The 72089-nt window shown below is 35.4% G+C and overlaps 2 protein-coding genes and 1 pseudogene across 2 annotated transcripts; 1 reads left to right on the top strand and 2 right to left on the bottom strand.

Annotated features, from left to right (window-relative positions):
• The first annotated feature begins 28194 nt into the window (after positions 1-28194).
• Positions 28195-29642, top strand: LOC145060536 (uncharacterized). Its single transcript, XM_079008183.1, has 3 exons — positions 28195-28517; positions 28824-28895; positions 29138-29642. Exons 1-3 carry the CDS (start codon positions 28195-28197, stop codon positions 29640-29642), a joined length of 900 nt encoding a protein of 299 aa, XP_078864309.1.
• Positions 29643-31022: 1380 nt separating this feature from the next.
• On the bottom strand, positions 31023-31643 carry LOC145057747 (calcium-binding protein CP1-like). Its single transcript, XM_079005632.1, has one exon. It carries the CDS (start codon positions 31574-31576, stop codon positions 31133-31135), a length of 444 nt encoding a protein of 147 aa, XP_078861758.1. The 5' UTR covers positions 31577-31643; the 3' UTR covers positions 31023-31132.
• An 11751-nt stretch (positions 31644-43394) lies between these two features.
• On the bottom strand, positions 43395-44117 carry LOC145057745 (calcium-binding protein CP1 pseudogene; annotated as a pseudogene).
• Positions 44118-72089: the final 27972 nt, after the last annotated feature.

Genomic DNA, 72089 nt, shown 5'->3' with positions numbered 1-72089 from the left:
GGCATATTAAAAATAATTAATAAAAATAAAGTCAAAATTAGCAGAAGGAGTCTAAACGAAAGTTGTAGAGCGTGGTCTCACCTTTCCGTGGATATAAAGAACGTCGAAAACGGAGTTCGTATGAAGAAGTTATGAATTTCCGAAGTTTATTAATCATTTTGTATTTAAATTTAAATCAAAATTCGGAGGTATTATCCGAAGACGAGTCACCGGTGTGATCCGGAGTACGCCCCGCGTACGAGGGTACGCTACCGCGTACTCAGCATAGTGTCGACACTTCGGATGACGCATGCAGTGACGATTTCGAAAGTAGTACGCGCTGCATACTGCAGTACGCCCCGCGTACTCCGAGGCTCCAGCCTCTATAAAAGGGATCCGAAGGCAGCCGAGAGTTTTGTTCATTTCTTCTCTTCTCTCTCCCGTTTTGCATCGTTTTGCTTGCTAGAAATACCCTGAAGCCCCGGTATCATACTCTAGCCCCGAGGCAAGTCCCGAGATCCCGAAGATCCCGAGAAATGCGGTTCCCGAGTCGAAGCTCTGCCCGCGAGAAGTTCGATTTTCGAGGAGATCTTCCAGATCTGCTGAGGATTACTACTTCTATAAGCCGTAGTGCTGTCGGATCATCTTCTGATCAAGTGAGTGTATACTACCTTTCATAAACACGATAATAATACAAGTATGGTTCGAGTGTATTAAGTATATTGTTGTTTATAGGTGTGAGTGTGTAGTTATTTTCTTCTAATACAATAATACGAAGTATTTTATATAAAATACGTGCTATGTGTATATATTTGGTTGTGTTATGTGTGAATGTATATTCACTCTCTTCTATCTTATAGATCTGATTATTTCTCTATGAGATATGTGTTATGTGTGTGTGTGCCTCATCTGTTATGTGATATATGTGTCGATTAAAGCATGCTATACAGGTTTTTAAACTATGTATACAAATGTATATTTTTATCTACTAATATGTTGGGTAGAACATGGGTAGACAGTTGGTGTGTAATAAACAGATGAGAGGCCTCGTTGTTGTTTGATTGAGTCATCTAGCGGAGTTTAGATGACGACTACTGGCTATTCTAGACAGTCTTGTGGAAACATTAGCAGGTTCGCCACCTGTAGGTGTTAATGAACTTGGGTGTTCATTTGCTGTACTCCATCCCCCTCATGGTTGCCTTATTTGACTTATATTGCTGAGGTACCCCCGAAGCATGTGTTGTCGCCCCGATGAAATATTCTTAGACTAGGTCCCTTATGTTAGTTGTTTTAGGGACATTAAAGTGAGAATAACGGGAATGGGTAATTGGGTTATTGTTGGTTGGTGAAAATTAAATATGATATTTATTGTGGGTTGAAAACCCTATATGCTCACCAGGCTCCCAAGCCTGACCCACTCAGTTTTAAATTGTATTACAGGAAGTGGCGGAAGGGCATGAGATGGATGAACCATCAAGTTGTTTTGCTTACAAGTCTGCATATGTTTATATTTGTTATATGACTTGTAATATATTCGTTTATGCTTATTGGTCTGTATCGGAACATGACACCCCGAGTTTTGATTATAATGAAAATACATTTCTTTTATGAAATGTTTTGGTAAACATTGTTTTATCATGCTTTGTTTTTGGGAACAAATTCCGCAACCCTTTCAAATCAAAAGGATTTACTCTGAAAATATTTAAAAGCGTAAATGAAAAATCGGTCTTTTCTGGCCGAGATTTTGGGGATGTTACAGTTGGTATCAGAGCATTAGTTTAAGCGAACTAGGAATTTGTAGGATTTCTAGACTTAAACTTAGAATGCTAAGTGGAATTTTGAGATGTGTGGCTGTTGTGATTTAGACACGAGCACTAGTTTATTTTAGGAAAGTTGCCTAAAATGCTTTTATGTGCTAAATGTTATATGTTGCCATATATGATATTATTTGTTCGGATTTATGGTATGTTGCCGACCGGATCTAGAAACCTTATGTGTGTAGGATTCTAAGCGTACGTCTACGATATTACAACTAGCATGTAAACGTTTCGGAGTGATAAGGATGATTTGAATATCTATCATGATTGAGGATCTAATTTCACCTTATTCGGTGTGTAGATTATAATGGTGAGAACAAGAAGTGGAGTTGGAAATGCTGACGAAAACAGGAATCAACCACCAGTGATTGAACAAGTACCTGTCGTAGCAGCAGCACCTGAGCCAATAACCATGGCTGGTGTGCAATTGATGATTCAGACGATGTTGGATCGTCAGATGGATGAAACTAGACGGTTGCTTCAACAAAATCGCGAAGAACTGTCGATTCGTGTGGAAGAGCCTGAATTAAATGAAGGCCACTCGGAAGGTGGAAACTTCAATGGGTCTGTTGGTCCAGCCAACCCACCGATAGTTAGGTAAGATAACCGTGAAGGAAGGAATGATGGAATGGGATGCAAGTACAAGGACTTTTTGACTTGCAAACCATCGACCTTCAATGGAAAGGAGGATCCGATTGGGGTTATGGATTGGATCTCCGAAATGGAGCTAGCCTTCATGACGTGTGGCTGCAGAGGTAAGTTGCAAACTATCTATGCCGTGCGTCAATTCCGAGGTGGAGCCGTTCGTTGGTGGAACACTCTAGGGAAGACCTTAAGCCCTAATGAGTCACTGCAATTGTCATGGGCAGAGTTCTTGGTGCAGTTTAAGCGCAAGTTCTGCTCGGCTCAAAATCTGTTGGAGTTTGAGAATAAGTTTCTGACATTGACGAAGGGTAGCATGTCAGTGGATGAGTACACCAATAACTTCACCGATAAGATGGAGTTTGCCTTGCGTATCGTTCCAGATGAGCTGACAAAGGTGGATCGGTATGCGAAGGGACTTCCATGGGAGTACGAGGTGCCAGTACGTCAGGCACTTACTCTAGAGGCAGCTATCTGGGCTGCCAAGTCTGTTGAGAACATGATCAAGGGGAGAACCACCGACAAGGTTGATGTTGGTGAGAAAAGAAAGTTTGAGGGAACATCTGGTTCCGGTAAGAAAGGAAAATTTTCGAAATCTGATTCGAAAAAGTTTGGAGGAAAAGGAGGCGAAGCAAAGTGGTGTCATAAGTGTAAGAAAAAGCACTTTGGGAAATGTAGCGAGGATGTGACCTGCTACAAGTGTGGAAAGGTTGGACATTTTGCCAATGAATTTCCGAACAACAAAAGGATGTGTTTTGGGTGTAATGATGAGGGGCACATTTTGAAGGACTGTCCGAAGAAGAAGGAGGCAGCAAAGCCCAACATTCCACCAAAGCCGAAGGCAAGAGCCTTCCAGATGACACTTGAGGCTACGAAAGATGAAGTTGATGTCGCTTCAGGTACCTTTCTCGTAAACGAATTACCTGCTCATATATTGTTTGATTCTGGAGCCAACTACTCCTTTATTTCGCATGAGTTTGGTAGAAAGCTAGCTTTGCCTGTTGATAGACTAGATAATGCTTTATTAGTTGAAGTAGCTAGTGGCAAGTTTGTGCCTGTTAGCCATCATATGAAAAATATCTTGATCGACCTTAATGGGAATAAGTTTCACGAGGCGTTATTGTTTATCGAACTTAATGGTTTCGACATCGTCTTGGGAATGGATTGGCTTAGCGCCAATGATGCCGGAATTTTATGCAAGAAAAAGATAGTTAAAGTAAACCTGCCTGGAAAAGATTCGTTTATGGTGTATGGGGACAAACGCAGAGTGAATTCTGGGATCATTTCTCTAATGAAAGCCAGAAAGTGTTTGACCAAGGGATGTACATCATATTGCTAAGAAGGAAAAGAAGGTGATGCAGAGCATTCCAGTGGTGTGTGATTATCCGGAAGTATTTCCCGAGGATCTTCCTGGATTACCACCTGATAGACAAGTGGAGTTCAGAATAGACTTGTTACCAGGAACCACGCCAATAGCAAAAGCACCTTATCGATTAGCACCGACAGAGATGAAGGAGCTGATGATGCAACTTCAGGAGTTATTGGACAAAGGTTTCATTAGACCTAGTTCATCGCCCTGGGGAGCTCCGGTGTTATTTGTAAAGAAGAAAGATGGAAGTATGAGAATGTGCATCGATTACAGAGAGCTGAACAAGGCAACAATAAAGAATAGATATCTGTTGCCGAGGATTGATGACCTGTTTGATCAATTGCAAGGTTCGAGCTATTTCTCGAAGATCGATCTTAGGTCAGGATATCATCAGCTAAAATTAAGAGAGCAAGATATCGAGAAGACTGCATTCAGAACTAGATATGGACACTATGAGTTCTTGGTTATGTCGTTTGGACTAACCAATGCTCCAGCAGCGTTCATGGATTTGATTAATAGGGTTTGTAACCCGTTCCTTGATAAATCTGTGATAGTGTTCATAGACGACATTCTGATTTACTCGAAAAGCCAGGAGGAGCATGGCAGGCACTTGCGAGAAGTGTTAGAAGTTTTGAAGAAGGAGAAGCTATATGCTAAGTTCTCCAAATGTGATTTTTGGATTCGTGAAGTCCAATTCTTGGGTCACGTGGTCAACCAAGAAGGGATAATGGTTGATCCAGCGAAGATCGAAGCTGTGATGAAGTGGGAACAACCGAAAAGTCCCACGGAGATTCGAAGCTTTTTGGGATTAGCCGGATATTACCGCAAGTTTATCCAAGGCTTTTCTTCGATTGCGACTCCATTGACAGCTTTGACCCACAAAGGAGCTACTTATGCTTGGAGTGAGAAGCATAAAGAAGCATTCGAGAAGTTAAAGAAGAAGCTATGCGAGGCACCGATACTTTCTCTACCCGATGGAGTTGAAGACTTTGCTGTTTATAGCAATGCGTCTGGTGTTGGATTGGGTTGTGTTTTGACCCAAAGAGAAAAGGTGATAGCATATGCGTCTCGACAGCTGAAAGAGCATGAAAAGAATTACCCGACTCATGATTTGGAGTTGGCAGCGGTAGTTTTCGCTCTGAAAATATGGAGGCATTACCTCTATGGCACGAAGTGCAAACTTTTCACTGATCATAAGAGTCTCAAATACCTCTTTAATCAGAAAGAATTGAATATGAGGCAACGACGCTGGCTAGAATTACTTAAAGACTACGACTGCGAGATACTTTACCACCCCGGTAAAGCTAATGTTGTTGCTGATGCTCTCAGTCGGAAGGTCAATCTTGAAAGGAGGAGGCCAAGAGCGTTGAGAATTGAAGTTGTCTCGACCATTGTGGAAAGTATAAAGAAAGCACAAGAGGAAGCTTCTGAGAAAAATGACCGAAAGGAGGAACGTTTCGGTAAAACGTTGGTGTTTGGTACTAACGGTCATGGACTGAAGGTATTCCAAGATCATATTTAGGTACCTAAGTCAGGAGGAATTAGGGATCTTCTGATGTAAGAAGCTCACAAAACCATGTACTCAATTCATCCAGGTAGCACTAAAATGTATAGGGACTTGAAACCCTACTACTGGTGGCCGACGATGAAGCTTGATGTTGCAAAGTATGTGGCCGAGTGTGTGACTTGTGCGAGAGTCAAGACACAACATCAGAAACCTTACGGGAGTTTAGAACCATTGCCTGTGCCTATGGGTAAGTGGGAAGACATTGCTATGGATTTTGTCACTAAACTGCCCAGAACAAAGAATGGTCACGACATGATTTGGGTGGTCGTTGATCGATTCACTAAGAGTGCGCATTTCATAGCGGCCAGGGAGAAATGGTCTATGGAAAAGCTTGCGAATTCTTACATGAAGGAAATTGTGAGGCTTCACGGTGTTCCGTTAACGATTGTATCGGATCGTGATAGCCGTTTCACCTCAAGGTTTTGGAAAAGTCTACAAGAGGAAATGGGTACCAAGTTATGTTTAAGCACAACTTACCATCCGCAAACTGATGGTCAGAGTGAAAGAACAATACAAACACTTGAAGATATGCTGAGAGCATGTACCTTGGAATTCCTAGGTAATTAGGATGAACATTTACCGTTGGTAGAATTTTCCTATAATAATAGTTTTCACTCGAGCATTAAGATGGCACCTTATCAAGCTTTGTATGGACAGAAGTGTCGTACGCCGTCTTGTTGGCTTGAGGCTGGGGAAAAGCAGTTTATGGGACCGGAGATGGTTCATCAAACTGTTGAAAAGTTGAAAATAATTAGGGAAAGAATGTTAGCAGCTCAAGATCGTCAAAAGAGCTATGCTGACAAGAAGCGAAGACCGATGACTTTTGAGGTTGGAGATTCGGTTTTGCTTAAAGTCTCGTTGTGGAAGGGACTTATAAGGTTTGGTAAAAGGGGAAAGTTGAGTCCAAGGTTTATTGGACCGTTTAAAGTCCTTCAGAGGATTGGGAACCAAGCTTACAAGCTCGAATTACCCAAGGAACTGAATGGAATTCACAACACCTTTCATGTGTGTTATTTGAGGAAGTTCACGGGAGAAGTTCCCGATATAATTCCAATTTCTGAATTGAGAATTGATGAGAACAAAAGGTTGATTGAAGAACCAGAGGCAATTGTTGACCGAAAGACTAAGAAGTTGCGACGCAATATGGTTGGGTTAGTGCTTGTCCGATGGAAACACGCGAATGAGCCGAATCTCACCTGGGAGACGGAGAGTGACATTTTGAGTCGCTATCCGCATTTGTTTGTTGATGTGTGATTCCGGGGACGGAATCATTCTAAGGTGGAGAGAATTGTAACGCCTGTGTTTCCGAGCTTGCCATTTTTAGCAATGTAATGGTCTAGGTTAACCTTTGTAACCCGTTTTGAAATAATAAGATTGTATTATTTGAGTATTATGTGTTTTGTGCTTAATTGCTTAATTATGTGGTTTGATTAATTAAGAATAAAAATAAGCGTCAAAATTTAAGTGTAAAATAAACTTAATATCTTTGGTTAATGTTGTAGTAATTGAAACGAGGTTTCCGAATATATATAGAGCGCCCAAAACTGACTTCGTATGAGGAAGTTATGATTTATCGAAGTTCCGGCTTAGCGGTATGCAGCCTGAAATACTCGATTTGAGATCGAGCAGTTTTTAGCCGAAGCAATCTAAATGAGAATCGAAGATCTCATTGTTGGTATCGAAGCGATAAAAAGTTAGGCGAGAACGGACGTCAAACGAAGAAGTTATGAATTTATAACGAAAGTTTCTGTCCCGGCCTATTAAAAATAATTAATAAAAATAAATCAAAATTAGCCAACGGAGTCTAAACGAAAGTTGTAGAGCGTGGTCTCACCTTTCCGTGGATATAAAGAACGTCGAAAACGAAGTTCGTATGAAGAAGTTATGAATTTTCGAAGTTTATTAATCATTTTGTATTTAAATTTAAATCAAAATTCGGAGGTATTATCCGAAGACGAGTCACCGGTGTGATCCGGAGTACGCCCCGCGTACGAGGGTACGCTACCGCGTACTCAACATAGTGTCGACACTTCGGATGACGCATGCAGTGACGATTTCGGAAGCAGTACGCGCTGCATACTGCAGTACGCCCCGCATACTCCGAGGCTCCAGCCTCTATAAAAGGGATCCGAAGGCAGCCGAGAGTTTTGTTCATTTCTTCTCTTCTCTCTCCCGTTTTGCATCGTTTTGCTTGCCAGAAATACCCTGAAGCCCCGGTATCATACTCTAGCCCCGAGGCAAGTCCCGAGATCCCGAAGATCCCGAGAAATGCGGTTCCCGAGTCGAAGCTCTGCCCGCGAGAAGTTCGATTTTCGAGGAGATCTTCCAGATCTGCTGAGGATTACTACTTCTATAAGCCGTAGTGCTGTCGGATCATCTTCTGATCAAATGAGTGTATACTACCTTTCATAAACACGATAATAATACAAGTATGGTTCGAGTGTATTAAGTATATTGTTGTTTATAGGTGTGAGTGTGTAGTTATTTTCTTCTAATACAATAATACGAAGTATTTTATATAAAATACGTGCTATGTGTATATATTTGGTTGTGTTATGTGTGAATGTATATTCACTCTCTTCTATCTTATAGATCTGATTATTTCTCTATAAGATATGTGTTATGTGTGTGTGTGCCTCATCTGTTATGTGATATATGTGTCGATTAAAGCATGCTATACAGGTTTTTAAACTATGTATACAAATGTATATTTTTATCTACTAATATGTTGGGTAGAACATGGGTAGACAGTTGGTGTGTAATAAACAGATGAGAGGCCTCGTTGTTGTTTGATTGAGTCATCTAGCGGAGTTTAGATGACGACCACTGGCTATTCTAGACAGTCTTGTGGAAACATTAGCAGGTTCGCCACATGTAGGTGTTAATGAACTTGGGTGTTCATTCGCTGTACTCCATCCCCCTCATGGTTGCCTTATTTGACTTATATTGCTGAGGTACCCCCGAAGCATGTGTTGTCGCCCCGATGAAATATTCTTAGACTAGGTCCCTTATGTTAGTTGTTTTAGGGACATTAAAGTGAGAATAACGGGAATGGGTAATTGGGTTATTGTTGGTTGGTGAAAATTAAAGATGATATTTATTGTGGGTTGAAAACCCTATATGCTCACCAGGCTCCCAAGCCTGACCCACTCAGTTTTAAATTGTATTACAGGAAGTGGCGGAAGGGCATGAGATGGATGAACCATCAAGTTGTTTTGCTTACAAGTCTGCATATGTTTATATTTGTTATATGACTTGTAATATATTCGTTTATGCTTATTGGTCTGTATCGGAACATGACACCCCGAGTTTTGATTATAATGAAAATACATTTCTTTTATGAAATGCTTTGGTAAACATTGTTTTATCATGCTTTGTTTTTGGGAACAAATTCCGCAACCCTTTCAAATCAAAAGGATTTACTCTGAAAATATTTAAAAACATAAATGAAAAATCGGTCTTTTCTGGCCGAGATTTTGGGGATGTCACAGAAACTCTCCCTATTTGGTAAACTCTCGATTTTTCCATAAATAATATAATAAGAACCAAATCCATTATTGCTAATATTCAAACATCAATTTTTCATATACGCCATTACAAGGATAACACTACTAGAAAAACAGCCTTTTACGACGCTCATTGCGCGTCGTAAAAGGCTCAGACGACGCGCAAATGCACGTCAAGGAAGGCCCTGTCATAAAGAGAGACGACGCGCATTTACGACGCTCGTTTACGACGCGCAATTACGACGCGCATTTACGACACGCAATGCGTATCAAGGAAGGCCCTGTCATAAAGGAAGACGACACGCATTCGCGTGTCGTAACCTTACGACGCGCGTGTTAATAACACGCAATGCGTATCAAAAAAGCCCCTGTCAGGAAAGGCCATGTCATAAATGAAGATGACACACATTTTTGTGTAACGTAAATTTAAATGTTTAAAAAAAATAAATTTATATATTTATTAATTTTTAAATTAAATTTGCATTTAATTTCTCATAATAGAAAATAAAATACCATATACAAAAAATACAATCCATTGCACAAAAGTTAATGTCATACAAAATACAAAATAAAATACAACAAATAAGAAAGATAATTCATTGCACTAACATGTCAAATACAAATAATCATCCCTAACTATATAACCTAATACTACATTGCTATTAAGAGACATCATCATAACTCACTGAAGGTCTTGGAACAATGTTCTCGTCATAAACTCTTACACCAACCTTGCTTTAGTAGATGGTCTTGTAGCTACTATCTTTTTTAGCATTAAATCCCCACATATAGCATACCTGCTCTTTGACTATATCCATAGATGGTCTTGGAATTTGGATTAATTAATAAACTATTATAAGTATGATAAATATTTAGACAATTTTGCTAACCTTTCTAAAAAGAGCAGGACAATATCTTTCGTTTTGGCTCCTTAGTACTAAGCTCTTTGACTATATCCATAAAATGTTTACAATAAAATAAATGTGCTACATTAAAAATAGCATGGTACTATAGTATATAAAATGATGAATCACTGGAAATTGCTAACATATCACCACTGTCTGCCCAGTAAAGGTTCTGGAAACATATACAAAAATATTAGAATATCACTCATATGTTCATGTTGTTGACATCTAATTAAAGAGGTGCAAGTTGGTTACCTTGACATGGACATCAATCCTTTGAATCAACCTGCACTCAGCCCAATACAAAAATTAGCATTAATTGCTTATTATAGAATCTTTACTTTTGTTTCAGGGAATTTTGACATGATTTCATTAGTTTTTTTATTCACCAAATGTTTCTATTTTAGACTAAAGATTTTCACATATATAAAAATGGTAAACTTTTTTGTATACAGCACAGTGCATAAAAGAAAATAATCTCTTCTTCTTTTCCAGTCTAAAACAAATAGCAATTAACAATAATACAATGCTAAAAACTCCAGTTACTTCTTTGGTGAACCGCCAATAACATCCTCTTCAATAAAGGCCAGCTCCTAAAATTGAAATATGAATGCAGTAGTAGTGGGTTGAAAAATCAGCCCAGTTACACTTATAGCAGTAAGTATTGCTTCATTTATACTGGGATGACATTACTTAGAATTTTAGTAGTAATATAAGTATAAGAACACAACACTGCTATAAAAAAGTCAAAGAATGTACATTTAATCCTTTTTAAAAGAAAAAGAAAAAAACAAGTTGATGGTAAATTTAAGCAAAGAAATAGAAACTTACTCTATCATCAACATCAGCATCATCAACTTCTAGAATATTAGATAAAGCTCCACTGTTGTCAAAGCCAAAGCCATGACGATCTTGAAAGAATGTGGCAGGTGTTTCCGTTTCCACATCATATACAAAAGATCTAGTAGATGATGTGGGGTCCGGTGAGGACCCTATTATTGTCTGAACAGGATATGATCTGGACCCTCCTATATCAATGGTCATGACAGGGGTAATTCATCCATTTGAGGTGGAGGTGGAGAAGAGAATGATAAATTATTATGACGATGAATCAGAATCTAATGAGCTCTTGACGACATGTGAGCATCATCGAAAACTTTACAAAGATTATCAGACATCCCTGCACCATGCATAGTTTAATTTTAATGTGGTTAAATTTCTGTTACTGTAAAATAAAAATAAAAAAGCTAAAAATTATCACTAACCATTAATTCTTACTCTTATAGGTGGAGTATGAGAAATATGACTGTAATAAAAAAAAAAAGGCAAAAATTATCACTAACCATCAAAAACTTTACAAAGATTATCATAAATTTCTGTTACTGTATTGTTCTCACTACTTTCTCCTTGATGACTAGGACCTGGATCTTGAAAACCACCAGTTCTTACTCTTACAGGTGGAGTATGAGAAACACAAAAATGATAGTGAAAATCTTCATTTATCAAGAGAGAAGTGTCCATTCTCTACAAAGCATATAAATCAACAATTTACAGAGTTTCTATATAAACAAAAATAAAATTCAACTTTTACATTTATGAACCGACATCCATTGTTTTATAGACTGTGAATGGAATGGGAGAGACGGTTAATTAGGTATAAGAAGTTGAATAGCAACATCTGGTATATGCAAATGCTAAAAGCTAGAATCACTTGAATGACTTACGTTTTACCATTTCATGGTGTTAGCAAAAACACTTGAATAAAACAACTCTTTCTTAAATTCATACACATATTTAACCTATAAATTATTTTCAAATCCAAGTTTTTTTTATTGTAAATTAATAAAAAAAAAAAGTTAGAAATAACATATCAGTTAAGCTTCCAATGTTAGAAAACATTGTCCATACAGTCCCCAAAACAACACATTTTATTGATCCATATGTAATTTCTCAATTTTTTTGGGTAGAATGCATAATTTAGTATAGTACCTCAGCATTTTTGATATCTAGAAGAACAAGGCGGTTGACTAATATATACAACAAAGATTCCCCAGCACATGGAAGAACAAAAAATCCAAGTTCTCATCTTCTTCCTTTCTTCTCCCAAAGCACTGATAATGTAGCTGATCCACCTGCAAATCAGTACAACAACTCCAATCACTGCATGCCAGCTAGTCTTAAATGGCGCATCCATAAACTTTTGAAGACAAAGGACAACAAAGGCTACAAAAGTCAAAGAGAAATAAACTGGGAATGTTTTCCTGAATGTTGCTGATGTGGAGTATGCGTTACGAGCCAAACATGATTTTGTGGATGGTTGGATTTTTAAACAGGGTATTGGTAGAAGGGTATTCCTGTAAATCATTAAATTCAGAGTTGTTTATAGTTATTGGGTAAGAAGAGAGTGATGCAATATCTACTAGGGAACCTCTACAACATTTCCTTATAGCTTTGTATACGGGTTTAGTAACAGGGCCAATTTTTTGATAAAAATCTTAGTATGATTTTGTTAAGATTTTGGGTCGCATTACAAAAGCATACATGGCTTAAAATTGTTGAACAAAATGTAAGATTATTAAAAGGAAAAGATGTAAAATTTAAGAATCAATATGTACCTGAGCACATCATAAAGCAAGAGTAATGAATCCTCGTGTCTCCATGAGCTTCCCCAAAGGGTGAACTTTTTCTTTGATTTTGCAAAATTATAAGCACACTGTTGAGCAGGAAAAAAAACTAAAATTTGAAAACTTGCTTCTTACACGATACAAAACATAGATTACATGACAATTTAATTATCTACATGATCAAGCCTTGCAAGAATATATAAAGCAAGTTTACGCCTTCGATTGGAATCATCTAATGCTTCGTTCGATGAAAAAGCAGAGTTAAGGATTTTGATCTCACCGCGAATTTCAGATACTAGATCTTGTTGAGCTGCGTCATCAGATGAGGTGATCCTCCGATCCATGATGAATTTGTCCTCTGGCTTCCTCTTTAAAAAGCCCTAGTCTGGATGGATTTTATGAAAAAAGATTACATACTTGACTTCACGAGAAACTAAAGGTATGCCAGGCATTCTTGTTAGACAACGATAATGGTGTAGAAACAGAGGTCGATGTCTTACTAGGATTAATCGAACCAGAAAGGGAAAAAAATAATACTTGTGGTTCTTGGAGGTGCGATTGATTTTGAGAAAGGAGAAAGATAATCGGTGAATTTGGTGGCCTAGTTTGTCGATCGAAGTGTGAAGAGGGAAGAAGACATCTGATCGATTGAAGGGAGAAGGAAGGAATGAATTTTGGAGGAGTTCCTCCATCTGTATGCGATAATTCATCAAGGTATAGCAGGAGAGAGAGAGAGAGAGAGATGTTTATATGATATTTGTAAAGTGTAAGATTGAAACAAGGTAGGAACATGGCGGGCCTTTCAAACTTTTTGGAATTTCGTTTTCCCAAAAAAAAAGTGACCCGCATTTCATTTAAAAAATATAAAGCGACATACTTAGTGGACTCACATTTTATGTTATGTGCCCTCCGTGTTTTTTTTAATGTAACACTTATTTTAGAACGCGCAAAAATGCGTGCCCTAAATCCTTCTAATTTTTGGAGATCCGACATTATTTTTAGGGCACACACTATTGCGTATCATAAAACAGCGTGTGTCATTGTTCGCGCGTCGTAAAAGGCTATATTTCTAGTAGTGTAAATAAATAATATAAAATCAAAATTTATTTTATTGCGGAAAAATTTGTCCTTACAATGCAATTCATTGAAAAACTATGCTAATACATCTTTCTTAGCAATCTAATTCTAACTCTAAGTAGTAGCTCAAGAATCTAATCTTCGAGAAATGCGATCGAAATCCATTCCTTCACGGTTAGATTCAGCTCACTTCTTCCCTTAAGCTTCCTTTCTTTTCTTCGATCCTACAAAACATCAATTGTAATCTTATCACATTATGTATTAAGAATCAAGAATAGAATCTTAAAAGAGTTAGTTAATGGATTTTACCTATATTAGAGCCATACATTTCGACTCTCCCATCTCTTAGATCTCTTAGGTAAATGGGGCAACTTCGTTTCCAATGCCCCTTCTCTTGGCAATAAAAGCAAATTGACTCCTTTGGAACAGGACATGGAACTACTTCAGACATTGCCTTTCTCTTATGATCAGACTTTTCGATCATAGCATGTCTTTCGTTGCCATTGTCTATATCCATAGAGGTCTTGAAGGCAGATTCACCAATCAACTTTGCTTTTCTATTGCGCAAAACCATTGCTGATTCAGTAGCAATAAGCATATAGGTGAGATCTATAAGGGTCACGTCACAGTTCATCATATAGTACTCTCTTACGAACTCACTATATGATTTAGGAAGTGACTGAAGAACCCAATCAATAGCCATCTCCTCACAGACAACGGATCCCAACATTCTTAACCTATCAATGTGTGACTTCATCCCTAGGACGTGTGCACACATCGACTTTCCTTCTTTATGTTTACTTGCCAAAAGGGCTTGAGCGAGCTTGAACTTTTCAAGCCTTCGAACTTGTGGGTTAGGGAGAATAATTGGAGGAGGTGGAGGAAGTGAAGCATGATCTCTTGTTCCTCGATCGAATCGTGGAATATCATCTTCATGCGGAAAGCTTGTTCCACGGGATTTGGGAAGACCATAGTTGTCGAACTTTGACATCTACAAAACGGGAGAAAAACGAATTCAAGTTAGTTGATAGATTGAGTCCTTAGTAAATCACCAAAATGAGATACTAAGGCCAGGACCCAACACAATATTCTACAACTCGGGAGAGGGATGCCGTAACCCTAATTGCAGAATATTTGAAGGTAAGTGAATGACGATTCACTAATTTCCACCACGAAAAACGAAAAAGAAATTTAAGTTTTTTAAATCTATGAAAACTCCTAGATTTATTGAGATTCATTGAACATTTCAATGGCATGTCTAAATCTCGATATGCCCCTCTTGTTTGTGACTGGGATGCCGAGGATCACAAAGCGGGTGTGAATAACCATGCAAACTGGCATGGTGCCCTCACATGTTACGGTCACCTATTCGATGTGCCGGTAAACCACACACGCTCCACCGAACTATGACAAACATTGAGTCACCCTTTGCTACCTTTGCTTAGAACCATTTAGTGTGCCGGTTAACCACACACGCTCCAGTAACGTCTTTGCAAGGGCACAAAGTGTAATTTCATGGAATTGCATCAATTCACTTTTGCCTAAGTAACTAAGATTGGGAATTTGTAAAACATTTAGTTACTTTTGTACTTCATTATACTTATAATGGAAGGTTTTGCCCTATCCTACCCGTTCGGCTAACGACCCTCCACTAGTCAAGAGTGCGGTGGGTAAGAGTGGATACCCATTCAATTGCCATTTTATAGGCAATTTCCTTAAACACCCCTTATAGACCAGCTTCGTGAATGAGGCCTACTAACGGTAAGACTGACTTTTACTCATACATATATATAGTGTTAGACTTTTAATGTTATATATAGTATAGGGTGTATTTTACACTTTTAAAATATTAGGTGGTCAAATTTAATAATTATACCTTTAATTCAATTAAATTTTAAACCAAAACATTTATGGATTTATTAAACCTTTTTAATTATACACCTTAATTAATTAATAAAACCATAAGGGTGTGATTTGAACTTTTCAAAACAATACTAGGGTTTTAGAATTTAACATTCCTAATTAAACTTTTAATCAACTTTTAAATTCCAAAACTTGAGGGCAAGTTTTGAAATATTTCAAAACATTAGGGTTTAGAATTTAAATATACATCAAATTAAACTATTAATCCAAAAATTTAAATTCCAAAACTTGAGGGCAAGTTTTGAAACCTTTTTCAAAACATTAGGGTTTCAACTATTTAAATTTCAAAACTAAACCTTTGAGTTTAAATTTAAACTATAAAACCAAAAGGGATTAATTTGAAACTATTCCAAACTATGTCTAGAATCTTCTAGATCACATAATTCAAATAAGGCAATTAACTATAATTGGTGGTTATCTAATTAGATCTAGTTCAAATTCTTGCAAGATAATGATCAAATAATTTCCATAACTTAACATATATCAAATAAGGTAACAATTATCTAATTAGATGACCAAATCTTTTATTTTGACAAGGATAATCATAAGGGATTAACAAAATTCGATTTTATTAAGTTTAAACAATTATGGCAATTATCCTAAGTCAAAATAGGTATAAAAAACCCGAAAATCCGCCTGTCTGATTGCTAAACTCGCCGAGTCCCCTTATGGACTCGCCGAGTAGGGGCCTACTCGCCGAGTCCATAATGGGACTTGCTGAGTACATCAAGCAGGAGGCAAAAAACGATTTTTGCAAGCATGAACAAATTAACAAGGCATCAATATAATAGAAACTAATCAAGGCTCTGATACCACTGATGGGTTTTGGTCATAAGAACATCTTATGTGCTCATACAAACCCTAATGCTTGGATCTAGGTTTCTCTATTGTACATGCAAGTAATCCAACACTATAAATGCTAATTCTAGCATACAAGTAATCATATTAACATGAGAATGGGTTTAAGATATTACCTTGATTGTTATGTAGCAATAACAATCCCAATTCCTCCTTGTATTGACTTTAGAAAGCTTAGAGTCACAAATGTCACTCCTCTAATGGTTCACAAACACCATAAGCAAGAGGATGAAGAAGAGAGAGGATGGAGGCTGCCCAAAAACGTCCACAAACCCTAGAGAAGTCTTAGCCACGTTTTTAGGTCATAAAGGATCTATATATATATATATATATATATATATATATATATATATATATATATATATATATATATATATATATATATATATATATATAGGAGGCTATTAGGGTTATCTAACAAGGAAACCCTAAATTGGATGCTTAAGCCCTAAGCAACCCATGGAGTCCATTAATTAAGGCCTTGGACGATTTCCTTATGGGTTTCCCCATAGAATTCGTCCACTCCTTAATTTAAGACAATCCATAGCCCAAATTGCAATTATCTTATAATTACAATTCCAGTCCCTTTAGTTTAATTAATCTCTTTTAGTCACAAAACTAATTACCAATTAATTCTTGACTAATATTAATTAAACAATATGATTTCTCCTTTAATATACTATTCTCATAATATATTAATAAATCATATTTAATCCTTTCTCTCCATAATTCATCCTATCAAGTTGCTTTGGTGAAGGCAACCCAAAAGGACCATGCACCATCGGGTCAAGTACATACCAAAATAGTTATGGACTTAGACACTAATCCAACATACTATGACTTTCCTTCTTATGACTTTAGCTAAAAATCAACTGATCTTTTTACGTTGTACTCTTTATTCACAATTGGTTTTATATTTTATAAAATTCATCTCTTTCATCCAAAGTCAGATTTTCATGAATTTTATATTGTTGGAATTACGTCGTCATGTAATTTCCGATTATGTAAAAACGTTCATTTGTCGGCACGACTTTTCGCACACTTATTTTCTAGCATTTTGGTCTAACACCTCATAGTTTTACAACGATGTAAGGACGTAAATACATATATTTATTAATATTCTGCAAACATTGCATTCTTGTACTCTTTCATTCCCTTTGTTTAAACTAATTTTTAACAACGGTCAGTGATGTACTTTCCTCAGTTGTTACACCAAGCACGCAAATTACCCAACCTGCATGGACCATTCATGTAATTTACTATTTAGAGTAAATTAAACAAAAGGTCCATATGGCTTGGGATAATTTATATGTTTGGTTCCTAATTTATTTTTTTAACTCAGAAGGTCCCTACAGTTTGTTTTTGTTACGTGCTTGGTCCTTGTCTTACCTAAAAAGACTATTTTGTCCTTGAGTTTTTAATTTATTTAAATAAGGTGGAGTAAGTAAGGTAAGGTAAGGTGAAGTGGAAGTCAGGTTGGGGGTGTCTTTATTTAAATAAATTAAAAATAAAGGGCAAAATAATCTTTTTAGGTAAGACAGGGACCAAGCGTACAACAAAAACAAACAATAAGGAGCTACAAGTTAAAAAAATAAATTAAGGACCAAACGTGCAAATTACCCCAAACCATAGAGACCATTCATGTAATTTACTCTACTATTTATTTATTTATAAAGTTCAAGGAAAGTGAATTAAAAATTAACATAGGTAAAATACATAAGCTAGGGATAAATTGCTAATTTAAACTAAAACCTAGTATTTGACCAAAGTTGACTTGGCTAATTCTTGTAAGGACCATTGTGTTAAGATCCATGCTAAGGAGGGATTGGATATGAAATATTATGGAAAAAAATTAATTGGATGTATTTTAGACATGACTTGAAATTTGTAGGGTGTAAATAATATATATATTAAAAACTAGTCGTGAAGCTCCACCTCTCTTTTCTATTTGACCTTAAAATCGAATTGGAGAAGATGAGAAGGAAGCTTGGATGATTTTGAGAGAATAGAGATGGAATCAAAGAGCATTTGAGGTAGAGAAGCTAATGCTGCACTAGGAAGATGTTGGAAGGAACAAATCACTCTCATCTCTTCTTCATATTCTTCACCTAGTTCAATCTAAGGTTTGGGTTAAAATCTCATATATTCAAAAAGTCATAACACGATTGTTTAGTTGTTATTTCTATTGATTTTTGACTTATAGATCAGAAGTATAATCCCATATTTCTCATTCATTGAGTAATATTTGAGCTATAATGAATTTGGGAATTATCAAACTCCATTAATAGTATATTTCAGATTCTAAGGTCTATATATGAATTCGATATTAATTTGAAGCTTAAATGACATTTTGAAACTAACTTGAAGCTAAGGAATCAATCCATTGATTTTCAATTATGGATTGATCTAGCTTTAAGAGTTTGAAAACACGTTTAAACATTACAAGGGTTGATTTATCAACGCAAAGTAAAGATCAAGCGGTGATGATTTGAGTTAACAATCTATGATCAGAAATGAAAGCTTATATTGTTGGTTATTTCCATAACCAAAACAGAAAATGCGAAAGCTTTAGATCTTAATTTCGAATCTATCAAAAGAAAACTTTAAACCTTAAAGAATGATTACATACCTGATGCATTATGATTTTCGGATCTGAAGACTGGGATGAGTTCTAAGAAAAGATAGCAAAGGGTGACTCAATGTTTGTCATAGTTCAATGGAGCGTGTATGGTTAACCGACACATCGAATAGGTGACTGTAACAATGAGGGAATCATGTACATTTGCATGGTTATTCACACCCGCTTTGTGATCCTCGGCATCCCAGTCACAAACTTGAGGGGCATATCGAGATTTAAACATGTCATTGAAAAGTTCAATGAATCTCAAAAAGAACTAGGAATTTTTAAATACATTTAAAACTTAATTTTTTTTCCGTTTTTCATGAGGGGCGTACCGAAGTCTATTCCATGAAATGGCACATCATGCTAAAATGTAAAAATATCCCGATATGGATTGATAACCATTTTGGCATCTAATAAAATCAGATTCTTATTAAAAATGATCTCCAAAATATCTGACTTCCTATAGTTTAGCATATAGCCTTTTTTTTATATATAGATATCTCAAAATCCATTTGGTTGCTTTCTTATGATCCAAACTTGGGTTGCGTAGATATTTGCCCAAAACCAAAAAGACAAATTTACTCCCACTTAATTTGTGGTACACAAAATCATCTACTGTATTTTCCTCAAAACCAAAGGAGATAATAAATTGATGAAAAATGTGGTACCATGCATAGGATGTCCAAAGTTGAGGTTGTTGAGTTTGTGTATTCAAAATAGGAGATTGAATAACATTGTCAATCATTTATTCAAACTCTGCATACTATCGAAAGCAATAATAGGAATCAAGATTGATTCCTCCTTAAGGACAATGTTTTAATCTTGTTTCTCCCCCAAACTCAACATCCTTAAAGAATATTGCTCTATCCAAAATGCAAGGTCAATATCCATGCACTTGAGAACTAACATAATGTCCTCATTCCATTCCTTAAAGTTAATCTCATTGATTACATGGATCATAAATGTGATCAATGTTAGCTGATATAATACCATAATTAAAACATAATCAAATCTATTTTTATGCTCATTAATCCATAAACTGTAATCAATAAATTCAATTTGTGACATCTTTATAAGGTATCAACACAACATTAATATCAAGTCAATTAACACAACATTAATACTAACTTGCAAGAGATATCCTTGTTTTATAGATAAACATTGACAATATGGAACGACCCGTCTCCGGTATGATGATTCCATGGTATTTACTTTGAAGTTTGAAAGAGGGACTCGGCGAGTTCATAGCCGGACTCGCCGAGTAGGGACGGGATTTCGAGCACGTGTTAGCTGGCGACTCGGCGAGTCCATATTCTGGACTCGACGAGTCTGTCTGTCTGTGAGAAACCCTAAATCCCCGGGTTGCCCACTATTTAAGCCACCTTATAGCCCCCAATCTCGCCTCCTTCACCCTCAGAGAGCTGTGAGAAAACCCTAATTCGTTCTTGAGTGATTTAAGAGATCTTGTGTGCATTTGTGAAGGCTTGAAGAAGGAGAAGAAGAAAGGAGCAAGGAGAAGAGTTGTAGAGCAAAGATTCAAGGGAAAACCATAGTTCTTTGAGGTATTCTTCGGATTTCCTTCCCTTTTATGCTTTAAAACCCCATTAGAACTCTTCTAGATCTAGTTGATGCTTTTCTCAAGCCTTATGTTGATATGGAAGCCCTTTTATGTCGAGATATCCTTAGATCTGTCCATTTAGGAGTTGTAGAGCCCAGATCTATTGCCTTTTTGGAGCTATTTTGCATAATAACCCTAGATCTACCCTTTTAAGTGCCTTTTTAGCATTTATCCCCTTTTTCATGTGTTTGTACACGTAAAGTTGGAAACTTTACGTGGTAAATCAGCTTATTGGACTCAGATCTATCATTTGTATGTAATGGATTCAAGTAGAATCGAGTGTAGAATAGTTGCATGGTTGTGACTCGGCGAGTCGGAAGAACGACTCGGCGAGTCGAGTCGCGAGTCCCCGATTTCTTCCTTTTGAGCGGTGTCGAGTGGGACCAGTGAGTAGTGGAGTGGACTCAGCGAGTTCGAGGGTAGACTCAGTAATGGAGGGACTCGGCGAGTTGTTCTTATAACTCGGCGAGTCCAAGGCAATCTTCTTAAGCTCAAGAACAACTCGTCAAGTTGTTCATATGACTCGGCGAGTCGGATGAAGATTGTCTGAGTTCTTGGATCGAGAGGGTACTCGTCAAGTCAATGTCATACTCGACGAGTAGCCACGAGTAGGATTGAGAAGTGAGATTAGAGACTCGGCGAGTTGGCGGCCCAACTCGGCGAGTCAGGTCAACTGTGGGTTGACTTTGACCGAGAGTTGACTTTGACCAAGGGTAAAAGAGTCATTTTACCCAGTGCAGTGTTTAGTATTTGATTGAGTGTGTTTATGGACTTGTAGCCGGGGAGATCCCGGAGCAGCAGCAGTTAGCCCTCAGAGCCATTCACTCAGCAGCCAGTTCACGAGGTGAGTTTCCTTCCAGTAGGAACGGGTCTAAGGCCACAATGCCGGCCCGTTTAGCTAGCAGTACTTTTCGGATGTTGATCTGATACAGTAGTTAGTATGTTTGATGCCTTCGTGGCTCAGACAGGATTTATGTGTTATGTGTTCCGGGCTACGGCCCGATGTAGTATGCAGTATATGTGAGTTTATGCCAGTTGATATGTTATGATATGCTGTGTTCAGTCAGCTTCGGACTTCGGTCCGATGGAGGGGCAAGGCCCCAGTCAGTTAGCTTCGGACTTCGGTCCGATGGAGGGGACAAGGTCCCAGACAGTTAGCTTCGGACTTCGGTCCGATGGAGAGGACAAGGTCCCAGACAGTCAGCTTCGGACTTCGGTCCGATGGAGGGGGCAAGGCCCCAGTCAGTTAGCTTCGGACTTTGGTCCGATGTAGGGGACAAGGTCCCAGTCAGTCAGCTTCGGACTTCGGTTCAATGGAGGGGGCAAGGCCCCAGTATGTGCTTGATATGTTATTGTATGGTATGTGGTAGTTTGGGGGAGCTCACTAAGCTTCGTGCTTACAGTTTCAGTTTTGGTTTCAGGTACTTCCGCAAGCAAAGGGAAGAGCTCGGGATGATGGCATCGCACACACCACAGCTTCAACTTTTATCCTGGGAGTTGATTCAGTTTTTGATTTAGATATGATACAGTTTTTCCCTCACAGTGTTTTTATTATGTTTGAGATACATCACGTATGGTTTTATGATATGACACTCAGATTATGGTTTTTGGTTATGTTGAAAAATGAAATTTTTGGGTCGTTTCACAATAAATCATGTCAATTAACATGCCTCTCTTTGGATTGACTTATTAATCACATTGAACCAAAAAAAATCGTCACATGTTTATCACCACATATATGTTTATTCAGCCAAATATCAGTCTACATTTGGGTCGGCAAATACCCGCATTAATAAACACATAAACTATAAATTTTGACAATAATAATTGACAATATATCATATCAATTAATAAACCCCTATTTTCATTGACTTATTAATGACATGTAACCTAAAAATTATCGTATATTTATCACCAATATGTGTTTATCCGACCAAATATTAACCTACCTTTGGGTCGGTTAATATCCGCATTAATAAACACATAAATCATGATATTTAGATTCATCGTAAATTAATTTTCACAAAAGAGATCACTTTGGTGAAATATTGTGTCAATTAATTAACCTTTAAAATAAATAATGTGTCATAACTAAATTTATTGACATCCTGAAATATTTATCAAATTGTGATATTGTGTATACCTTTAGAACGAATACAGTTCCATAAACAATATGATATAAATCTTTAAAAATTTACAACCAAATCGATATAATCACCAACCAAAACATAATATTTATAATCCAATCGATCCGAAGAACAACAAGAAGATTTGTTGTAGCAAATACATCCATGGAACATATGAAATTCCAAAATTGCATTAAAATGCTTGAACTTAGAAAAAAATAAAAAATAAATAAACCGTAATGTCGCACAATTGAATATGCATTGGTTTAGTTCAAAAGCTATAAGCCGTTAAAATTTTCAAAATAAGCATCGACCCTCTCAAATTAATATATAACTAGATTATGCTTCTTTGAATCATTAACTTAAACAAATGCATAATCTAAAAGATATATTGAAAAGTTGTTAAACTTAAAGCATGTAACCATTGTGTTAGGGGCAGTCTAAGTAATTGTATAGTCTTTTGCCAATAGTTTTAAATATATACTCATACCACAAACTAAGTTTTTACTCCAAAGAAAATCAAATTTGCAATGATTAAATATTACATGCCAACATTAATTGTACAAGTTGAACATATTAAAATAGCTAGCCAATTTATTAGAGCAATTTCATACACAATTAACGAGATTTAAACTAAGATTTAAACACAAATCCAATTCTGGCCATATATAATACAGTTACAATAAACACAACGATACACTTTCATCAACCAGAAAATTCTATTAAATTTATTAAAACTTAAATGATTTTTTTTACTTAAATTGGATAAACGAATGAACCCTTCAACTTTATCTACATAATATGGTTTTAAAAAAAAAAAGACCAGATGAAGGGGTATGTGGCACGTCTTAAAAATAAATAAGACAAGAGAATTACATCTCTAGTGAATAATAAAATACCAAAATCTTGTGTGTAATAGAATAGAAGCACTTTACATTCTCTTTATCCAACAAAACCTACGCCATGCAAAAGTTTAATAGATGGTGTAATGAACTCAAATGCTATGACCTAAACATGTAGTATCTTTCTGAACTAATTGGAGAATAAAAAAAATATACAACTGAAGCAACCAAAGGGTAAGATCAATCAACAACCTTACCACCAGATAAGCATATATTTGTGTAAAAAAATAAAAGAACACGTAAATTAATCCAGACCTCAAGAACGGAACAAAACAAAAAAAACATATTTTAGTTGCTTGCTTTCTCTCTACGTCGGTCAATAAACTATATCATATAATGAAATGAAGAAAAATGCAATCTTGATGTAGGGAGTGGAAACAGGTATGTTTATGTTCCTGAAATCTTAAACAAACATTTTCTTGTAGCAAATTCAAGTATAACCTGATACCAATTGTTGGTTATTTCCATAACCAAAACATAAAATGTGGAAACTTTAGATCTTAATCTCGAATCTGTCAAAAGAAAACTTTAAACTTTAAAGAACGATTACATACCTGATGCATTATGATTTCGGATCTGAAGATTGTGATGAGTTTTCCAATTAATCTCAATACCACCTCTAAGAACCCTCACCAATGATACTCACAAATTTGTTTATGTAATTTTGTGTATCTTGACAGGGACGGCCCAACTACATGGGCAAGTTGGGCTTAGGCCCAGAGGCATCAAAAAAACGGGGCATATTTTTTATGCAGCAAGTCATAATATATATATATATATATATATATATATATATATATATATATATATATATATATATATATATATATATATGTAATTTTGGCCCAAAAATTAAACTCAATTACTCCAATAGTCCAATCCAATAATAAACAACGTTAGGGGCATCACCGATTCAGCGATTCTTGACTCTTGAGCGCCAAGTTGAGTAGCGTAATCGTCAATTGAACGCAGTCGGGAGATCGAGGAGACGGTCGACCATCGTTCAAATCGATTCAACGTATTTGTTGTGTGGTTTGATTTGTCAATTCTCATTCCTTCCTCTCAATTTCTTATTCAATCTTCTTCTCAATTTATTATTCAATCTTCTCTAAAACTTTTGTCTATACGTTCAATCGATCTTTCAACATCTGATTTTTTATTTCTAATTACTGAGTTCGACAACAAACGAAAGGCGGAAGGGAACGAAGAAATCAAACACAACTCGTGATTGGAGACACAATCCGATTGCGATTTCTATTCTTCATTCTCATAAACTCGAATTTTGGGTGAGTTTTCTTCAATTGACTATGATTTTGCTAAACTAGTAAACTTTTAGCCATCAATCATTGTTTCTTTGTTCTTAATATATTTAATTGAATATTGTGATTTGTTGTTTGAGTTGCAGACTTGGAAATTAGAATTTTCTATTGTTTTCAAATAGAAAAGACAAAACTTCAAAAATGGTCCATGTGGTTTCCGAAAATATCAAGTTTGGTCCCTAAGTTCAAAAAACCTCACGGATCGTCCCTGTGGTTTCAAAACTTTTAACATTTGGTCCTTCCGCTAACTCCGTTTCTATTTAGCCGTTAAGTCAGGGGCAATTTTGTCATTTCACTACACAGGGACCATTTATGAGGTTTTTAATTACTTTTTTTTTAAATAAATAAATATATAATATTTAATATGCAAGGGGTCCCACCCTCTCCCTCTCTCTCTCTCTCTCTCTCTTTCTCTCTCTTCCAAGTGCATCGCTATTGGTATTTCCCTTTCAATTTTTTCCCTAAAAAACTAGACTGCCATACACCCCTCTCCTTACTGCCTTCTCACATTCATTCAATCGAGTACCTTCCACCTCTAACAACCAAAAAACTATAGGGGTGAGAACATTGGTTTGTACATGGGGTGAATTAGAATTAGGTTTTGGGGTTTCAATCGATGCATCAAATGGCGCCATGGACAAAATGAAGCAAAATTCTGCAAATTATAGCAGGCGCGAAGTACACACACACCTTCTGTGTGTTTTCTTCTCATGTATACCTCATAGATCCTCAAATCATGAAGGTCCATCTCTGTAAACATACGCCAATCTCTCCATGATTTCCACTGCAAATTATCTGAGTGTGTTAGGGTTACTACTCAAGAATATGGGGTTAATAGGGACAACTGACATTGACATTTTTGCTGAGATATCTAGCATTCAAATCCTAAGCTTTGCGAACAACTATTTCGGAGGATCGTTTCTTGATGTGAAGAAATTGATATGTTGAGGAGTATTTATTTATCGAATAAAAACTTTTCGGGGGTGATTGGGAACAATTTTTTTTGCTGGAATGAGTTCGATGGCGAAAATTGAAGTTTAGAGCAAGAAATTTAGTGGCTGGATTCCTGAATCGCTTATAGAGATAGTGGATTTTGAACATGAAAGTTTGATTTTTCCACTGATTCGACTAAGTGGGTTTGTGAGGGAGTTTGGTGGGTTTTTTGTTCAACTAGTGAAATGAAGAAGATAACAGGCGATGAAATATCACTTGTTTGTGTTTTGTGTTTGATGATGAATAGGAAGGAGAGATTCTTGAATATAAGAGGCATCTTGAATACCAGATCTTCTTTTGGGTAGAGAATTAAGTGCAGGGAGATAAGAGCACGAGAGAGAGAGAGAGAGATAGAGAGAGAGAGAGGGTGGGACCCCTTGTATATTAAATATTATATATTTATTTAGTTTTTTAAAAAAAATAATTAAAAACCTCATAAATGGTCCCTGTGTAGTGAAATGACAAAATTGCCCCTGACTTGAGGGCTAAATGGTAACGGAGTTAGCCGGAAGGACCAAATGTTAAAAGTTTTGAAACCACAGGGACGATCCGTGAGGTTTTTTGAACTTATGGACTAAACTTGATATTTTCGGAAACCAGAGGGACCATTTTTGAAGTTTTGTCAATAGAAAATGAAGTGAACGATAGTTTCTGAATTCTCTTCTCAGTTTTCATCTTTGCTCTTCAACTGATTAGGGTAAGTTCTCAACTTTTCTTCAAATGATTTTTTTTTCTGTTTGAACACCAAACTTGTTGGCTGCTGCATCAATCTGTCAACTCTAAATATGGTTTTTACCGTTTGTTTTAGGAGTTAGGAATTTTTTTTCTTACCTGTTGGATCTGCTGGATTACAATAAAAAAAAAGTAAATCTTTTGTTTCTGAAACAAATAAAAGCATCAAATTCTACTGTTGGTATATGGGATTTATTGTTTACTTCAGGTATAGTTTCTGATTACTATGGTCTATGGTTTGTTTATGATACAAATTTCTGAATTACTTTTCTAAAGTTTTGTTCTTGTTTCTGTGATGTGAATCAGGACTAGGGACTTGGGAGGCTGATTTTTGTTTATTTTGAAATCTTGAAATCTACTGTTTTGTATTTTAGTCTTTTGAAAGGTATATATATTTATTTCATTGTAGTGTTATTAGTCATTAGTTGTTGAAAATGGATTTGTATTTCTGATTGTATGTTTTATTTTTCAGATTATCGGCATCTTCAAAGTGGGAAATAAAAACGAAAACTTTGGTCAGGTTGTATCTTTCTTTGCTTAGCTTTTATAACTAGAATTATTGATTTTTTTTTTCTTTGCTTAGCTTTTATAACTAGATTTGCTGATTTTTAAATATGTTTCCCCGAAAACAATCATTGGGTGCTCAAAATAGAAAACGAAAAAGAAAAGAACAAGAAGAGGCTAATCAATTAAGAGGGTCTTTGAATAAATATTTTGTTAGAAATCAAAATTCTAATGATCCGGTTAATAATTTTAATGTTCCACCTAGTACTTCCAATGATTCGGTTGATATTTTCAATGATTTTGAAAAAAATGATATTTTTTATAAAGATAAACCAAGTGATTTTAATATTTTTGATCCTAGAGTATGGGATGATTTACTAATAGAAAAAATGCCAAATAGAGAAGTTGATACCAACATAATTTTTCCAAAAGATTCACTTGGTAGACATTTTTCATTTGATTTTTTCATTCGGAAATTAAGAAATAGTGTTTCTTTTGATAGAAAATGGTTAGTGTATTCAAAAGAACTTGATAAAGTTTTTTGTTTTTGTTGTAAGTTGTTTAAAATCATTCGAACTAAAACTAGTTTGGCAACCGAATGAATTAAGGACTGGAAGCATCTTAGTGAAACATTAAAACAACAAGAAAATAGTTCCGATCATATGGATAATTTAAGAACGTGGAATGAAACGCGAATTAGGTTAAATAAAAACGAAACAATTGACCAAGAAATTCAAGAAATGAAAAAAAAAAAAAGATACCGAACATTGGAAAGAAGTTATGGTTAGAATTATTTCTGTTGTAAAATGTTTAAAAAAAAAAAAGAACTTGGCTTTTCGTGGTACAAATGAAAAAATTTATGAAAACTCAAATGGCAATTTTTTAAGTGCAACTGAATCAATTGCGGAGTGAGATCCGGTAATGAAAGAACATTTTCGAATGATTCAAGACAAAGAAACACATAATCATTATCTTATTCATAAAATTCAAAATGAATTAATTGAAATGTTAGCATCCGAGGTAAAATGTGCAATTATAAAAAAAATCAAAAAGGCAAAATATTTTTCTGTAATTCTTAATTGCACTCCGGATGCTAGTCACCAAGAACAAATGACTTTGATTATAAGATGTGTAGATTTGGAAAGTGTTCCATTAAAAGTTGAAGAGTTTTTTTTAGAGTTTTTAATTGTAGAAGATACATCCGGTCTAGGTCTTTTTATTGTTTTACAAGATGCCCTAAAATCTCTTGATTTGGATATTAATTATATTCGTGGTCAAGGGTATGATAATGGGGCAAATATAAAAGGTAAACACCAAGGTGTTCAAAAACGATTGCTTGATATAAATAATAGAGCTTTTTATATGCCTTGTGAATGTCATAGTTTAAATTTGGTTTTGTGTGATATGGCAATTCTTGCCAAAAGGCAAAAACGGTTTTTTGGTACATGTCAAACGATTTATAATGTTTTTTCTAATTCAACCAAAAGATGGAGTGTTTTACTTGAGTTTGTTGATGATCTAACACTTAAGTCATTATCAGGTACTCGTTGGGAAAGTCATATTGAATGTGTTAAAGCAATATCAACACAATTTTATCAAATAAGAAAAGCTTTAAAAAAATTATCTATAATAAGTGATAATGGACAAGTGTGTAGATATGCTGATTCATCAGTAAATGGTGAATTTTCTAGTTTTGAATTTATTTTAAGTTTAATTATATGGTATGATATTTTGTACAGAATTAATTTGGTAAGCAAAAAGTTACAATCCAAAGAAATGCTTCTTGATGTTGCTGTAAAAAATTTAGAGGGGTTAATTAATTATTTTGAAGGATATGGGGAAAGTGAGTTTGACTTTGCTATTAGTGAAGCAAAAGAAATAGCAAATAGTGTTAAAGTTAAACCCGAATTTCCTAAAAAACGCAATAAAAAAAGAAAAATACATTTTGATGAAATTCTAAATACCGAAAGAGAACACCAATCTTCTCAAGAAGCATATAAAAGGGATTATTTTTTATTCTTGTTGATATGACTCTTGTTCAATTGAAAAGTAGATTTGAACAAATGCAATATTTTGAATCGATATTTGGTTTTTTGTTTGATGGCTCCAAATTAGTTTCTTTAGTTAATGATGAATTAATAAAATGTTGTTTAAATCTTGAGTCCAATTTGAAAAACGGGGAAGATTATGATATTAATGGAGATGGTTTATTCATTCAGTTAAAAATTTTGCAGAAAATGTTACCGGATAAAGCATACAAAAGTGGAAGTCCTTGGACATCTATTCAAATAATGGAGTATGCAAGAAGAATGGATATGTTCCCTAATGTGTTGGTTGCATATAGGATATTGTTGACGGTGCCGGTTACGGTTGCTTCCGCGGAAAGAAGTTTTTCAAAGTTGAAGCTTTTGAAACCATATCTCCGAAGTACAATGACTCAAGAAAGATTGAATGGATTAGCCATTTTAAGTATTGAAAGTGATTTTTTAAAAAATATTGATTATTGTAAATTAAGAGACGTTTTCGCTTCAAAAAAATGCGCGAAGACATCATTTTAGGTGATTTTTTGTATATTTTGTTTGTATTATTTGTTTGATTATAAAAATCACTGCATTCTTTATATTAGAAATTATTGCATTTGTTTGATTCTATGTTTTTGTTATTGCACGGTACACATATAAGGGCATAATTTTTTTATCTCACCCCGGGTAGTAAAAAACAATGGACCGGCCCTGTATATTGATTTGCTCCTCATCACATGTATTTATAGATGGAGATAAACCCTAAAGTGAGAGATGGAAATGATCTTGAAGATCTTGAGTCAAATCGGGAACTCAACCCATAAGTTAAGTTAATATTCTATAAATCGGTCCATCAACAATTTATATTCTTACCATAATAATTGGATTTAATAATATATCGTATATATTTATGAAATGGTTCCATAATTATCCAACAAATGGATTCTGTTTATTCAAACATGTTGAGTCATCACACTTGATCCTCACATCCATCTATAATAATATTTTTTAATGGTTTGGAACTTTATTGAAACATTATGTGAATCAATTATAAGTATACAAAGAACAAAAGACATGTCGAAAATGTTTGTTTGCAAGTTAACTTCATATTTTCAACATGTTTGGTGTATGTCTTTCCTAATTTGACTTAACTTCTCACTTAAGTCTCTTCTTCTTTTTGTGGTAATATATCAGATCGCCGTTTAAGATAAGTAATTTGAATTTAACAACATAAAGTTTCACTTAAATCGAGTAACATCTCAAACCAACCTCCAAAATGTTATATACAATCAATATTCTATACTTCACCTTGTTTCGATATTTTTATTTCAAGCAAAGATTTATATTAGATCTTGACATTTTGTCTTTTATCTTAATACAAATATTACCAACAAAGGTATCAATCCGGAAAACCTTCATGAAAATATATGTGGTGTTCTTCGTGTTCTACTTCTACATATGGTGGTGGGCCTCGTGGCAGTGTAATAAGCCCAATATAATTTTGTTTCAAGAGCGGCATGCCGGCATATAAATTGTAACTTTTTACAGCTAAATGAATCAATTAGCTATTTATATGTTGATCAAACACGAGTTTATGTCTCAATAAAAAAATGACTAGATTTTTTATTTAACTTGGAATTTGATTAATTCCTAGTTAGAATCTATCAAACAAATTTAATTTTAATATAGGGAATATATTCGATAATAAAAAGTCTTTTGCTTTTGCGAGAAAGAAGAGAAGAGCAAAATTGTCACCAAGTAGTATAAAATCCCAAATCCTCTTCCAAAATTACAATTTTACAGAAATGGGATAGTTCTTACCTAAATTACAAGCCTAGTTTGGAATTGATTCTCAAGGAATTTGATATAACTGCTTTTAATTTTCAGAACATAACAACAAAAAATATGAACCTCAGGTGAAGAAACTTCAATTTCAATTAATGATTTCAGTCTTACTGCAGAGAAATACAACAAACCGATAAGCACAGAGACCTATATTTTTGTTCGCATCGCTATCGACATCTTTATCAAACTGCCAATATCTTGAGAAATTCGTCGAATGTGATACCGTCGGCACCACCGTCTACGGCGCCCAATCCAAGCATCGAGTTGATTTCATCGTCATTAACATCAAATCCGGCCGAACTGAGATAACTCGTAAGATCTCCATACCCTACCTTTCCGTCACCGTCTCTGTCCATGGTCTTAAACACATCCGCCATCACGCCGCCTCTACCGCTGTTATCACTTCTCAATACTTTCTCGAACTCATCGTACTCAACGTAACCGTCCTTGTTAGAATCGGCCACCGTCATCATGGTGGCGATGACCTCGTCGTCGGCGTCTGCATAAGATGTTTTCAGATCTTCACGGCTGATCTTTCCGTCATGATCGGTGTCGAGCACCTCAAATGCAGATCGTAGGTTAGAGATATTCCTCGCCTGCCAAAGGGAAGTTCCGGTTGGACACATAGTAGCGTTATTTTTGTGTGTGAAAATAAAGAGAGTGCTTTTAGTTTTTATGGTTTAAAACACAAATGGAGATTCTTTGTATTTATAGGCGGGATCGCGTCGTTTTGCCAAGTAATTGCTTTTCTGTTTTCTCTTTAAGAAATGGAGATTTTTGTATTTACTAGTTCTTATATTAATAGTTACTTTGCGTATTTTATTATTTAATTATATAAAAAAAAGGACTTAATGATCACACGATTTGATGAAAATCTTATAAAAAGTCATGAACTTTGTTTATAACTTAATTCTACTTACTTTTGTTATTCAAAACTAAAGAAAACAATTGAAAATAAGCATTTATGTTATAAAAAAAATAAAAGTCAAATGAAGCAATGGTGCGTATTATTATGTGGCTTGAGGCACACGTCCATTTCCTAAGACCGACTTCGTCTTGGATATTGGAATATATCATTTTGTGTACAAAACCTCCCATTATATTGCAAAAATATTATATTTAAATGTTGATGTATCGAAATTGATGTTACATTACTATACATTGAAACGTAAATTTGTTATTATCCTCTAACCTGGATATAAAAATTAACTAACATGTAATATGTAATTTAAAAAAAGTTTAACTATTAATAATATATAAAATCTTATTATAAGTGAAGTAACAATCACTTATAAACTAGTTTATATTTATATGTTTAATATAATATTTATTAATAAAAAGTATATTAATGATATCATTTTAAACTACGATCGACATTTAATATTTTTTTTAAACCGAAGCCTATGATTTTTCTTCTTTTTCTTTTTTAAATTTAAACGTGCGTAATACGAAAGAATAGAATGGAAACGTATGTGATGACGTATGAAAAGAGTGTTGAAGGAATTTATTTTTTTAAAGATGGTCAACAAAAGTTTGACCATTTTCTTCCATGTACATGGACAAAACGAGCCTCCACCGCCCAATCAAACCGCTTACGTGTTCTCTCTACTGGCCGTGAAACTATCATACTTTACACGTGGCAGGCAACTGGTGGACTTGAAACCTCTTGATTTTTCAAGACTGGTGGGAGTGTTGATAGAGCTGGGTCGATATGGGTTGCATAATGCATTTGACTTCAACCCATTTATAAAATATCAATCCAACTCAACAACGTGTTTATATAAATGGGTTAATATTTCTAACCTAATCCAAATTTATAAATAAATGGGTTACCATCGATTGACCTATTTATATAATTTTCCATCCAACCTATTAATAAATGATATAAATAAGGTTTAATTATTTAAAATCAAAAAATTAAATAGTTTAACTAAATATTATACTATATAAATCAGTTTTAAACATAAATAAAATTTAAAAGTAGACAAAACTGCAAAAATGGTCACTGTGTATGTATTTTTATGGGATTTTAGTCCAAACCATGACTTTTTTGGATAGGTGGTCCTTTTGGCCATGTTTGTACGTAGATTTGGTCCCCCGTAAAAATGAAATGACTATAATGTCCTTCGAATATATTCTTTATTTTTTTCTATTTAATTTAAATGAAAAAGAAAATAATTAATTAAATTGGCCCACTTCTCTCTCTCTCTCTCTCTCTCTCTCTCTCTATATATATATATATATATATATATATATATATATATATATATATATATATATATATATATATATATATATATATCATGTTGTTGATTATCCAGGATGATTTTTGATTATTTTGTTTGTTTTCGTATGCAAATTTCTCCCCCTCTACATCACCACCAAAAATGTGCACCACCGTCGGAAATACAATCACCATAGCCGATTTCTCTCCCTGCGCAATCCAGAGTCGTTATGTGAATATAGGCTTCATTGATCAGAATGCGCAATCGAGTCCACCTTCTCCTTCAATGCGATTTCCTTACTGGTAACCACTTTCCGCAAAAGCCTAACGCCACAATCAACACCACGAATTGTATCCAATTTGAAAAGCAAAGACATTAGGGTTTCGTTCGCCCTCAACCGCTCCTTTGCATTTCTATGAATCAAATCAATAACTTCGATATCGTTTATCCTGCTGATCTGTGTTGTGTTTGGTGGACTGGCACAAATCGTGATAGTTTTTGAATGGAGTAGTTTCTGAAAATCGAACCTCTATTCATCGTCGATTACTGCTAGTCCCAATGAAAATGATGAAATTTGTAAGTATCTTACTAAATTTGATGCGTAAAATTCTGATGTCGTGAACATATTTGGTACAGATGCTAATAGGGGAATAAATCATCTTACCACCATCATCAGCCTCGCTCCACCATTACACTAGTCGAGAACCATGGCCTTGGGTTGAACGAGTAATCAAGGGTTCCAGATGCTTCAGTGGTTCTCAAATCTGAAGTTGTAAGAGCATGCTGAAAAGAGGAATGAGAGGATATGGGTTGTGAGAGTGGATTGATTGGTGGTGGCGTTGCTTTACCGGAGAAGGTGGGTTAGTGTGTTGAGTTGTTGGGGGGAGAAGGTGGGTTAGTGTGTTTTGTTGGGGGAGCCCGATTTTATATTTAATAATAATAATAATTTTAAAAAGTGAAAGAAAAATGAAAATTAAATTCGTTAAGGGTATAACAGTCTTTTTAGTTTGGACAGAGACCAAAATTGTATGTAAACTAGCTTAAAATGACCAGCAATCTAAAAAAGTCGAGATTTAGACTAAAACCCAAAAAAATGTATACCACATGACCATTTTTGCAATTTTGTCTTAAAAATATAACAAATACACAATCACAATTTACAAATTTAAATAAATTGATCAAATAACATAAAAAAATATTTAATTTAAAAAAGATTTTGGAGGGTATGCGGATAAGAAAAAAATGAGAATTAAGAATATATTTATTTAAAACACAAATAATAATACAACATTTTAATTTATAAATTAATACTTTAATTAATACATGATAATATTCAAATAAATATTAAATTATGTATATATTAAAGTTAAATTGGTTGGTGGGTTGAAAACAGGTTGATAATTTTTACCAAACCCAACCTATTTAATTAAATGGGTTAGACGGGTTGACCCATTTAACTTAAATGGGTTAAAATCTCAATCTAACCCGCTAATTTTTGGTTGGGTTTGTGTTGACTTGGCGGGTTGGGTCGATTTTTACCAGCTTTAAGTGTTGACACACATACTTAGGTCCACGTAAACACCACGTCAGTTTTGCCACACTCTTCGTAATTTTTTTCATTTTCATGGTATGAGTTGTCGCACTTGTTATGATATTTTTTTTAATTAATTAATTTAAAAAACTGAACATTTCAAACATACTATTTTTTTTAAACTAAAATTTCATTAACTTCAAAAAAAGCACACAATTACACTTAAAAAACAAAGCACATTTAAAATTAAAATAATACACACTTAAACTTAAAAAACATAACACACTTGAAATTAAACTAATACAAACTTAAACTTAAAACCTCTTTCCAAGAAAAAAAAAAAAAACTTAAATTAAAAGACATCGAGTTTAAATTTGGGCAAATTTTAGGGACTGCTTCACAATTGTCAAAACTCAGCAAACTGATAATATTTGTCAACTTCGACATGGTAAGCCTGAAGAGTATTCACTAGCAAAGTATTTTCATTTTCACAATGTTCGGATTCATGCATCACCCTACGAAACACATTGTTAAAATTAGTTGCTAGTACATTTGCATGTCTCCATTTGGAGAAGTGTTGATCTTTACTTCGAGGAATAGGGGCTTGACTAATGTATGTTTTAGCGACTCTCCCCAAAAAACTTGCTGATTGTCATTAATGTGGATTGGATATTCTGTTACATCAATCCATGAACGAGCGAGTAACATCTCTTTTTCAGGAGACCAAACACAAGTCATTTTTAGTGATGATGTTTAGAATAAGATGAAAAATAAAAAAGTTAAAAGAATTAAATTAAGAAAATTCGAATGGTGTGAAGAATGAATAATGATGGTGGTATTTATAGTCGAACACTGGGGGTTTAAAATTTGAAATTTGAAAAAAACAGTTATATTTTCTAAAAGAACGTATTTTTTGAAAAAAAAAAATATGAGTTAATGGTTAAAAAAAATTAAAAAAGATAAAGAAAAAAGAAAATCATTTCTTTCTCATTAGTGAAATATCACCGAGTTTCCGAGCTGAGCTCGGCATGCCGAGGCATTGGCCCGATGTTCACCGAGAATGCCGAATAAGATGCCGAAGCCACTTCGAGTGGCTTAATTAAACAAACCATATTTTACGTAGGATAATGTCTGTCATTTTTACTAACTTCATTAGTATTCAACCATTAAAAGACTGAATTTGTAAGGCATTTTCGTCTTTTCAAGCATAAAGTGACTGAATTTGTATCATTTGGTAAATCACATGAACTATTTTAGTAATTTGTTATAAAACAATATAAATGCTAGAAAAAGAGGGGCACAAGATTCGAACTTAGAAGCTCCTCCTCCACTACCTAATCAACCAAAACTTTAGCAAATCTCTAATATTATTAAAAGATAACCCTTTAATTCATCAATGAAGCAATCAGGGACTTTGATTGTATTTCAATCCTTTGTTTTTCACCATTAGATCAAATTGCTGATATCATCTTTCCCAAATAGAATTCAAACACAATTACATTTAATCATAGAATCTTTAATAATTATAAAATATTTAAATTCAACAATTACGTTATCAATTAAAGCATATCATTTTATTTATATACCAGATATCAGTTTTCTCTAATTAATATTGTCCCTAATTTAACTTCCTTATTTATAGTTTTTGGTTTCAAAATTCAAATTCATTTAGGTTTTTTTTTTTTTTTTTTGAAAACTCGTTAAATAAGCATATCAATAATTCGGTTATCTCTAATATGATTAACAAATAATCATAAATCATCAATGAAGCAATCAGGGCCTTTGATTGTATTTCAATCTTTTGTTTTTCACCCTTAGATCAAATTGCTGACATCATCTTCCCCAAATAAAATTCAAACACAATTATATTTAATTATAGAATTTTTAATAATTATAGAATATTTAAATTCAATAATTATGTTATCAATTAAAGCAGATCATTCTATTTATATACCAGATATCAGTTTCTCTAATTAATATTGTCCCTAATTTAACTTTCATATTTATAGTTTTTTGCTTCAAAATTCAAATCCGTTTAGCTTCTTTCTTTCTTGAAAAACTCATTAAATAAGCATATCAATAATTCGGTTATTAACATATAAAATCTAATCTAATCCCATTAAATCAGCAAACTATGTGAGAGTTAAAACTAAAATCAATATTATTCACAGTATATCTCACATAAAATGGATCAGTTTCAGATATTGGTTTGAATTATAAAACTCATTAAATAAGCAAATCAATTAATTTAAAATTTTGAATCACTATAACTGATATCTTAATTTTTTTTCCAAATGAATATCCGAAAATCTCTTAGATAATATCTTAGGATCCCAATTTTTTCTGAAGATAATGATTTTTTTTATTCAAAAACATTTTTATACGATTACATTGAAGTTGTTATTCTTAGGATTTTGGATTGAGCCCTACGATTTACAGTGTTCTTCTTCAGCGATCTTCTTCTCCAATTCTTTTTTTTAGGTTCTTTCTTTACTTTGTTCTCTTTCTTATTCTCCAATTTTTTGCATTTACTCTGTTCTTATTACTTGTTATTATTGTATTCCTGTTGAGAGGTCATGAAAAAAATTAATTAATCTACTTTAAGCATATTAGTTTCATTCGTTTACAAAAACAAAATTATATCATTTATATCGATTTTTTTAATGTGTTGACCTATGTTTGTTTGTGAGTCTGTGTATAATCAACGTTATATCCTCTATTTGCAACATTCCTGAAACTTGTGTAATCAAATGTAATCATGAATCAAATACAACGATATATATATCAATGAATGGAACTTGTATATTTCTATACACCACATAAAAAAAATACTCCTTTATATTGAATACTATTTCCATGATGAATGAGGGTAGAACAACATCTATGTATACGTTCTCTTTACCTGAAATACCCCTACCCCTGCCACTGCTGCCCCTTCTACTGCATGATATGTTTTCTGATGAGCATTAGAAAAAACTATTTATACTAACTAACTTTATTGTCAGGTTTGCATTATGAGATTTTTAAAAAGTATATAACATCATTAATATTTGGATGATTAGAATTTTATTTTATTTTTATAATTTGATTTTGATTACATACAAAAGACTTTCTATATTATATGTTTTAGACTAAATTACATTCGGCGTCCTTGAGTTATGTCAAAAGTTATAAATTTCCTTAAAACTATATTTTCACTCTGACCCTATAATTTTGAATTGTTCCTGTTTTGCCTATTTTACCCGGTCCATATTACTTGGTTGAGTCACATGTGTTTAACAATGATTAGTATTTTCACAAACAGAAACATGGTTCAAAGCAACATTACATTCATATACCAACTTAATGCTTCAAAAAATCAATTTACCATGAGAGTAAGAATAATCTGTTTCATAAAACATCTTGCTTATGGATCTTCAACAAAGACTTAAAAAATTGATATGATTCTCATTGATGAACAGGTAATAACAATTTTTTTATTTATGAATTTTCTTACAAGTTCATTCTAACCACATATAACAATATATAAACTAGGGATGAGATTTAGAACCGGAAAACCGGAACCGGAACCAGAACCGTTAGAACCGGAATATATAAAATCGAGTCCGGTTCCGGGTTTAAAAATTGGCTTTATCCGGGTTCCGGGTAATCCGGGTTTGGGTCCATTGGGTCCGGGTAAACCGGGTCTAAAATCCGGAACCGGTTTTTGGAACCGGAACCACTTTTAGGGCCAGAACCACTTTTTGTGAAACGTTTACAATATGCATATCTTATTCGTTTCAACTCCAATTGACATACGGTTTTTTCCAACATGTAGTTTAGAGTTTGTAAATGATTCTAGACTATAAATTTGTCATTTTTAGTTTTATATTCATTGACTTACAATTGTCAAAAGTTGAGATACCAAAGCTGAAAGTTTTTAGTTTTTTAGTTTTTTTGTATTCGGTGAAAGTTTTAAAACATGCATATCTAATTCGTTTGAAGTCGGATTGACATGTGGTTTTTTCCAACTTCTAGTTTACAGTTTGTACATGAGTTTAGACTATAATTTTGTCATTTTTGGTTTAACATTCAATGATTTACAGTCCTCCGAAGTCGGGATATCAAAACTGAAAAGTTTCAACTTTTCAGCTATTTGTTTTTGTACTTTGTATTATGTGAAAATATTAACACAAGTATATCTCATTCGTTTAAATTCGGATTGACATGCGGGCTTTTCCAGAGTGTATTTTAGAGTTTGTACATGATTTTAGGCTCTAATTTTGTTAATTGTGGTTTCGTATTCAATAAGTTACAGCTCCCCAAAGTCGGGATATCAATATGAAAATTTTCAAAGTTCAACCCACTAAGTAGTAAGTGATTACCAAAAAATTCGGGTTTTTTCGGGTTTTTCGGGTCTAAACCCACTTTATCCGGTTCCAACCTACCCACTTTGATGTTTCCGGGTTTTCCGGTTCTAGACCCACTTTACCCGGAACCGAACCGCAACCGGTTCCTATATACCGGTCTGGTTTCCGGTTCTATAAAATCCCGTTAACCGGTTCCGGGTTTTCCGGGTTCGGGTCCATCCGGTCCGGGTTTGGACCCACTTTCATCCCTAATATAAACTGGTTTTTTGTGCATTTAGGGAAGGAAGGTCAAGGCAGAGGTTACTAATGGATGGGTTGAAAGATTTAAAAGTTTGCTTCATGAGGATGGTTGTTACTACATCTAAAATCCACAACTTTGTTTAATCAAAACAAAAATAGTTTTGTTGATAATGAAAACAAAATCAATATTTATATCACAACCAAAGTTACACCATTCAATGAGTGGACTAAATCACTTTATGGATTCTCTTTTGCAAACTTCAACACCATTTTGAATGGTACCTTTTTTGAGAACACACATGTTGGTTAGTTTATATGTTACAATCTAACGATTTATACAACGATATTATGTTATTTACCATCACTCACCATACCGAATTTTATATACTAATCATCCATTTTTTTTATCTTATATAATATATGTTATTGGAGATGTTGTGAGATGCTTCCCAATGGAACCCTTGTGAACAAGAAAAATAAATTATCAAAGAGAGTCAATTTGAGCTTGGAAGATCTAGAGTATGTTTACTTTTCAAAATTTTGTGTCAAATTTTACTTTATAATGTCATTTTATATTGTATATTTATTTATTTATTGGTTTTTTTATAGAAGCAAACAAATAAATTTAACACTCTGGGATGGGTATGCACAACAATTTGCTAACAATTTGGAAAATAACAAATAAACTCCTATGGTAGTTGTTATTCAATACGGAAAAATATCTTATTATAGATGTTTGTTCATTACTCTGATTCACAACTTACGCCTTAAAAAAATTCAAAATATGATTCTTCCTTTTACTATAAATGAATATACATTTATACTAACTTCATTATGCATCATTTTAGAACAGTTCTCCATCACAAATTACTTCACCATGACTAGGATCTTTATCAATGATCCTATTTTAAAGCAACAAAAATAACATCTTTTTTATTGTTAAGATTTCTTGCCAAAGCCAGTCTAGAAAGCACATATGCTAATTGTAGCAACGCTTTGTCCTCCATCCTCTACTCTGCAAATGACGATTTCCTTCATAAGTTTGATTTTCATGTTATTGTTGATCTCCAACAAGTAGATGAGGTTTATATACTTAACATCCATTTATGAAATATACATTATGTTAAATAGTTTTTGGATTATTTTTACCATCATATTTCATTTTACTTTTTTTTATTATCCTCCACAATTGACAGTGTGGAGGACGTTTCCCATGTCCGCAGCCACTAGAGAAACCGGAACCACGACCTCGGCCACCTCGAGAGCCAGAACCAGAACCACAGCCTCGAGAAGGTTGATGTTGAGCATAAAAGGCGGCAACAGGTGGGGCAGATCCATGACGAGAAACCAAGAAAAGCTCGTGCCCTTCAGCCCGAGAGACAAGACCAACAAAGGAGGGCGGTGGTTGGACAGCCTGTTGTGCAGTATAAAACGTCTCAAAAGCGGGACCAAGACCGCATAAAAACTAGTGAGTTTTGTCCATAGAATCGACCAGATGTCCATTAGCTATCAATTGATCATAGAGAGATTTAAATTTTTTTGGCAAAAACAGAGACAGATGATGTACCTTTCTTTAATTGGCGCAAAGAATCACTCAAGTTTTCTATACGTTCAGATGAGTGATGGTTGTAAGCCCTTTCTAGAGTGGTCCACGTGTCTCGAGAAGTTGTGACGCCAATAACTTCAGCCATGGCTTCCTCGGTTAGAGAAGATTGAAGAAGAAGCATGACTGTTTGATCTTTTTCGAGCCAGGAGATGTAGGCCGGATTAGGGGATTCCTTCCCATCGACTGTGATTGTTTGAAAGGGGGAAGGAGAAGTACCGTCCACGTAAGGGAGGAGTTTTTGATGAGAGAGGAGTGGATAAATTTGATTCTTCCACAAAAGATAATTGGTAGAGGTAAGTTTAATGGTGAGCATGTGAAGAAGAGTAGTCATGGATAGTTCGGCAACCATGGATCTTGATTGAAGAAGAAGAAGAAGAAGAAGAGAGGTGTGGGTTGGGTTGAGAAAAAAGAAGGATATGTTATGTTAGGTTGATACCATATGATAAATATATTGCCGATTCTTATTATTAATTTGTACAAAGTATTATAGGTATATATATACACAAATAAAGGATTTACAAAGGAACCAAATTAACTTAAATAGATAAAAGATAATCTATCTTTTATCGTTAACAAAACTTATATCAATATTTATCATAAAAAATATTGATTGTTGTCGGTACGATTAAGCATGTGTACTCTATAGTTCTTTCATGTCACAACAATAGAGCAGAAAGAGGTGTTAGTGACCATTAAAGATGAAAATGTAAGATATAATTTAGAGTAAATTGCATGAATGGTTCCTATGGTTTAGGGTAATATGCGTGTTTGGTCCCTCACTTATTTTTTTTTTTATCTCGGAAGGTCTCTATTGTTTGTTTTTGTTACACGCTTGGTCTTTGTCTTACCTAAAAAGACTATTTTGCCCTTAATTTTTTAATTTATTTAAATAAACACACCCGTAACCCCACCCCTCACCTTACCTTACCTACCCCATTATTTTTCTCTATTTAAACAATAATCTTTTTAGGTAAGACAGGGACCGAGCGCGTAACAAAAAAAAATAGTGGGGATCAAGAGCGTAACAAAAACAAATAGTAGGGACCTTCCGAGTTAAAAAAATAAGTTAGGGACCAAAGGCGTAAATTACCCCAAACCATAGGGACCATTCGTGTAATTTACTCTATAATTTAAGAATATTATATAAAGTGTAAATTGTAGATTTGTGATATTTATTTCTATGAAAAATATGTTGTTTGATTGCTAGGTTACATATCTTTTTTTTTTTTTTTGTGTAATTTGATTTTGACAGGTTTGATCTAAATTTGATAACTGAAGCATGTATTAAAGATATGTGCTAACGATTTTGAATTTATAATGCCCTCCAGAAACCAACCGTAGCCTTACAGACCGCTCCCTCATATCTCAGTAGGTCTTAGCGTTTCCCAAAATTCAGGTACAAGAAGTCATGGATGCACTTCTTGAGTCAATCCATTAAACTGAATTTCATTTGTTATTTGGATGTGGTGACCAAAATGCAAGATTTGTGAAAGTTCATTATAATTCATTAATGTTAACCTTTGGCAAATTATGAAACTAATATTATTTTTTGTTCATAATATGTTATTTTTTTGTAATAATTTCTTTAAGTAAAAGATATGTATATGTGATTCGGCGTAGCCTGAAAAATCATATTTTAATTCTTATAAGGAAAAAATACTTTAGAAATTGACCAAATTACATGTCTGAATTTGATGTTTATGGTTATGACAATGCACTTTAATTGTAATGTTTATCGAATTTCTTTGCAGGTTGCTGGTACATATAACAACTTATTGTTGCTTTTGGTTTTACAAGGCCAATATGAAAAGAGCCATGCGAGCCTCCATGGGGGTTGGTACATCGAACAAATTCAATTCATAAAGTTATTACATAACATGTTTTGATCAAGGAGTCACATCATATCGTGATAAAACAAAGATCATGTGGTGATAAAACAAAGATCATGTGAATCATTTATGTTAAAAATTACTGTATTACAAAACCAAATTGCTCTTATATAAATATTTAATATTTTTATTTAACAAGTTTGGTTCAAAACTCTAAAAATGAATCTAACTAACATTTTTTTATTAAAATTTCACCTAAGACAATGTCACCTATCAATATGATATGTATTTAATTTATGTTCCCAACGTTTAACACGGGTTATAATCTAGTTAAACTAGGTCGAAAATTATTTTATATTTTTGAAAACTAATTAATTGAATGAAATTGAAAAATGTGATAGTCAATTTAAAATAAAATTAAGAACGTACAATGGAAATCACTTCCCAAAGTAAAAGCATGTATTTTTTTGTCGTGTATTTTATGATACCTTTACCATAGAACCCTTAGAATTTAGTTTGGCCGATATCTTATTTCTGCATTTTCGAATAATTGGTATGGCTTTGTTGCCTAAATTATAAGCTTACTTTGGAACTGATTCTCATACAAATTGATAAAATAGCTTTCAATCGTTATGAAAAAAAACAACAAAAATATAAACCGCAGTTGAAAAAAAAAAATCAATTTCAATTGATACTTTCAGCTTTACCACATTAAAATTCGTCTAGTTTCAATTTGATTTACAAAGAAAATAGGCACCATCGACATCTTTATCAATAGAATTTATCAAACCGACAATATCTTTAGAAATTCGTCGAACGTTACACCGTCGGCACCACCGTCTACTCCGCCCAATCCAAGCATCGCTTTGATTTCATCGTCATTAACCTCAAATCCCGCCGAACTGAGATAACTCGTAAGATCTCCATACCCTACCTTTCCGTCGCCGTCTCTGTCCATAGACTTAAACACATCCGCCATCACGCTGCCGCTGTAATCACTTCTCAACACTTTCTCAAACTCATCGTACTCAACGTAACCGTCCTTGTTAGAATCAGCAACCGTCATCATCGTGGCGATGACTTCGTCGTCGGCGTCTGCATAAGATGTTTTGAGATCTTCACGGCTGATCTTTCCGTCATGATCGGTGTCGAGGACCTCAAATGCAGAGCGTAGGTCGGAGATATTCCTCGCCGGCCATAGGGATTGGGAAGTTCCGGTTGGACACATAGTAATAGTAGCGTTGATTTTGTTTGTGAAAATAAATAGAAGGGGTTTTTGGATTTAAGACGCAAGCGGCGCTCAATGACTTTTCTTCTCCGGAAAAAATGGAGATTCGTTAGGCATTTATAGGCGGGATTTCGGCGTTTTGAGGGGTCGGATCCCTGGCTGTCCAAAAAAGAATTGCTTTTATATAGAGCATTTCGTAAGTTCTTATAAAGTTTTTGCTTTATTTTTGCCATTTAATTAGAAGTATTTTTTTAAGATTAATATTATATTATTTGAATGGGACCATCTAATTAGACCCTATTTATAATCTTAATGGACCCTCTCATCATTATTTTGCTTTTTCCCTTAAATAAACTAATTATCACATAATAATTACTTTCTTAATATCTATCATTATATAATAATTTCATGGCTTTTATCTTTAATTATTAACTCCTTATTAATCATAGAATTCAAATATCATTTATTATTATTATTATTTTATTTTGGATTTTTTTACATATAATAATATATTTTTATATGAAAGTATTCTTATGTTAAAATCATAATACACAAAAATAATTATTCTAGAATATTTAATACTAAAAAAAACTTATTTAAATAAAATTGGTAAAAAAATGTTAAAAATATCATTTTTTTTAAACACTTACTTTTTTTTTAGCAAAATGTAATTTTCCTCTAAAAAAAGTCTGGTGTTTCTAATAATCTTTATAATTTTAAATAAATTAAGATGGGTCCATATGTTTATCAATCACGTAATACAAATTTTTATAAAAAAAAAAAAAACCGAACTAAAAAAGAAAAATAAACTGGACTTCAAAAATCGTGTAATTGAAAAAAATTTGAAAATAAAACTGAACTTAAAAAACTGGTACCATTTCGGTACAATTTCCAAGTAACTGAAAAAGCTGATTTTGACAAAAAAAAAAACTCATAATTAGAGGGTCTTATGAGTAAATACGGAGTCCAAATAGTAGCACACTTTTTTTTTGTTACAGTTCAAAAAATTTAGTATTTGAAAATAGAAAAATCTTCAAAACGGTCTTTGTACCAAGGTTGTCAAGATTGAGATCCTACCTAGGATCGTTTTTGGGTTTACAATATCGGGACTGTAAGATCAGGATCGGGATCCTAAGATCCCACAAAATAAAATATAATTTGAATTTATAATTTTTAATCATAAAAAATATTTTAAACATTCAATTTTTCGTTCAAAAGTTATAAAAACTTCAAAATAATAGTCATAAGGGAGGAGGGAGTCCTTCCCTTTCAACCCACTCAACCCACCGCCACATCAGCTTTTTTTGTATCTTTCTCTTCTATCTTTCTTAACCCACAATACATGGAAACCCTATCTTTCTCAACCCACTCAACCTATTTGCCACATTATTATTTTTTATTTAATTAAATTAGAAAATATAAAAAATAAAAAATAACATTTTTTTCTTTAGAAAAACTTTTGTTAATTTAAAAAAAAATCTAAAATATTTAAAAAAAATCATGCATTAAAAATATGAAATGTGTACAAAATTATATAACCTAAAAACAAAAAAAGAAAAAAGAAAAAAAAAAGATGAATCACGTGAATCACATGCACGCTTTTAATATTTATATGCAAATTATTATCAAGGTCTCAATTTGTTTGTTTTGGAATTAATTACATTGCTGAGTGTGTAAAGAAGAGAAGAGATAGAATTTAGAAGAGATAGAGGATGCAACAGCGGTTTGTAAAGCCCGCACAAAAGCTCCAAAAATGAACCCGCATGAGCCCGCACATGTCACGGAAGCATAACTTGGAGGTACCGACGGTACCTCCCCCAAAAAACCAATGGTTCCGTGCTCCCTAAGCCACAATACAAAATGATAAATGGTAAATTGGTAAAGGGTAAAAAACATAAAATAATAAAAACAATTCATTTGCAAAAACAAAAAATAAAAAAAATAAGGGATGGTAGGATCGGATCGGATCGCGATCCTACGATCCTACCTACGATCTTACGACTCTACCTGCGATCTTACCCCAAATACGATCATTTTACGATCCGGATCGTTTTTCATACCTAGGATCGTAGGATCGTATGATCCTACGATCTTGATCGCGATTTTGACAATCATGCTTTATACTTTAATTTCATATCGTAATATTGTTTTTAACAATTAATCCTAAAAAACTTATAATTATTATACATTTGAGCTTTTATCCGGTAAAGAAATCAACAATCAGTCAGAAATAATATATTAGGGCATTTTTATAAATACGGTCAAAATTGAAAGGTATATTTAGAAAAAAAAAATTATGTATTTTTATTTAATATTATTTTATTATCTTAATATATTTTTCTGTCGGACAAATAATATAATCTTAATTTATTCTTATTATATTATCTGGCAAAGAAAATAATTGTTTTTGTAATTTTTTTGTGGAAGTCTATTTTTTTTCTTCAAAATTACTGCTTTTATAACTTTCTATAAAGTATGTATTTGTTTGACAATGTTTTTTTATTCTTTTTTTTAGATAGTTTTTTTATAAACTTTAGAATATTTTTATTTTTAATTTATCGAAAATATAAGTAAGATAATATCACTTGCCAATCAAAATTATGATTCTATTTAAAATTATTAACCGTGGTTTTTATGAATTTAAAGCTAATTACTATAATAAAAATAATATTATAAAACTTTCAAATTTTCATTATATTTATGAAAAAAATCCTTATTTTCTACCATAATCAGTTGGTGACTTGTTGATCAGGGATAACATCCCAAATGTGTAAACAATTGCATGCTTTTTGGGTATAATTGCTAAAAGAAAATATTATGAATTAATTGAATATGCTGTCAAAATATCTATTAAGGATTTCTCATTGAAATTTGATATTAGATAGAAGTGATCATAAAAAATAAAATACTTAATCGAAATAATCAAATATTTTATTTTTTGAAAAAAATATATCTTTCTCCGAGATGGACGGTTTCAAACATTCCATAATCCATACTAACTTTTTTGTTACATTAGAAATATTTTTTCTTAGAAAAAATTACATCCCAAAATGAAATTCCAAACATAAAATTTTAGTTTCTCGAAAAAAAACTATTACGGAATTTCAAGAAATGATTATTTTTTTCCGAAATTTATCAAAAAGTCAAATAACGATAACAAGTGAGAACTAGATATGATACAAGAGCTTAAAATATATCATTTGAATGAAAAATGAATAACATTAGACATTTTGAATATTCTAAAATTTCAAAAACAATATGTAATTCAAGTAACAATTTCCCGTTTTAGAGAAAATGTTGTGTTTTTTACTGCAATCTATTACAGAAATCAATGAAATATGAAAAGTGGGAAATTGATACGATATAAGAGCTAAAAATGTGACATTTGATTGAAATGGGTGACATTTGATACTTCGATAAGACCATTTTCGGACATGGATAAAGATTGATTCAGAACATGGACAAAAAGAGTTTTTTTAAACGTGTTTACTGATAAAAAAAAGACATAATATATTTTAAAGTAAATTACACGAATGATCATTATGGTTTGGGGTAATTTGCACGTTTGGTTCATGATTTTTTTTAACCAGAACAGTTCTTATGATAGGTTTTTATTTCATCTTTGGTCCCTGACAGAAGTAAAAAAAATATTATTTTGTCCTTAATAATTTCTTTTTAATTTTCTATTATATATATATATATATATATATATATATATATATATATATATATATATATATATATATATATATATATATATATATATATATATATATTAGATGAGCCCACCACCTTTCCCCTTAGCTTCATCCCCTTCTAGTTTTCTCTAGCCAAATTCTCAAACCCTATATCGACACCGGACCTCAATGCTCGTCTAAGCTTAATTTTGTTGGATCTAAATGATTGTCGAAGTTTAACAACCACAACACTTCCCCTCATTTCCTTTTATTTTTCTTGTTGGTCGGACTCTCTCTCTCTCTCTCTCTCTCTCTCTTGCTCTTTATCTATCTATCTATCTATCTATCTATCTATCTATCTATCTATCTATCTATCTATCTCTCATTCATGTCACCTCATGTATCCAAATAAAAGAAAAAAGACCTTCTAAAAACAAATCAGGCCTTGATATCAAAACAAAAATCTAAAGGAAATAAACTCAAAACCTTGACAAACGTGATTTTTGAAACCTAAATGCCAAACCTTGATAAGAAGGGCATGAAAAGGGTGTACCTCTAATTTCACAATGGTGGTCGAAAAGAGAAAGTGATGTAGGATTGAAGTTCGGTGGTTGCAAGAGTATTGTATTCCTTTGGTGGAACATAAAAGGAAGGGATCAAGGAGAAGGGTTTCACCAGTTATGTTTTCTCATCAACAAGTCAATGTGTTCTCGATTGGAGAAGTGAAGAGAGACTGGAAAAATAGGAGCGGCTTCAGTGCTCAAAGTTGGAGTGTCAGAGAGAAAAAAGTAGAGATCTCGATAGATGAATGGATCTTTGTGGCAGATGGGTAGGTGTTTACCACCAGGGGCACTTGATGTTTTCAGTAGGGTACACAATTACAAATCATGGGAAGTAGAATCGAGGATGGGAGAGCAACGACATTGGAAAGAGACGATTGGATCTTTCTCGCAGATGGAAGGCGATCACCATTGGTGGTGATATGTGTTTTGGATATAAAAAGGAGAAACATTGAAGGAAAAGAAAGGAAAATGAGGAGGGAGAGAGAGAAAGAAAGAAAGAAAGAAAGGAAGGAATAAAAAGAGATGGTGAGAGATGAATGGTGGGTTGGTTTTTGTTGAATCTCTACGCCCATTTGCCCAATAATCATTATTAAATAATATTGCTCATAGCATATGATCTTATTGTTCACACCTTTATCAAGTTGGTTCATTTTGTATATTTGTTATTAATAAGATTATTAATAAATAATATCAATTTTTGTATTTAATTATATAACGCTTGGTTCCCGGTACGTATTTTAAATTTAAGAATTGTATGTTTTACATTGGGACTCGACGAGTTGGAGGCCCAACTCGTCGAGTAGACTGGATTCTGGACGGGTTTTAAGTAACCTACTCGATGAGTCGGGAGCCCGACTCGACGAGTAGGACTACTTAGAGGAAACACTAATATTTACGGTTTGCACCCTATTTAAACGCCTTAACTTGTCCCATCTCATCCTCTATCGCCTCTCACGATCCAAAAAAGCCCTAACTCGAAACCCTAAAGCATTTGGAGTGTTCTTGAGCCATTTATGTGTGTTTTTGGTTGTTTGAAGCTTGAAGAAAGAAGTGGAAGATAGGGGGTTCCAGTAAAAGCAAGTAGATCCAAAGGTTTTGCTTCAATTCTAGCTCATTCAAGGTAAAAAGCTCCAACCTTGACCATTTATCTCTTAGATCTCTAGTTAGGGCAAGTTTCTACCTTTTCTAAGCTTTAGTAGGGCCATATTCGGGATTTTGTGGTTCTGAAGGGGTATGACTTCAGATCTGGAACCATTGAGGTTCCCATGGCATAAAGGTGCCAACTTTATTGCCATAAGAGCCCTATGCATCTTGTAGACTCCATTTTTGGACCTTTTGGGCTTGAAGACCCATGCATGGACGTAAAGTTTGTAACTTTACATGTAATATGGACCTAGGGAGGTCATATCTATGTTTTGGATGCATTAAGACCAACTGAAATCGACTGAATAGTTCTGGACATGGAGGGACTCGGCGAGTCGCTCATACAACTCGACGAGTTGGGTCGTAGTTTCTCCCAAAACCTCTTATGATAGTGGAAAATGTGTTAAGTTAGAAGAACACTTAGCCAGTTGGTTTCATTGTAGACCTGAAGATCATGGAACTCAGCGAGTTCAAGAACAGAACTTGGCGAGTTCAAGACTATGTCCCAACTGCATGAAGAAGAACTCGACGAGTTCATAAGGAACTCAACGAGTCCAGGACTAGACGTGTCTTCTTGCATGAAGAAGGACTTGACGAGTTCAAGGATGAACTTTATGAGTCAGTTGTAGAGAGACCCGACTTTGTATAAAGGAGAACTCGACGAGTTCGTGCAAGACTCGGCGAGTTGGGTCGAGATTTTAGCGTTTTAAGGACTAGGGGACTCGACAAGTTGTTGGGTCAACTCAGCGAGTTGAGTCAACCAGATGTTGACTTTGACCTAGAGTTGACTTTGACCAAGGTGTTGACCTTGACTTTGGCTTTGACCTGAGCAACCCTTGTAAGGGTTGAGAGTATGTAATGGTAAATTAAGGAAGGTTGTTATATGTAGGAATTGAGAGGAGTTGATCCTGACATCGAGGACAGTTCAGACTTCAAGACACTGAGGTGAGTTACCTTCCAGTAGAAGTGGGCCTAAGCCCACAATGTCGGCCCATTAATAGGATGTGTTTGTTAGATAATTGTCTTTGTGATAAATGTATGGTTAGCCACTATCTGATATGTTTTATATGCTAGCATGATAGGATGTTATGTAAAGTGTAGTAGGAAGAATAGTCCCCGGTTACCGGTCGATGGAGCTGAAAGGGTAGTTTAGTACCCAATTATGCTAGACAGATTATGACATATGTGATACGATATTATGTGGTAGTAGGGGGTGAAATAGTCCCCGGTTACCGGTCGGAAAGACCCATATATGCCTGGCAATAAGGGGTAGGTTGGGCACCCCGGTATGCCTAACAGAGGTAGGTTGAGCACCCCGGTATGCTCAGCAGGGTATGTCGGGCACCCAGATATGTCTGACACTAAGTGTATGTATGATATGTGGTATGATGGGGGAACTCACTAAGCTTCGTGCTTACAATTTTCAGTTTTGTTTTCAGGTACCTCTTCATCGAAGGGGAAAGAGTTGGCATGGTAGCGGCGTATCATACACACAAATGATTTCCGCATTTTGAGATCCGTGGGATTATACTCTGACCTTATTATTCCATGACATGTTTTATGACCTTTGACCTATGGATTATATGGGTTGTTATGATATCGATGATGTTTTTTAGTAAATTGTTTTATAAGCCACCTAATTAAAATCAAAATTTTTGGTCTTGAAATTTGGGGATGTTACAAATTGGTATCAGATTCTTGGTTTGAGGGATTCGGACACACCTTCGGGGGTGTCTGGACTTAAATTGAGGGTTTGAAAGATTTTTCACAAGAAAATGGTTTTTCTAAAAGTTAAAGTAAAAAGTTTTGAGAAAGAACAAGGTGTGTGATGTGTGCGACCAGCCGAGCTCAAGTAAGTGTTCCCCTATATACTCATACATTTATGTTATGTTATGATATGATTATGCGAATTGCATGGTAGAGTAGGGATAAGGATCTAGGAATGATGCCTTACATGCCTATCGTATTTGTATGAGAACTGCATGCTAGCCTAGGGCTAAGGATCTAGGGGATGCCTTATGTGCCTGCTATATGTGCTTATTGAGTTACATGCTAGAACTGATTAGTCAGTAATATGATGGCCTGAATAGGATATGCTTGGTGTGGGTAGACAATGCTCGGATGATGTTTGCATCGTGCGTTTAGGAGTTCTAGTTATCTTTAGCTAAGTAGTAAATGGATACATTCTGTTACATATTGCAAGGACTAAATAATTTCAGAATGTTAGGTCTAGCCCTATTGCGCAGCTCTGGTTTAAATCTAACCATTGTAGGGTAGGACCTCTCATTCAAAAAATTATCCGGTCTTGGCGATATGTAATGGTATTAGTACGAAGAGTAGGTCTGGGAGTTACCCTAGGGTAAGCCTAGGATGAGATTAGTGCGAAGAGCAGTAGTAGTTGAAGGGACTTGGTAAAGTCAAGGAAATCCTTGAGGAAAGTACGGATATTTGTGGAAGGTAGTATGGGCCCGTACTACTGGAAGCAGAGGATCCGTACTCAAGTCAAAGAGGGCTGAGATAGAACCAAGGAACTTGTAGTATGAGAAACCTCTCGGGGTTATGTATGACCCTAGACCTGGCAATCCGTGTCTGCGTGTCGTGTATTTGTGTCAGACACGAATTTACACGACATGAATTTGGTAAACACGAACACGACACAAATTATAAAATGTGTTTGGGGTGTCAAACACGAACATGACACGTAAAAAATCCTTGTGACACGTGACATGACACGAATAGACACGTTTTTTAAACGTGTTACACGAATACACGAATAAACACGATTTTAATGTCATTTTAGCTAGGATGACAATAACATGCAAATAAACACGATTTTATGTTTTACGTAATCGGTCCCTATTATTTTATACATATAAAATTTAACCTTAAAATATATATGTGTTTATACGTGTTTGTATGTGTCACGTGTCAACATGAATTTTATCGTGTCTTATACGTGTCTAAACAGGTAAATTCGTGTTTGACACGTGTAAGACACGAACACGAATTTAAAATACGTGTCAGACACGAATAGACACGAAACATGAATTTCTAAAACACATACACGAAAAACTCGTATCGTGTTCGTGTCGTGTATGAAATTGCCAGGTCTATATGACCCTGACGATTATATGTTTTGTTTCAGAATGGTGATGATTACGTGCCAAGGAGCAGGAGGATTAGGATCAGGATCAGGTTCAGGTTCGGGATCCGAACCAGTTGATGAGAGACTGTGCGAGTTCATCATGTCAGAGATCATGAGAGGCATTCTTGTGGTGACCCTAGTGATTTTCAGGTCGATCAAGGAGGGGATTGTCAAGTTGATGGAGGATCGCTTCAGGGCGTTCAGGAGCGATATGTCATCTGGCCAGATGGGGACACGCACACTCTCATTCAACGACTTTAGGGGATGTGGTGCACCAGAATTCCACAGGGCAAAGGACCCTATTATTGCTAGGAGGTGGATTTCAAACATGGAGTTTTCTCAGTTGACTAGCTTCTTCCCTGAGGGGTTGAAGGTTCGGTATGCTGTTGGATGTTTGAGGGACAGAGCTATAGATTGGTGGGAGTCAGTGGGTGATTCTTTGGGAGCCTCAGCCATTGAGGCTATGACCTGGTCTGACTTTGTGACCATGTTTAGGGCTGAGTTTGCACCGACTGTGGAGCTTCAACAGCTGTCTAGGGAGTTTCTTGACATGAGACATACTACAAAGATGGCGGAGGAGATTACCGCCAAGTTTCGGGAGAGGGCCTTATTGATGCCTCAGTATGCAGGAGATGAGGAGATGCGGAAGACCCGCTATCATGACATTTTGAGAGCTGATATTTGGGAGCATGTTAGCTTCTCAGCATGTCTGACCCTGGATTCCATGATCGCCAGGGCGAGGGAAATGGAGATCGATTTAGAGAACCTCAGGAAGAGGAAGGAAGAGACGAAGCAGGTTACTAGGTTTTCGGGGAAGAAACACAAGGGATACGACGCTAGGTCGAAGGGCCATCAGGGTCGGAGCCACTGCGGACAATGCGTCAAGCCACATGAGGGAGTATGCAGGGCGGCGGTACCGAGCTGCTACAAGTGCAGCAAGACTGGGCATTTCAGCAAGGATTGTACTGCCCCTAACCCCAGTATCCAGACATTAGAGTTTTTGTGTTTCCACTACAACCAACGAGGCCATTAAAAGGCCAATTGCCCGAGGTTGGCAGCAACAACAGCGGCACCAACTCCAGCGACTCTGCGGATCACAGATGGACGACAGGTCAATTCAGAGGCTCCAGTGGTGAGGAGTCGATCCTTCCAGTTAACTGCCGAGGAGGCACTCACCACACCTGATGTGGTGACGGGTATGATTTCTTCTCCTTAGCTCTTATTATATGTTGCTTGTGATATTTATGTGTCATGTTATGTGTTTTGTATAGGATCGTTCCATGTGAACGGTATTCCAGTCTAGGTGTTGTTCGATTCGGGTGCTACCCGATCGTTTGTCTCCCTTGCACTTAGCAAGAGGTTTCCTAAGTCCTCGGGCATGTTGGATTGCCCTTTAGAGGTCGAGATTGTCGACGACTGATCAATACGAGCATCAAAGGTTTTTAGAGATTGTGTTCTGAGGCTGTATGAGGAGCGCTACCTGGTAGACTGTTGGGTTTTGAGCAATCTAACACTTCCTAAGTGTGCATGCAACCCTAATAAACCTTGGATCTATGTTTGTCTAAATACATGCAAAATAATAATTTTCCAAGGTTCATAACCTATCTAACATGGCATGGGGTACTTTTAAACATAAAAGAATTAGATGAGATTACATACCTTTTGATGATGAGTTAGATTCCTAAGGAGTTTGAGGGCCAAGCACCAATAGTGTGAATGCCTCAAATGGAATCACAAATCACCACAAACTCTTGGAAAACTTTGAGAGAGTGTATACACACTTATAAAATCGGCCACACACAAACACACACACTAGTGTCACTAGTGGCTATTTCATGCAACATAAGCATGCTTATATAGTGTACATGATTAGGGTGAAACCCTAATAACCCATGACCTTTCCTTTTCCAAGGATCCATGAATTAAAAGCTCCATGGATCATCCATGGACTTCCATACAAGCCTAGCCCATTAACAAATGAGTGTTAGCCCACACTATATAAAACCAATAGCCCACAATCTAATTAGTCTTCCTTTTAATCTCTAAATTAATTCATAATTAATTTAAGACTAAGACTAATTAAATAACATGACTTCATATTAATATATTATAACTTATAATATATTAATAAACATATGTGTATAACTCTCATAAAATTATCCATAAATAGTTCGGGTGAAGTGCAACCCAAATGGACCATGCCGGGTCGGGTCAAGTATATACCAAATAAGTTATGGACTTAGACACCTTATCCAACAGACTCCCACTTGGATAAGTCTAATAACTATATTTGTGTATGTTACTTCAGGAACCAACCAGCAATCGTAGCTCTCGAAAACTCTGTTGAACTATGAAGCGCCATTTTAGATAAGTGATCATATAATCCTCTGTTCTCATGATATCAGCCAGACAAATACATGGAACAACGTCGTACTTATTGTCCAGCAGTTTGTTTCCCGATTTCTGATTTGTTTGACAAAGAACTTAATCGAACACATCAATTTAGTTCTGACCGGCCGGTACATAGGTCACAACAAAATCATCGAGGGGCCCAGATATCGCTTCTATTTCTAGAAGGAACAGATAAACTTCGACTCATATGCTTGTTCTACTACTTGTTGAATTGTACACAAAGGCACATTTTATAACATCAAGTTACTGACGCGTTTACGTGCAATCAATGCACAACCAACTCATAGGTAACAACTCATATCTCTAGGTTTGAAGATTTATATGATATTACCGTCTCACGATCACTCGAGATAAATTCCATGAAGTGATACAAGTGAGCGTGGGTTTATTCCAATACTCATAACTTATGAGCACTCATGAATGTTGTAGCAGCCATTGCTATGACTAAACCCATTTAGCCATCTACAAACTCGATTCATGACAGTCTTGATTCATACCTACTTCCAACATATGAACGACTGTGGAGTGTTTAAATAACTTAGTCATTCGGAAAGAATAACCTAGCTATTTTGGAAGTCAAAACATGCAAAGTGAAACACAATAATAATCGAATCCAATATGGTCTCAGAACCCTTTTGAATATAAATAGAACCACCTTTTATTTATCACCATATTGATTACAAATTATTCATTGTATAATGTTTCAAACAATCAACTTAAGACTTGAATAAAAACAACAGTCGTCCCATGCTCCTAGCATGTACACTTTGTTTTTCTAAACAATAGTTATGCCATACTCCAAGTATGCACACTATGTTTGTCTATGATCCTTACATTGTGATGTAGATCAATTGAACATGATTCCAATGATACTTATTTCACAATCCCAAATCCTTATTGTAAATGTGAGAATCCCCGATTCCTATCATTTACCAAAAATCTGTTAGATTTTAAACTTTTATGCAATGTTCCTCTTGTAATGATTATGCAAAAAGTCACCAAAACCTTGTCACCAGTCATTACAGAGTATTCCAAAGAAGGTCAACTTCTATGGAACGGAAGTCTCATATTCAAAGTACATTGCTTTGAACATCCTTCTTGCATTAAGGTTTTCTAATCTTACATAGATTGAATAACTTCCACCTATGGAGACATTTCCATAGTCCCATTTTGACTGTCACTTCCGAACAAGAGTTACTTCTTTTCAGAACATGTCAATACGGTCCTTTCCGACAACTTACATCATACTTCCAACTTTCCCTGAGCAACCAATCTTTGGCGAACCTCAGATTGTTCTCGACAATTTCTTAATCACTTCAGTCATATCCAGTTCTAGACTTTTCCCTTCTCCATGCCTTAAGCATTTGGAAAATTTAGAAAAGATGAATATTATAGCACATGCAATCGATCCTATATCCGAAGCATATGGGACACGATTCATGATGTTTGACATAAAGACATGATACTAGACAAGTCTTTTGCTACAATATTTTTTATTTGCCATGTTTTCAAAATTTAACTATGAAGAGGGATGCCGTAATCATAATCAAATTTTGGAAACACAATATATATAGAATTTCTTCAAGTTGAACCATTCCAACATAAAATTCATATATATATATATATATATATATATATATATATATATATATATATATTCTTGACTAAAGATGATTAACATCTCAATCTAAGCTTTAGAATTGAAACGAAGTATAATTTCCTCTCCCTTAATTATAGCAAAACAACTTTTCAACCCCTGCAACTTCACGAATTGAAACTTTGTTTTCTATAATTAACATTGCTAACTTACAACACTAAACGTAATAATCATGCTCCCACTAACATGATGATTATCAGCATAACACTTATGCTCCCACTAGCTCTGACATATTTCCAAAAATCTGTTGGACTTCTGAAATTTAGATTCATACACCCTTTCTTAGATAGCTCACATGTGTGTCTAAACAATTTTCAGAATTATGAAAAGGGATGCCGTAATCATAGTCTCAATTGCTTAGGCATTTGCCATTTCTGATAAGTCCATGTTAGTGTGCCGGTGAACCACACGCGCTCCACTAACGACTTTTGAAAATGCAAATAACACAATTGATATCTACTTAATGAAAGCGTTTCCTCACCATCATTTTCATGAATCAGAGAGAAACCTTATGATACTTAAATTTTATAGTGTATGAGTTCCTATCCATGTGAATTTGTCAAAAACCATAATCACAAGATAAGGTTAGTGACAAATTCAGCCTTACATGGACTAAACTTGTTCAATCTTAGTTTCTTGTCACCCTGGTAGCACAAGGCCCACCAATGCTTCCAAGTTGAACTCATATAACTTACATGGAAATTCAACTTATTTGAAGTAGGTACAGAAATAAGAATTATGTCAACACGATAGGTTGCAAACCTTAAGTCGTGTGCTAGTGATAAATTACAGGTTTTACTCTTGATTAAATCTTGAAACTCTTTCAGGATCTTTAAGGCTCCCACTGTCCCCTTGACATATAAGTTTCCCCAGTCAAGAACCATTCCTTGACAAAACAAATATTCAAGGGATAGTACAGATTCTTATCAAGACTAACACTTTACACAATTGGTCTTAGTTGGTCTTTGTCTCATCCAAGACATCACAACTGACCAATCTCAAATGTACAAGAATAGAAAACATTTTACTCTTACATTTGACTAGTGTTAATAAATCTTCCTTTATGTCACTCAAGGTTACAATCTTGGAATATGACTCTAAGAATTGTTTTGGAACGAAGTATGACTCATCTTCTCGATCTTAACCAATCCAACAATTCATGACCTCTCTTCTTAGCCATAACAATGCACTAAGACGTCCTTAGAGTATGAATTTGTGATATGGTTTCATAATCATTAAGATGATCATGAAATACGATACTAAAGTACTCTCCCATCCTTTCAGATTTGAGAAACTTTTATCTTTCTGCCTAATTTGATTCTTCTCATTTGTTTTGTCATACATTGTAACCTTTCCAATGTTACTAAATTATACTTAACCTCATAAGTATAATCATATTTACTAATCTTTAGTAAATCATGACAAATCAATCTTTGTGGTGGACCTTGACCAGCGCACACCCAGTATACCTAATTCCTTAGTCCTTCAATTGACTCACATATACATGTGATCAAAGAATTAGTCTTAATTTTCAAAGATGAAATTCTCATTCATCATACAATACAACTTGTATGATTCCAAGTTTCTATCCAATTGAAACTTGGGTGATGAAAAACTTTCATCATTCGGTAAATTCAGACACTACCACAAATGAAGGAATCAAATCCACTTTCCAATATTGCTATTACTGGAAACATATAAGCAACAATTTTCCACAGATGCCATTGTAAGGATATTTTTTTTAAAATAAATAAAATTAAAACCCTTTATTTTTTTTTTTTTTTAAAAACTTTGCGGAAAAACTTATCCTTACAATCCACATGAAAACCTTATTGTTATCTATTCATAAACAATATATTATAACTTTTAAGCAACAACTCAAAATTCTGATTACCGAACCATGCGATCGAAACCCACCTTCGCAATCAGAATCAACATATACTTACTTTAAGCTTCCTATCTTTTCTTTGATTCTTAAAAACATCAACATGTGACCCATTCACATTATGTAATAAGAATCTCCAAATAGAAACTTAATAGAGTTAGTCAGTGGACTTTAACTGAAGTAGAGTCAAACCTCTTGACTTGATCAACCTTATGACCTTTCAGGTGAATAGGGCAGCTTCGCAACCAATGCCCCTTCCCTTGTCAACAAAACACATGGACCCTTTGGTAATGGCACATGAGACTATCTCAGACTTAGCCTTTCTCTTTACCATTTGGTCAACCGAGTTGACTATGGCCGATCCCTTTCCATTGGGAAGAGAAATCTTTTTCAAGATATCCAATGCTACCATTGTCAATGTCCATTTAAGACTTGGGAAGTTGTTCTTTTAATCAAATTTGCTTTACTGGTGTTCCAAATCATTGCTGATTCCACAACACCAAGCAAATAGATAAGATCATTAAGGGTCATGTCATAGTCTGTCTCATAGTAGTCCCAAAGAGACTCACTATGTTACTAAGAAAGTGATTAAACATCCAACTTTCACGAGACTTTGACACCCAACTCTCCCGGCTCGTCAACATGTGACTTTATCTCCAAGATGTGAGCACACATAGACTATGCTTGCCAATAGGGATTGAGTGACTTTAAACTTTTCAAGAACTTGTGGGTGAGGGAGAATAATTGGAGGAGGTGGAGGAAGTGAAGCATGATGTTGAGGGACACCATCTTCAAGAGATTTGGGAAGATCATACTTGTCTGAACCAGACATCTATAATGGGAGAAAATCAAGTTAGTTGATTCAAAGTCCATAATATAACACCCAATATGAAATATTAAGGCTAGGACCCAACACAATATTTTATAATTTGGAAGAGGGATGCCGTAATCCAAGCTATAAAATATTTGAAGGTAGGCGAATGACGATTCACCAATTTCCACCATGAAAAACGCAATAATTTATTAGGTTTTAATTGGATTTGAAATTCCTAGATCTTTTGAGATTCATTGAACTTTTCAATGGCATGTTTCAATCTCGAGTGTGCCCTCTCAAATTTTGTGACTGGGATGCCGAGGATCACAAAACAAGGTGTGAATAACCATACCAATTCACTTGGTACCCTTAATATTATCACCCAATCAATGTGCCGGTTAACCACACACGCTCCATTGATCTATGACAAACATTAAGTCACCCTTTGTGATCCTTACTAGTCCAAGTTAGTGTGCCGGTTAACCACACACGCTCCACCAACGACTTGGTAAGGTACAAAGTGTGAATTCCATGGGTTAGCACCAAATTCAAATTTTTCCTAAAGTAACTAAGATTGGGAATTAAATAAAAAATATTTAGTTACTTTATAATATTCGTTATACTATTAATGAGAATTTAAAGTCATTGTCCTACCCGTTCGGCTAACGACCCTCCACTGATCAAGCAAGCGGTGGGTGAGAGTGGACACCCATTAAGTTGCCATTTTATAGGCAACAACATTGTACCCACCTTATAGACCGGCTTCATGAATGAGGCCTACTAACGGTAAAACGACTTATTCTTATACATATATATAATAATTAACCATTAATCTTATAATAGTATAAGGGTATAATTTTAACTTTTAAAACTTCTAGGGTGTGGAATTAAAGTTTGTGTGAGACTTTACAAATTCCAAAACTTGAGGGCAAGTTTTGAACAATTCATAAACTTTTGGATATTCATAACTTATGAGTTTTAATTAAGTGTTTTAAAGCTTTTATTGAAGAGTCTCCTGGAAATCCATAACTTGAGGACAAGTTATGAAGTCCATAAAAGCATTTATTAGAAAAACTCTTCTAAAGTGTAACTTATGACTTCTTAAAAAACATTTAAAAGAAAAAACTTTTGGAATTCCATAACTTAAGGACAAATTAAGAATTCCATTAAAACACATTAAGATCAAGAATTAACTAACAAACAATATGCAAATAATTCCTATGATCTAACAAAACTCATATGAACATGAACATCCACATCAACAATTTCAAGAATCATATGAACACATATAAAATTGAAATTTTGATTATAACTTTGAAATTGGTCCACCATCATCATTACCACATCAAAAACAGGTTTTATGAGTCCAAAACAGTTTAAGGTAATGATTCTAGACCAATTCCAGCACCAAAACTCGAAGATATGTTGTCTGGGGTTCCAACTCGTCGAGTGCATGAACCAACTCGCCGAGTTGGATGAATTTTGTCTTGGACTCGTCGAGTCCCTTCATGGACTCGGCGAGTCTGCTGTGCAGACAGCATAAAATCTTCAATTTTCAGCAATTTGCATCAAGTATTCAAACAAGCAAGCCTAGGCTCTGATACCACTATTGGGTTTTGAGCAATCTAACACTTCCTAAGTGTGCATGCAACCCTAATAAACCTTGGATCTATGTTTGTCTAAATACATGCAAAATAATAATTTTCAAGGTTCATAACCTATCTAACATGGCATGGGGTACTTTTAAACATAAAAGAATTAGATGAGATTACATACCTTTTGATGATGAGTTTGAATCCTAAGGAGTTTGAGGGCCAAGCACCAATAGTGTGAATGCCTCAAATGGAATCACAAATCACCACAAACTCTTGGAAAACTTTGAGAGAGTGTATACACACTATAAAATCGGCCACACACAAAGTCTCACACAACTAGTGCCACTAGTGGCTATTTCATGCAACATAAGCATGCTTATATAGTGTACATGATTAGGGTGAAACCCTAATAACCCATGACCTTTCTTTTTCCAAGGATCCATGGGTTAAAATCTCCATGGATCATCCATGGACTTCCATATAAGCCTAGCCCATTAACAAATGAGTGTTAGCCCACACTATATAAAACCAATAGCCCACAATCTAATTAGTCTTCCTTTTAATCTCTAAATTAATTCATAATTAATTTAAGACTAAGACTAATTAATTAACATGACTTCATATTAATATATTATAACTTATAATATATTAATAAACATATGTGTATAACTCTCATAAGATTATCCATAAATAGTTTGGATGAAATGCAACCCAAATGGACCATGCCGGGTCGGGTCAAGTATATACCAAATAAGTTATGGATTTAGACACCTTATCCAACAAATGCAAATAACACAATTGATATCTACGTAAAATCTACTTAGTGAAAGCGTTTCCTCACCATCATTTTCATGAATCAGAGAGAAACCTTATGACACTTAGATTTTATACTGTATGAGTTCCTATCCATGTGAATTTGTCAAAACCATAATCACAAGATAAGGTTAGTGACAAATTCAGCCTTACATGGACTAAACTTGTTCAATCTTAGTTTCTTGTCACCTTGGTAGCACAAGGCCCACCAATGCTTCCAAGTTGAACTCATATAACTTACATGGAAATTCAACTTATTTGAAGTAGGTACAGAAATAAGAATTATGTCAACACGATAGGTTGCAAACCTTAAGTCGTGTGCTAGTGATAAATTACAGGTTTTACTCTTGATTAAATCTTGAAACTCTTTCAGGATCTTTAAGGCTCCCACTGTCCCCTTGACATATAAGTTTCCCCAGTCAAGAACCATTCCTTGACAAAACAAATATTCAAGGGATAGTACAGATTCTTATCAAGACTAACACTTTACACAATTGGTCTTAGTTGGTCTTTGTCTCATCCAAGACATCACAACTGACCAATCTCAAATGTACAAGAATAGAAAACATTTTACTCTTACATTTGACTAGTGTTAATAAATCTTCCTTTATGTCACTCAAGGTTACAATCTTGGAATATGACTCTAAGAATTGTTTTGGAACGAAGTATGACTCATCTTCTCGATCTTAACCAATCCAACAATTCATGACCTCTCTTCTTAGCCATAACAATGCACTAAGACGTCCTTAGAGTATGAATTTGTGATATGGTTTCATAATCATTAAGATGATCATGAAATACGATACTAAAGTACTCTCCCATCCTTTCAGATTTGAGAAACTTTTATCTTTCTGCCTAATTTGATTCTTCTCATTTGTTTTGTCATACATTGTAACCTTTCCAATGTTACTAAATTATACTTAACCTCATAAGTATAATCATATTTACTAATCTTTAGTAAATCATGACAAATCAATCTTTGTGGTGGACCTTGACCAGCGCACACCCAGTATACCTAATTCCTTAGTCCTTTAATTGACTCACATATACATGTGATCAAAGAATTAGTCTTAATTTTCAAAGATGAAAATTCTCATTCATCATACAATACAACTTGTATGATTCCAAGTTTCTATCCAATTGAAACTTGGGTGATGAAAAACTTTCTACATTTGGTAAATTCAGACACTACCACAAATGAAAGAATCAAATCCACTTTCCAATATTGCTATTACTGGAAACATATAAGCAACAATTTTCCACAGATGCCATTGTAAGGATATTTTTAAAATAAATAAAATTAAAACCCTTTTTTCTTTTATTTTAAAACTTTGCAGAAAAACTTATCCTTACAATCCACATGAAAACCTTGTTATCTATTCCTAAGTAATATATTATAACTCTTAAGCAACAACTCAAAATTCTGATTACCGAACCATGCGATCGAAACCCACCTTCGCAATCAGAATCAACATATACTTACTTTAAGCTTCCTATCTTTTCTTTGATTCTTAAAAACATCAACATGTGACCCATTCACATTATGTAATAAGAATCTTCAAATAGAAACTAAATAGAGTTAGTCAGTGGACTTTAACTGAAGTAGAGTCAAACTTTTTGACTTGATCAATCTTATGATCTTTCAGGTAAATATGGCAGCTTCGCAACCAGTGTCCCTCCCTTTGGCAATAAAACATATAGACCCTTTGGTAATGGCACATGAGACTATCTCAGACTTAGACTTTCTCTTTACCATTTGCTCAACCGAGTTGACTATGGCCGATCCCTTTCCATTAGGAAGAGAAATGCTTTTCTAGATATCCAATGCTACCATTGTCAATGTCCATTTAAGACTCGGGAAGTTGTTCTTTTAATCAAATTTGCTTTACTGTTGTTCCAAATCATTGTCGATTCCACAACACCAAGCAAATAGATAACATCATTAAGCGTCATGTCATAGTCTGTCTCATAGTAGTCCCAAAGAGACTCACTATGTTACTAAGAAAGTGATTGAACATCCAACTTTCACGAGACTTTGACACCTAACTCTCCCGACTTGTCAATAAGTGACTTTATCTCCAAGATGTGAGCACACATAGACTATGTTTGCCAATAGGGATTGAGTGACTTTAAACTTTTCAAGAACTTGTGGGTGAGGGAGAATAATTGGAGGAGTTGGAGGAAGTGAAGCATGATGTTGAGGGACACCATCTTCAAGAGATTTGGGAAGATCATAGTTGTCTGAACCAGACATCTATAATGGGAGATAATCAATTTAGTTGATTTTTAAGTCCTTAATATAAAACCCAATACGAAATACTAAGGCTAGGACCCAACACAATATTTTATAATTTGGAAGAGGGATGCCGTAATCCAAACTATAGAATATTTGAAGGTAGGCGAATGACGATTCACCAATTTCCACCATGAAAAACGAAATAATTTATTAGGTTTTAATTGGATTTGAAATTCCTAGATCTTTTGAGATTCATTGAACTTTTCAATGGCATGTTTCAATCTCGAGTGTGCCCTCTCAAATTTTGTGACTGGGATGCCGAGGATCACAAAACAAGGTGTGAATAACCATACCAATTCACTTGGTACCCTTAATATTATCACCCAATCAATGTGCCGGTTAACCACACACGCTCCATTGATCTATGACAAACATTAAGTCACCCTTCGTGATCCTTACTAGTCCAAGTTAGTGTGCCGGTTAACCACACACGCTCCACCAACGACTTGGTAAGGTACAAAGTGTGAATTCCATGGGCTAGCACCAAATTCACATTTTTCCTAATGTAACTAAGATTGGGAATTAAATAAAAAATATTTAGTTAATTTATAATATTCATTATACTTTTAATGAGAATTTAAAGTCATTGTCCTACCCATTCGGCTAACGACCCTCCACCGATCAAGCAAGTGGTGGGTGAGAGTGGACACCCATTAAGTCGTCATTTTATAGGCAACAACCTTATACCCACCTTATAGACCGACTTCGTGAATGAGGCCTACTAACGGTAAAACGACTTATTCTTATACATATATATAATAATTAACCATTAATGTTATAAATAGTATAAGTGTCGAATTTTAACTTTTAAAACTCTAGGATGTGGAATTAAAGTTTGTGTGAGACTTTACAAATTCCAAAACTTGAGGGCAAGTTTTGAACAATTCATAAACTTTTGGATATTCATAACTTATGAGTTTTAATTAAGTGTTTTAAAGCTTTTAATGAAGAGTCTCTTGGAAATCCATAACTTGAGGACAAGTTATGGAGTCCATAAAACATTTATGGGAAAAACTCTTCAAGAAAATGTAACCTACAACTTCTTAAAAAAACATTTAAAAGAAAACCTCTTGGAATTCCATAACTTGTGGACAATTTAAGAATTCCATTAAAACACATTAAGATCAAGAATTAACTAACAAACAATTTGCAAATAATTCCTATGATCTAACAAAACTCATATGAACATGAACATCCACATCAACAATTTCAAGAATCATATGAACACATATAAAATTGAAATTTTGATTATAACTTTGAAATTGGTCCACCTTCATCATTAACACATCAAAAACAGGTTTTATTAGTCCAAAACAGTTTAAGGTAATGATTCTAGACCAATTCCAGCACCAAAACTCGAAGATATGCTGTCTGGGGTTCCAACTCGTCGAGTGCATGAACTAACTCGCCGAGTTGGATGAGTTTTGCCTTGGACTCGTCGAGTCCCTTCATGGACTCGGCGAGTCAGCTGTGCAGACAGCATAAAATCTTCGATTTTCAGCAATTTGCATCAAGTATTCAAACAAGCAAGCCTAGGCTCTGATACCACTGTTGGGTTTTGAGCAATCTAACACTTCCTAAGTGTGCATGCAACCCTAATAAACCTTGGATCTATGTTTGTCTAAATACATGCAAAATAATAATTTTCCAAGGTTCATAACCTATCTAACATGGCATGGGGTACTTTTAAACATAAAAGAATTAGATGAGATTACATACCTTTTGATGATGAGTTAGATTCCTAAGGAGTTTGAGTGCCAAGCACCAATAGTGTGAATGCCTCAAATGGAATCACAAATCACCACAAACTCTTGGAAAACTTTGAGAGAGTGTATACACACTTATAAAATCGGCCACACACAAACACACACACTAGTGTCACTAGTGGCTATTTCATGCAATATAAGCATGTTTATATAGTGTACATGATTAGGGTGAAACCCTAATAACCCATGACCTTTCCTTTTCCAAGGATCCATGAGTTAAAATCTCCATGGATCATCCATGGACTTCCATACAAGCCTAGCCCATTAACAAATGAGTGTTAGCCCACACTATATAAAACCAATAGCCCACAATCTAATTAGTCTTCCTTTTAATCTCTAAATTAATTCATAATTAATTTAAGACTAAGACTAATTAAATAACATGACTTCATATTAATATATTATAACTTATAATATATTAATAAACATATGTGTATAAGTCTCATAAAATTATCCATAAATAGTTCGGGTAAAGTGCAACCCAAATGGACCATGTCGGGTCGGGTCAAGTATATACCAAATAAGTTATGGACTTAGACAACTTATCCAATATAGACTTGATTCCTATTCTGTTGTGTAGGAAGAAGGTTATTATAAGCATGGATTGGTTGAGCCCCAACGGGGCAGTGATCGACTGCGCGCAGCAGTTGGTATGGGTCATGACCCCAAGTGGGGGAGAGATGGTGATTCAGTGCGAGATTCCACAGCATGGACCAGCCTTATGCTCAACAGCGAGGGCTAGGCGCTACCTTCAACAAGGTTGCTCCGGAAATGTCGCCTATGTCATGGAAAATCGGGAGGAGGGTAAGGCGACTGTGGGTGATGTGTCGGTGGTGCGAGAGTACCCTGGATGTGTTTCCAGAGGAGTTTCTTGGAATACCTCCAGAGAGACAGGTGGAGTTTAGGATCGACCTGATCCCTGGTGCGGCCCTGATAGCCAAGGCACCGTACCTATTGGCTCCTCCTAAGATGCAGGAGTTGTCTACATAGCTGCAGGAGCTGTTTGACAAGAGATTCATTAGACCGAGCAGTTCACCCTCGGGAGCCCCGAACTTGTTTGTAAAGAAGAACGGGTCGCATCGGATGTGTATAGATTACCGGGAGCTGAAAAAGGTAACGGTGAAGAACCATTACCCACTCCCGATGATTGATGATCTCTTCGACCAATTGCAGGGGGCATCTTTGTTCTCCAAGATAGATTTACGTTCAGACTACCATCAGATGAGGGTCAGAGAAGAGGATGTGAAGAAGACTGCATTCCGGACTCGTTATGGCCACTACGAGTTCGTGGTGATACCCTTCGGGCTCACCAATGCCCCCGCCGCGTTCATGGACCTCATGAACCGCGTGTGCAGACCGATGCTAGACCAGTCTGTGATAGTTTTTATCGATGAAATCTTGGTTTATTCCAAGATACAGGAGCCGCACGAGGAGCACTTGCGTGAGGTGCTGGATATCTTGAGGAGGGAGAGCTTGTACGCCAAATTCTCCAAGTGCGAGTTCTGGTTGCGCGAGGTGCAGTTTCTTGGGCACCTTGTCAATCAGAACGGCATTTTGGTTGACCCGGCCAAGGTGGAGGTAGTGATGAGATAGGAGGTTCCGAAGTCTCCATCTGAGATTTGGAGTTTCTTGGGATTGGCGGGCTATTACCGGAGATTCATTCAGGATTTCTCCAAGATAGTCGTACCCTTGACCCGGCTAACGAAGAAAGCCATTATATTTCATTGGGGGCCTGAGCAGCAGGCAACCTTTGAGACTTTGAGGCAGAGATTATGTGAGGCGCCGATCCTCGCGCTACCAGAGGGCAAGGAGGATTTTGTGGTATACTGCGGTGTATCCATCTCAGGTTTGGGCACAGTATTGATGCAAAGAGGGCATGTCATCGCCTACGCTTCGAGGCAGTTGAAGCCTCATGAGACGAATTACCCGATACACGATTTGGGGTTGGGGGTGGTTGTCTTCGCCCTCAAGATTTGGTGAAACTACCTCTATGGGGTCCGATGTACCATTTACACAGACCACAAGAGTTTGAGGTACCTCAAGGATCAGCCGAATCTGAACATGAGGTAGCGTTGGTGGCTAAATGTGGTGAAGGATTACGATTGTGATATCCTCTACCATCCAGGGAAGGCCAACGTCGTGGCTGATGCGCTTAGTTGTAAGACAGCCCCGATCCAAGACATTTGCTTGAGGATGACGGTAGTGACTTCGCTGTTGGAGCAGATTAGAGAGGCGCATGTTGAGGGCCTAAAGGAAAAGCGCCAAAAGTGTGATAGGATTGTAGGCCGGGTGGCCTCGTTCGATTATGATAGTCGATGATTGCTGAACCTGCATGGGAGGGTCTGGGTTCCTTACAGGGGCAGAGTATGATAGGTTTTGATGGATGAGGCCCATAAGTCGAGGTTCTGCATCCATCCTGGGGTGATGAAGATGTACCGAGATCTCCGCCCTGATTACTAGTGGCCCTGCATGAAGCGGGACGTAGCATGGTATGTGGATAGATGCTTGACCTGCAGGAAGGTCAAGGCAGAGAACCAGCGGATCCCGGTAAGACGCAACCGTTAGACATTCCTATGCGGAAATGGGAAGATATTACCATGGATTTCATCACAAAACTTCCCAGGACCTCGTGGGGAGTAGAATTGATTTGGGTCATTGTGGATTGATTGACCAAGAGTGCCCATTTCATTCTAATCCAGGAGAGCATTTCGGCTGAGAAGCTGGACAATATCTACATCAGAGATGTTGTATCCCAACACGGAGTGCCAGTTTCCGTGATTTCAGATCGAGACGTACGGTTCACTTCCAGGTTCTGGAAGAAGTTTCACGACGAGTTGGGTACCCGTCTACACTTTAGTACCACTTTTCACCTACAGACGGATGTTCAAAGTGAGCAGACCATCCAGACCTTGGAGGATATGTTGCGGGCATATGTCTAAGACTTCGGTGGTAGCTGGGGTACCTATCTTCCATAGCAGTAGACATCTAAAAACTTGAAATAGAGCTCGAGATACTTTTGACCAAAACAACCTAAATGAGAATCTAAGGTCTCAACATTAGTAGCGCAATGGCAAAAATTCTGACGAAAACGGACATCGGATGAAGAAGTTATGGAATTTTAACGGACTTTTCGTGTCCCGACCTGTTAAAAATAAATAATTAAAAATAAAGTCAGAATTTGCCGATGAAGTCTAAACGAGAGTTGTAGATCATGTTTTTAGCTACGCGTGCATATAAAGAACGTCGAAAACGGAGCTCGTACGCGAAATTTATGGATTTTACAAGTTCGAGGCCCAAAATCCGAGGCTGTCAGGCCCCCACGACGTGGCACAAGCTTGCCGCGACCCGGCAAGTGACTGAGGGCGTCCAATCAATGGAAGAGGATAGGTTTGACTCCCCACGACGTGTCCATCACTTTCCACGACGTGGCACACCCCAAAAATGCCCCTATAAATAGATTTCAAGGGCTCCGAGTTCCATTGCTCAGTTCCCTTCTTTCTCGCGCCGAAACTCTGCGTTTAAGCCCCCGAGACCCTCCCAAAGCCCCGGTTTTCACCTTCAAGTCCCGAAGGAAGGTTTTGTGTTCTCGAGATTCCCGAGATTCCCGAGAATCCCGAGATTTTCCCGCGTTTTCAACTCTTCCTGTCGAAGTTCTGCTCGATTCTTCTCTCGACTACTTTAAATCAACCACTTTAATCAAGTGAGTTCATACCCCTAATCAATATTTTAAATGATTTTAAATGCTTTAATGGGGGGAATACAAGTAGAAACAAACATGTTATTGAATCATTGATATGTATTTTATAACTATGTTTGTCATTTAACGGATTTCACATGCTACAAAATGTGATGCATGAAATGGTTTTACATCTTAAAAACACATTGTTACCAAATGTTTTACCTTTGAAATGTTTATTAAAATGACATCAAGTCATTGTTAATTGTTGTTCAAAACCCATAAGAGGTCTTACAAAACCATTTTTACATTCTTGAACTAGACTATGCATATACACTTATATTCTTATATATGTATTGATGTTATAGTTTACATCTTTCATTTAGTTTCCCACACCCTTGAGTAGTTAGAGTGTATAAACCTACATGATTATCCAGTTATATTACAGTAGATTATCATAGGGATAATTTGAAGATATCAAACATTACTTCTGTTACAAGGAATCACACAAGAGTCAGTTCATTCATGAGTCTATACTAGTACATTACCTGATACATGAGTACTTACAAATGTTTACCTGATACATGAATATGTTTACATATACTTACCTGTTACATGGACACACATACATGAATGCCATCCAGGAACACTTTTACATAGATGCATTATCCTGTATTCACTTACCTGGATACTTGTACTTAGGACTACGAGGATGATTTATTAGTACTTTCTGTGTAAATTATCTTTCCTATCCCGGTTCAATGGGATATCTAGGCGGGACTTACCATTCCGAACCCCACTGATTAGCACCAGTGGTCGATGACCATCTTCGGAGGTCTAAGGTTACTACTTATATTAGGAAGATCGATTTGGGACTAACCCTTCCGCCCACCTGCTGCTGCTACAGAGGACAATTGGACAATCTTCGGATGTTCATTAGGTTATACATTTCGCTTAATGCGATGTTGTGTTGGTCCTAGTACCCAGTGACAACACATACAGTATTACATTTTTCCTGTTTACTTTATTTTGTGATACAATTCACATAAACGATGAGTTAGACAAAGCACTTTTAGTACTAGTGAAAACAAAGGAAAAACTATCATTTTACAAACAGAACATTCGGGTCTTGGTAGAAGACTACACGTCATACTTACAAAACATTCGGGTCTTGGTAGAAGACTACACTTCTTACTTACAAAACATTCGGGTCTTGGTAGAAGACTACACTTGTTACTTACAAAACATTCGGGTCTTGGTAGAAGACTACACTTCATACTTACAAAACATTTGGGTCTTGGTAGAAGACTACACTTCATACGTACAGAACATTCGGGTCTTGGTAGAAGACTACATTTCATACTTATAGAAAATAAGGGTTTTTCTAGGGATTTCATACTTACCTCAACATTTTCATTTAAAGATTTACATGGTCTTCGTAACAGATTTTCACAACAAGGCAACAACACTTATATACTTATGAATTCAACAGCTTAAATGATGACCTACACTTTCAAAATAACTTGTATTCTCAGGTTACAAATAGACAGGTGCCGATACAAGGTTTAGAGAAGACGGAGCAGTCAAGACTCGTCTTTTATTTTTGATAAGTTATCATCATGTCTTGTACTATGAAAGAAAACACTTGTAACTAAAATTATACTATTAATGCAATGGATGATGTTGTTGCTTGTTTACTACTTTACATTTGTTGTGATGCATACATGACGTCCTCCGCCCCAGAACGTTTCCGCCGTTCTCGGTTTTGGGGTGTGACAGAATGCCAAGCGGGGACCTGAATTCGCTTGGGAGCGAGAAGATTCCATGAAACAGAAATACCCTCATCTTTTTCTGGGTCCATGATTTGTATTCTATGTTTGAATTTCAGGACGAAATTCCCTTTAACGGGGGGATGATGTGACAACCCGAACCTTTTTCCGTTACCGTTAGCTAACTGCCGTTAATAAAAATTTGAATTTTATTGAGTCCCGTCAAATTCCTTTGGTTTGGAAAATCATTTAGTTATATAATTGAACTTTATATATGATTCGGGACCAAAACCACACGAAATTTTGAGTTTTCCTTCGAACAAAGCAACAGCTCACGGACTGACTAGAGTTCACAGCCGTAAACCCATTTACGGCTGTAAACCTGTTAACGGCCAGTGCCAGGTGGCCCCCACCACCGACCATACCCCAAGCCTATATATACGGGACCCCACCATCATTTGAACTTTCTTAGCCGAAAACTCTCTCATTCCCTCTCTACCTCTCGACCGTAAACCTCAAAACACCCTCATTTCTTCCGAAAATCAACAAAAATCACCCCTGGAGGTTGTTTTGGAGCATCTAAAACACGTTTTTCATCGAATCCGACATACTTGTTCTTGAGTTTACGGCCGTACACACTTCAAACCTTCAAAGGCCATAAACCCTTCAAGAGGCTGTTCACGGCCGTAAACAGTTCACAGTCATAAACCCCCTTTCACGGCCGCAAACTCCTTCACACCGTGAACCTTGGCCGCAAACCCATTTATTTGATTTAATCGAGTCCCGGTAACACTCCTAAACTGAAAGCAAGTGTTCTCCCAACATTATAAATTATGTTTTCGCTAATGTAATGCATATATGTATTAATTGTATTAGGATCCCGTTAGGTGCCGCGTATATCAACTCGAGGGTCTTCACTC

This window comes from Lactuca serriola, chromosome 6, assembly GCF_051521515.1.
Source record: "Lactuca serriola cultivar US96UC23 chromosome 6, Lser_US96UC23_V15, whole genome shotgun sequence".
Taxonomy (NCBI): Eukaryota; Viridiplantae; Streptophyta; class Magnoliopsida; order Asterales; family Asteraceae; genus Lactuca; species Lactuca serriola.
This window is presented reverse-complemented; position numbering and strand designations above follow the sequence as displayed.

Excerpts from the sequence above, each read along its gene's own strand:
- LOC145060536 (XM_079008183.1), top strand. The coding sequence starts at position 28,195 with ATGACTTTGATTATAAGATGTGTAGATTTGGAAAGTGTTCCATTAAAA. Across the intron at positions 28,518-28,823 it reads CTTGCCAAAAGGCAAAAACG|AATTAATTTGGTAAGCAAAA; the intron begins GTTTTTTGGTAC and ends TATTTTGTACAG. Across the intron at positions 28,896-29,137 it reads GCTGTAAAAAATTTAGAGGG|ATTTGAACAAATGCAATATT; the intron begins GTTAATTAATTA and ends ATTGAAAAGTAG.
- LOC145057747 (XM_079005632.1), bottom strand. The coding sequence starts at position 31,576 with ATGTGTCCAACCGGAACTTCCCTTTGGCAGGCGAGGAATATCTCTAAC.